General features: G+C 34.1%; 1 protein-coding gene, 1 long non-coding RNA gene and 1 other non-coding gene across 3 annotated transcripts; 2 read left to right on the top strand and 1 right to left on the bottom strand.

The window, feature by feature from the left end:
• Positions 1–13,362: 13,362 nt before the first annotated feature.
• Positions 13,363–14,795, bottom strand: LOC107962645 (uncharacterized). The gene has a single exon (XM_016899103.2). It carries the CDS (start codon positions 14,653–14,655, stop codon positions 13,504–13,506), a length of 1,152 nt encoding a protein of 383 aa, XP_016754592.1. The 5' UTR covers positions 14,656–14,795; the 3' UTR covers positions 13,363–13,503.
• A 33,016-nt stretch (positions 14,796–47,811) lies between these two features.
• On the top strand, positions 47,812–48,877 carry LOC107962644 (uncharacterized). The gene is made up of 2 exons (XR_001701719.2): positions 47,812–48,316; positions 48,618–48,877. It is a non-coding gene; the product is annotated as an uncharacterized lncRNA (long non-coding RNA).
• A 20,070-nt stretch (positions 48,878–68,947) lies between these two features.
• Positions 68,948–69,054, top strand: LOC121231093 (small nucleolar RNA R71). Its single transcript, XR_005929161.1, has one exon. It is a non-coding gene; the product is annotated as a small nucleolar RNA R71 (small nucleolar RNA).
• The last annotated feature ends 3,035 nt before the right edge of the window (positions 69,055–72,089 follow it).

Below are 72,089 nucleotides of genomic sequence, written 5' to 3'. Positions count from 1 at the left end.
CTTATACATGCCATTGATTTCCAAAATAAAGTTTCTTTATATACCGAAGTCCTGAGGTTGATAGTGTGATGTGTCTCCGACCAAATCCGACCTCCGAGCTCTTAACACTACAAAACAGGGAAAAAGGAAACGGGGTAAGCACTTCGTGCTTAGTAAGCTCATGTAACAAGAATTATACTTACCTAATATTTTCAATACAATACAATAAACATTCATATATCCATTCAATGCATTATTACCCTAACATGCACAAACTCAACATTCAAGTTAGTACAATAATTTCCATGTTCCAATAATATATACTATGATTGATGAGCTCATCAATATCATAATTTCCATTTCCTTGTTATTTTTCCATATTTATCCCGTTGAATTTATCGGAATTTCGATGGATTTTAAGAGGTACACTTTTAGTGTAAAATTTCGGGTCCGTCAATTCATATTCATGTGCGCACATTTCCATTTCAGAGAGCACACTCCCGCGAACCTCATCCTTACAGTGGGAATACCAGTCCAGGCTAAATCCCTTGTAATATAAACTCATAGAGTATTGTCGGGATTACCAGTCCAGGATAAATCCTCTGCAACGACAATTACTCTAATGAGCTTGGATCTGAATTACCAGTCTCGGCTAAATTCAGACCCTAATTCGGATTACCCGTCCGGGCTAAATCCATTTTACACATATTCTTCAGGAGGGCTATATCAGGATAGGATCACTCATCCGGGCTAGAACCTTTTTACCGTCAATTCCTTTTCAGAGATCCATCAAAATTTCCTTTCATTCAACCAGGAATTCTTCCCCTTTTTATCAAATATGTCAATGTTTCATAAAATTTCATATAATGAACATTAAAATCATATTCATATCAAAAACATGCATTTCAAGCATTTAAGAATATAATTCAAGTTACATGAACTTACCTTGATACTTGTTTGTAAAAAAAATCTACTAATCCCGAACTTTTTCCTTTCCTCAATCTAGCTTCGTATTTGAATCTTCTGGATCTAAATAAATAAATTTAATTATCAATTTAATACATTTCATGTTCATATGCAACATTATCTATAATTCAACTATTATTTATAGTTCATTCAAAGCTATCTACTTGATTCACAGTCACTAAATTATTTATAACTCGATCTACGGAACTCTAAATTAAGATAAGTTAATTTTATATGAAACTAGACTCATATATCTTCTTACCATAAAATTTTCATAATTTTTTGTTTAGCCAATAAAGTACAATTTATTCTTTAAAATCACCCATGTTCTGCTGTCTGACAGTTCTAACCCTTCTTCACTAAAAATTAATTATCTCTTCGTACATGATTTAAATGATGTTCTTGTTTGTTTCTATTAAAAATAGACTCATTCAAGATTTTATACATATAAATTTAAGCCCCTAATTATTTTTATTCAATTTTTTATGATTTTTCAAAGTTAGAATAGGGGAACTTGAATTCATTCTGACCTTGTCTCACAAAATTCATTATATCTCAAAATTTACAAGTTCATTGCTTACACTATTTCTTCTATGAGAAACTAGACTCAATAAGATTTAATTCCATATTTTTTTTTCATATTCTAATTCAATTTCGACAATTTATGGTGATTTTTTCAAAGTTAGTCTACTGCTGCTGTCCAAACTGTTTTTGTGCAAGCTGTTTATTACCATTTTTCCCCTAAGCTTTTAATAAATGATAATTTCGTCCTTACTCAATTAGCCTCTCAATTGAGCTGATTTTTCTCAATTAACATTTTTTTTCTATCACCTTAAACTAGTTTACAACCTTTAAGAATCATAATTTCAGCAATAGACTTTAATTCCAAGCATTTTCACAATTAGGTCTTAAAAATCAATTTCTATTGAAATTACCTAATAAAATCATCTCATAAACAAATTAAAGCTTTAATTTCATTCTATTTCATCATAAAATTACAGCACTCAACCATGGTGACCTTTAATTTCATCCATGAAATCAAAAACTAATGAATTTAATAGTAGGACCTAGTTGTAAAAGTCTTAGAAACACAAGAATTACAAGATAAATGCAAGGATTAACTCACTTGGTTCAAAAATTATGAAATACCAGTTTAGAGAACCCTCCTATGGCATTTTTAGCTGCTGGAATTGAAGAGAAATGAAGATAAATCTAGATATTTCCTATTTAGTCCTAGTTTTATTTAGTTAATTTTGCAATATTCCAATTTTACCCTTAATTTATCAATTTTCCTTCTGACTTCATGCCCTTGCCGTCCAGCCATAATAAATTTTGGGTCTAATTTCCTTTTAAATCCTTTCTCATTAGACTCTTAAGCTATTTAATCATTCTAGCAACTTTTACACCTATTACAATTTAGTCCTTTTCATTTAATTGACTACCCAAACATTAAAATTTCCTAACGAAATTTTAATACCACATTACTAACATTTCATAAATATTTATAAAATTATTTTCAACTCGGTTTTACGAGATAGAGGTCCTGATACCTTGTTTTTACCCAATTTCTTCAATAATTTCTCTTTTTAACTAACCACTAAATCGGTAAATTTTTTTTCTATCAATATTTTCATATGATTTTCCTATCATATCAGTTTTCATGTAACAATATTGAAATAAATTTCTCTTTAAATCGGATTTGTGGTTACGAAACCACTATTCCGATAACCTTGATTTTAGGCCATTACACTTATCTTACTTATGAATTGGACACTAAAGTATTTGAATCAAAAGATTAAATCAATGCCAGTAGTCTGTGAGTATCCTGATGCGTTTCCAGAAGAGTTGCCCGGATTACCATCGGTCAGAGAGGTTGAATTTTCTATAGATCTTGTACTGGGGACAACACCAATATATATAGCACCATACAAAATGACCCCCATAGAATTAAAATAGTTGAAAACACAGTTGTAAGAACTGACTAATAGATGTTTTTCTCAACCTAGTTCTTCACTTTGGGGTCCGCTTCTGTTTGTTAAGAAGAAATATGGATCTCTGAGATTGTGTATTGATTATAGGCAACTCAATAAAGTTATAAACAATAACAAGTATCCATTACCTCGTATTAATGACTTGTTTGATCATCTGAAAGGTGCCATTGTATTTTCAAAGATTGATCTCCGTTCTGGTTATTATCAGTTACGGGTGAAAGACTCGGATGTGTCAAAAACAACCTTCTGGTATAACAAATGCACTTGCGATATTTATGGATCTGATGAATAGAATTTTCAGACCGTATCTAGATAGATTTGTGGTGGTATTTATTGATGATATTCTGGTATATTCCCGAGATAAAACCGATCATACTGATCCTTTGAGAATTGTTTTATAAACATTGCGTGAGAAACGGTTGTACGTTAAATTCAGTATATATGAATTCTGGCTTCGGGAAATTGGTTTTCTTGGATATATAGTAATTTAAGTCAGAAGTTTTCTGGGATTAGCTGGTTATTATCGAAGATTTGTACAAGGGTTTTCGATGATAGCTTCGCTGATGACACGGTTATTGCAAAAAGATGTGAAATTTGAGTGGTCTGATAAATGTCAGCAAAGCTTTGATCGGTTGAAAACCTTGTTGACTCAAGCACCAGTTCCAGTTCAGCCTAAATCGGGTAAGGAGTTTATAATATATAGTGATGCATCATTGAATGGTTTAGGTTGTGTCTTGATACAAGAAGGTTAAGTAATAGCCTATGCATCTAGACAGCTAAAACCACATGAAAAGAATTACCCGATACATGATTTAGAATTGGCAGCCATTGTTTTTGCACTAAAAATTTGGCGACATTATTTGTTTGATGAAAAATGTCATATATTCACTGATCACAAAAGTTTAAAGTATTTGATGTTGAAAAAGGATTTGAGTATGAGACAGTACATGTGGCTTGAACTGTTAAAAGATTATGACTTGATTATTAACTATCATCCTGGAAAAGCAAATATGGTTGCAGATGCTCTGAGTAGAAAATCTCTGTTTGCCTTACGAGCAATGAATACTCAATTATCATTGTTTGATGATGGATCCATCTTAGCTAAGCTAAAAGCTAAATCGACATTTCTGCAACAAATCTGTGAAGCTCAGAAAAATGATGATGAATTACAAGCTAAACGGTTATAATGTGAGTCATTTTTCGATTCAGAATTTCAAATTGGGTCTGATGATTGTCTATTATTCAAAGGCAGAGTATGTGTACCAAAGAATTCAGAAATTGTACAAAAGATTTTGTATGAAGCTCATAATTGTACTATGTCTGTTCATCCGGGGAGTAATAAAATGTATAATGATTTGAAGAAGATGTACTGGGCATGAAACGCGACATTTCTGAATTCATATCTAGATGTTTGATATGTCAGCTAGTTAAAGCTGAACATCAGGTGCCTTCAAGATTATTACAGCTAGTCACGATACCGGAATGAAAATCAGAAAGAGTTACTAAGGATTTTGTGTTGGGATTGCCCCTATCTCTGAAAAAGAAAGATGCTATTTGGATAATCGTCAACCGTTTGAAAAAGTCTGCACATTTTATTTTGGTACGTACGGATTTTTCCCTAGATAGATTGATTGAGTTATATGTTTCTAAGATTGTCAGATTACATGGAATGCTGGTCTCTATTATTTCTGACAGAGATCCAAGGTTCACATCCCTATTCTGGAATAAATTATAAGAAGATTTTGATACTCAATTGCATTTCAGTACTACATTTCATCCTCAGCCCGATGGCCAGTCCGAACGTATAATATAGATTTTAGAAGATATGCTCCGGTGTTGTGTATTAGATTTTGAAGGTAATTAGGAAAAATATCTACCATTAATCAAAAACGCATATAATAATAGTTATCAGTCTAGTATAAAGATGGCAACGTATGAAGCTCTTTATGGTCGTAAATGTAGAATTCCATTGTACTGGACTGAGCTTAGTGAGAAAAAGATACACGGAGTTGATTTTATTCGCGAAACTGAAGAAAAAGTGAAAGTGATTTGAGATAGTTTAAAAACAGCTTTTGGTCATCAAAAATCCTATGCGGACCTTAAACGAAAAGAAATAGAATTCCAAGTGGGTGATAAGGTATTCTTGAAAATATTACCTTGAAAGAAAGTTCTTTGATTTGATAGTAAAGGAAAATTGAGCCAACGGTTCATCGGACCATATGAGATTACTAAAAGAATCGGACCTATTGCGTACCGATTAACATTACCACCAGAGCTTGACAAAATTCATAATGTTTTCCATATGTCCATGTTACAACGATATCGGTCAGATCTTTCACATGTTATCTCTTCGCAGATGTCAAGATTCAGCCTGATATAACTTACAATGAAGAACCGATCAAAATTTTGGCACGTGAAATGAAAGAGTTAAGAAATCAAAAGGTAGCTTTAGTAAAAGTTCTTTAGCAACGACACGGCTTAGAAGAAGCTACATGGGAATCGGAGGAAACAATAAGAAAACAATATCCAAACCTCTTTGGACACGACTTAACATACAGGCGTGTGGCTTGGCCGTATGACCCAAGTCAGTAATCACCCTAATTTGGACACAGTCTGGGGCACAGTCGTGTATCCCTATTTCGAATGTTCACACGGCCTAAGACACAGATGTGTTTCTTGACCATGTGAGTCACACAACCGAACCACACGGGCGTGTGTACCCTGCACCTAGGAAAAATTTTGAAATTTCGTGAAAAAAATTCTCTAAGTACTCGATTTAGTACTGATTTGTTTCTAATATGTTTTGAGCCTTGAGGGCTCATATAAGGGACTCTATGAATAATATCTGACATGAATATTAAATAATGTGAAATGTTTTTATTTGATCTGTTTATTTCGGTAATACTCCGTAACCCTATTCCGGTGACGGATATGGGTTAGGGGTGTTACAATTCAGATTCTATCATGAAGACTTCCTTGTGCTAATATCACACCATCAAGAATGCCTCACAATTCAGCTTAAAAAAACATAACATATCCCCAATTTGAGATTGAAACCAAGGATCCATTTACCATTTTGGTCTCTCAAAACTCCACCCGCCGAAGTAGAACTTGTGTTGATTTTAAAAGCTCCATTAGACCGTATGCGAATCCACCTTTCTGTTTCCACCATTTCCTCCCTCGATGCATATTTCAAAGTTCTTCGTCCCTTGCGAGTTGAAATTTATTGTTTAGCCCAACTATACACACCTTTGACAATCTCCTCTATGCTCCACGACATTCTTTGAAAAGTGCATATATTCCGGTTTTTCCAAATTTGCCAAGCAACAATGCCAAAGATGTAACACCCCTAACCCATATCCATCGCCGGAACCGGGTTACGAAACATTATCGGAGTTTACAGATCAAATAGACAGAAATTTTAAACATTTTATATCATATAATATTCATGTCAGAAATCAATCAAACTCATATATATTGTCCCTTATTCGAGCCTTTGAGGCCCAAAATACGCGTTAGAAACAAGTAGGGACTAATTCAGAAACTTAGAGAATTTTTCAGAATACATTAAAAATTTTCAAAGTTGTAGGGATCACACAGCCGTGTAGGCATTCGAAATAGGGACACACGGTCGTGTCTCAGCCCGTGTCCATGCCCGTGTAACTCTTTGACTTGGGTTACACGGCCAAGCCATACGCCTGTATGCCAGGCCTTGTACCATTTTGAAATGGCTTCATACGCCTGTGTGTCTGGCCGTGTGGTCCTAAAATGTGCCTTAAACAACAAATTTACCATTTCTTACATGCTTGGGAACTAAACAACTCAAAAACCATTCGTTTAACATGTTCAAAACATGATCAAACACATTCAAAACATGCCAAAAGAATCATCCTAGGTGCCTAACTAATGTACCCTCATTGGTACCACATTTATATAATCAAAACATATCATCAATGCATCATTCAAATTAAAATTATAAACATGCCAAAATCCATCAATTTGGCCTAGCTTATTATTACCTAAAACATTAACTTAAATTTACATGTTTATATTTATACACCAAACCAACATTACACTTATAACCTCATTTACAATCCATCCACAAAATAACTATCATTTAGACATCATAGGTACATGCCGACACAAAAGGTAAACATCACCACATTTGAGTTCGGGATCATTGTTGGATACTGAATCGACAATCAAAAGTGAAGTACCCAATCTGCGCACGGAAAAACAAAACCGTACGCTGAGTAAAACTCAATGGTATTTCTATAATTCGAATATTTAAAGACAAGGGATTACAAATGTATAATTGAAATATAAACACATATTAATATTTAAAAATCACAAGTACCATATGCCAACCCTTTTGAATTCATACATAATAGCATATCATTCTATACTATATTCAAATTACACATGCTATCATATTTCATTTGTTTCACAAATATCCCAATTCTCATACTTGCTATATAAATAGCTTTTCACAATTTGATTCACATTTCATTTAAACAATGTCATTATCCATTCTATATCCTCTTCATGAGTATATAACTCATGTATCTCATTTAATCACAACATATCTCATTTTCGTGTTTCAAATCACTATCCCATTTTTAATTCTCATACAATATCATCAAATATCAATCATAGTACAGTTTTATTTAATTACCCTTATTAACACGACTCGAACTCAGACGGATACACGAATCCAACCAACATACCAGTTTGACACCCAGTGCCTCATCAGATAAATCTAAAGTAATAACTGCGCCTAACACTATATAAATTTCATACACAGTGTCTTATCGGTTAAATCGAAGTAAATTGACGCCCAACGCCTCATCGACTTGAGGTTGAAGAAAACCCTGAACTCTTCCTATTCTATGGCATGCCATCTATATCCGACTCTACCTGATACAGTTAATAGGGTTTAATTTCACATTTTAGATATAACCAATATCATACTAATTTTTCATATAATCACATATATACACATGAATTAAATTCAAACTATAATAATCAATATATTCAACATGTATCTACCAATTCAATCCATTTCAATCAATTATCAAAATGTCAATTACTCACCTCAACGCTTACCATATGCATTAAATTGAATTATAACAATTAACAACTAAGTTCCGATTATAGAAATACAAACCAGGAATTTTGAGCTATTCGATGTCGATTTTATCTTTTCCCTTTTTAGTCGAGGATTCTGGTACGACGTTAGCTACAGAATTTAAACAATTAAAATTCATCAATATAACACAATTCAATTTCATATTGAATATTTCAATATTTTTACTCAATATTTTCCTAAATTCCAGTTTAGTACCTAAACCGAAACTAATTTTTATTCTTCACAATTAATTCTATATTTTTAAACAAATTTCACTTTAAACTAAATTTAACTTCTTATTTTCACTTAAACCCCTAAATTTTAAAATTTTCACAATTTAGTCCCTATTACTTACAATTTACAATTTATTCTACAATTTAATCATTTTTCATTTCTAGCTTAAAAATCTTATCAATTTAATCCATAATACTAAAATTATTCAACATTAACAACACTTAAAAACTTAATAATTGCTAAAATTTTGACATGGGTCGGGTAACCCTAAATACCGATATTCCAAAAACATAAAAATTACAAGAAAATAGATTAAATTGACTAACCAATTAAACTTTAAAAATTTGGAGCCTTAGCCTTGCGTGACTTCTTCTTTTCTTTTTTCTCTTTTTCTTTCTTTTGCTTTCTTAATTTGTATGTTTTTATCTTTCTTATTTTTTTTATATTGACTTTTGTTTTATTATACTTTAATTTATTATATTATTATATAATATATACATTTACTTATTTATTAAGATAACATATTTTATTATAATATATAAATTAAATTACATATAATTCATATATATAATTCACTAACCATCCCACTTAAAGAAACAATGGTAAAATTGCTTCTTTAGTCCTTTTAATTATTCTTTAATCTATAATTCAACTTTTACCCTATACACGATTTAGTCCTTATACCTAATTACTTTTAATTCAAGTAAATTCACTTAACCGGAACCTAATTAACTACACAACTAACTTCGTAAATATTTTTAAATATTTACAAGTCTGATTTACGGGAACGAAGTTTCGGGAATGCACTTTCGACATCCCTAACTATCAGGTCGTTACAAAAGAAGCACGACCAATCAACATTCCTCCAGTCGATATTAAGACAACTTTCCAAATTGGACTCAAGCCACTCTTGCAAATTACCTGAAAAGAAAGTAGATGGTTTATGAGGTGGAATGATTCGATACCATACCTTCTTCGCAGCATCGCAATCCCTTAATAGCATGAAGAACATCATCTATTCGATGGCTACAAATTGAACATCTTGCGTCACTATTCACACCACGCCTTAGCCACTCTTCTTGAGTAAGCAACCTCTGTTTGAGAGTAAACCAGAGGAAAATTCGAACCCTTTGAGGACCCTTAACCTTCTATGGCAATTTCCAAGCATCTTTTCTAGGATTCCATGACCTTCCTTAATTTTACGATAAACACTTTTAATAGAGAAACATCTTGATAAGGTTCCTATCCAAGCAATTCTGTCAGGACTTGCTAAAAGATGCGAAGGTGGGATGCTAGTAATACGTCTAATTAAATCTTCTGGTAATCAAACCCAAAATAAATATAGATTCCAAATTCCCTCTTTTGTAATCATCTCCTTAAGACAACAATCCGTAGCAATGTTAGAATTAGCAGGGATTAAATTAATCAAGGGTCCAACCTCCTGAATCCAACTATCCCTCCAACATCTAATAGTATTACCATCTCCCACTAACTAGAAAATGTTTTATCTAAGCAAAGGCCATATATTAGAAAGAGCTCTCTCGAGAAAAGAGCAATTGCTGAGAAAGATAATTAAGGGTAGGCTATCCTTAATTCCATACTTCACAGGCAAAACCTGCACCCACAAAGCCTCTGGGTTTTTCAAAATACTAAGGCCTAACTTCAATAAAAAAATAGGTGTTTTGATCTTTCATTTATTGAAACCCAAGCCCACCACAAACCTTCGGCTAACAAACTGAGTTCCAACTAAAAATGGCCATTTTTTTACTCCCTCTAGTTGATCCCCATATAAACTTTCTAACAAGTCTCTCAATTTCATCACAAATTCCTTACGGGATCCTCAAGGATTGCATGAAATAGCTAGGGATTGTAAGAAGAATCGATTGAGCTAAAGGAACTCTGTCAGCTAGAGAAAATTTCCTTGCATCCCACCTTTGTAGCCTTAACTTGACTTTTTCCACCACAAATTTCAAGGAATTGATGATAACCTTATCGTGAAAGAGGGGAACCCCCAAATACAAACCCAAATTATAGACCTTACGGAAACCAAGCATATCACAAAGATGCCTCACCAGATTTTCATCCACTCCTTTGGAGAAGAAAGTGTTCATCTTTTGAACGTTCACCCGATGTCCAGAATAACCGCAAAAGGTATCTAGCAAATCCTTAATTAGCCTAGCCCGTCTCACATCAGCTTTCCCAAAGATAACAAGATTGTCAGCAAAAACAAACGAGAGAGAATATGACTTGACCTGGATAAACGAATGGGAGAAAAAAGGCCTGATCTATTAGATGAACTGATGCTTTGACCCAACCAATCCATTCAAAGAACAAAAAGATAAGGAGAAAGGGGACACCCCTGTCGGATACCTCTAACTAGACTGAACTTTAATGTAGGAACCCCATTCTAATTACAAATATTTTAAAATGTTTTAAAATTACCTTTATCGTATACCAAAATATAATGGTTTCAATTGAGTTAAACATTTTTAATCAAGATAAAACTATTTTAAAACAAGTCAGTATTGCTTTAGGCTAAAAAGTATTGATAATTTTTAAAATATTGATACCCATTCTAAAATCGATTCCAAATTGACATTTTATTTTCAATCAATTACAAAAAGTACCGATACCTTTTCAAAAAGTATCGATACCTTTTACTGGGTATCGATAAATTGTCTTTGGTATCATTATAAACTAACTTTAACGATCACTGAATCAGACATTAAATGCTAATAGTATTGATACTCGTAGAAAAAACATCAATCCCTTCTGTTGTAGGTGAATTTAATAATCTGACAGTTTCATCCCCAACGACTCTATTCATGTTTCCAACAACCACAATGGCTGGAAACGAATTAGAGGGTACAAATACCATCTTCCAAAGGTCCTACAACAACTAGAGAGATCATCTAGCCAAAAGATCAATCAATATAATCTTAGTGTTTAATTCTTTCATACTTTTCTTGTACACACTTGTGAGCCTTTATTGTTATTTTTAGCTCAAGTGTATTCTTGTTTATTTGTACTTAATTGGCCAACATTCTGATCTTGTAAGGATTACTTCTTAGTTTGCTATTTGTATTTACTCTTTGAGAGGGTTGAGTCTTAACGTTTGGGTAGAAACCTTAAGGGAGTTACAATCTTAAGATTTTGGTTAGAAATCTTAAGGGAGATTTTAAGGTTAAACATTGTCCTCAAAGGTTATCAAATTAGTAAATTTGGGAAAATCTTTAATGATAGAAAGCTAAGGTAGTGGAATGGGCAATTGGGGCCAAACCACTATAAATTGAAATGTTCATTGCCTTTATCCTTTTCTTAGCAACAACAAACTTTTAAAAGGTCAACTCATCCCTCCCTCTTGATTATTTCGAGTTGAATTATTGAATTAATAATAAATCATCAAATGCATGCAATGGATCTAAAAATAAGTAAACATAAAAAATTTAGAAATATTTTCCTATTAAAAAAAGTAGTCAATTTCAAACAACAAAAGTAAAATATTTTTATTTGAGAGAAAATATTCCGAATATTGAGTCTAGATGAGATTTTCTTCCACTGGGTTCTAGAAACCAAAAAAATTCAAAATATTCTGTTTTGAAGAGATTATTTCTAATTACCATTTTTTTATGTATAAATTTTCGGAAAAAAACTCCCACTTGTATATTTTTGAATTTTAGAAAACCAAAATAAATTGAAGTATTGTGCTTTGATAAAGGATTTCTTAAAATTTTAATACAATGAGAGCATAAAGAAGATTTGAATATTTGGGTCAAACCTAAATATAAAACACGTTCTTCATTTACGGTGTATTTTTAAAGGAATGTAAAGAAGAAGATGGGAGAAGAGAAGACAAATTATGGAGAAAAAAAATTATAATATTTTTTTTTATTTTTTTTGTATTTTCATAAGAGGTCCCTCAAGTTGTATTGAGCTGATAATTCAGTTATAATTCGTTCTAAATTGTTTTAATTCAATCCTAAATTAACTCTAATAGCATGCATTTTAATTCTTATATCATTTAATTTATGGTTGAAGTTAAAGTTATATTTTTCTTTTCTATGAAATTTTGAATTATTATTGCTATATTTAACATGATTGGTTTGGTTTTATGAATTTTAATGTATTATTTTTATTCATCGTTTAAATGTATAAGTTTAGGGATTTATGATAACCATAACAAAATATTTGATTTTTATATGCCGAATAAAATATAATAGGTGGGTTAATGTCATTTCTACATCTCTCAATATTTTTAATTTAATTCAATTTAGTCATTATTTGCATAATTCTGTTTCAGATTAACCTCCTACACATTAATTTTGACATAATTTTACTTTTCTATTTTTACAATATTATTATTTACTCCAAATAGCTAACACTTTTAACTATTTTAATTAAAAGAAAATTACGTGTATCTTTTCTTAATTTATCAATTTAAAACAATGTAAATTATTAAAAAATTAATAAAATAACCTAATATAACATGTTTTGTTAAATAGACATGTATACAAACTAGTTTATCCTATATTTTATTTTTTAAATACAAAAAATTGACAACATTTATGGAAAGAAATTATCCAACAATGATGATTGATAATTATTTGATTTAACTTATTATGTTTGAATTTCATAATCATATTACTACATACCATAAATCCTTTCAATTGCATGGGCAAATTATTAAATTCTGAAACATTAATATCAAATTATGATCACAATCTTAATATTTTTGTAGCTTGGACATACCGACTTGTTAAAATCAATTTATTTTTACAAATAACAATTTAATAATATATATTTAACTCATATATACAAACTAATTTATGATTATAATATAAATTATAAACAATTAAAATAAAAAACAACTCAATACAAAGCAGAGTATTTAGGAGTTAAATGTAGAGAATCAAAATATGAAGACTTCAACATTATCAAGGTGTCATAAACAAAATTGTAGACTTATTAGCTATTTATTCACGCGCCGTTCAGCAATGCATTTGCCAAAAGCACTTTATTTTTTACTGTAAAAGCATTGTGGAATATGAAGAGCAACGCTAAACATTTGAAAGTAGTAATCAAATTATATTAAATTTTTTTGAAGTTAAAAGGGTATAGAACAAAAGTTTCCTCATTTCAGGAACTTGAAAATCTTACAGAACCAAAGAAAACAAAAATCTTACATGTCTAATACATATAATAAGATCATGTCAAAGAAAGGCCTGAGGAGAATGTGATTCCAGCCAAGTTAGCCCCTTTCATCTTGCAATCAGGCAACAACACCCAATTCCATACGCCGCTCTGTTGATGGTAAGTCAGCCAAATAATGTCCCATGAGCCCTCGTAATTCGACATCAACACCACCCGAATTCTCCCATTTCTCGCCTCTAAACACCCTATCATCACCCCGTAAGGTTTCCCTATTTGCTCCATTATCTCACTCGGGACATTTGACACATACTCCCAATTCCCACTTCTTAGGCTTATCCCCCACACTTCTATGCTGCACAACACCTTTGCCCTTCTTTGATCCCGCGATCTCATTATCATCACGTGTCCGTCACCATACACGTGTCTTCGGTCATTTACGTTCACCCAGCTTGCCTGCTGCTCTCTGTTTCCGAATCTTGGTCGTAGGATCTTTGGTGGGATGTATTCAGATCCAATCGCAACCACCAAACTCTCCTGAGGTGCATTATGTGCATTGAGAAACATACAATCATTCCCTGCGAAGTTCCCCTTCCCCTCTCTTGCTTCTCTGCACTGCCATTTTTCGGTCTCTGAATTGTATTCGAACACAACCGGACTGTTCCCCACTAGTTCCACGAACAAAAACCGGAAATGGCCGGAATCCGATGATTCGGGTACTAGCTTCATCCCGGATCTCCTCCAGGAAGAGGTACCACGTGGACCTAATGGACATGGAGGGATCTTTTTAACTGCCTTACTAACCAAATTAACAGCAATAACTGCCTTTTGAGAATTGGAAGCAAACAGAAAAATATTCCCACTTGCTGTCAATAAATATATATCTTCATCCGGATAAAAAACAACTTGCTTAATCAAATCTTCGATACAAATCTTGAACCAACGGTTGGATTGATCCGAAAACCCGTGGAGTATGGCGTCGCGACGCCAGCGTTTCTTGTAGACAAATAACCAAGTGGCTGACCTTGATCGTAGGTTGCACTGCCGGATAAAATCTTGGTCGGATATAAGATAAGAAAGGAACTTGTTGACTAATTTCATGCGAAGGATTTCCGGCAAAGCCAGTGAGAAGAGGATGCTTTGTATGAGTTCGGAAGGAAGAAGACAGAAACCAAGGGCGTTGGTGTCTGAACTGTGATATTCATCCATGGTTTCAGCACAATAATTTGGGCTTTCAAAGTATTACAAATTTATATGTACAAAGAGTACTCTGTTTCAGGCATGATGATGGTGAGTGTATAGAGTAATACATAAAAGACAAACAGTCCTGCAATGATTCCCATGCGGATAGCGTCATGGTGGGACAAATGGACGGTGGGGGAGGGTTGAAAAAACTTGGAATAATTGTTTTGGAAGTCGACGTATTTGATTGTCGTGAGTGTATAAAATAATGAGGAACTAAGCTTCAATGTGGGGCAGTAAGTATACGTCTAAGTGAAGAAGGGTAGCACTTAATAGCGTAGTTATTTGGGAGAGGTGAGTCATGCTGCCGATGTGGTGAAAGGGAGGCGTGCGTGGCTGCCAGCCCCAGCCTGATGCGACTCATTTTTTTATTTTATTTTTTTAATCTAGTTTTGAATGTGAAATAAACTCTAGTGGGTCGGCCAAGTTTATTAAAATTAGGAAAGACAATAACGAAGAGTGAAATAGATGAGGGCTTGATTTCGACCTGTGCAGCAAAACTGTCCCTTACTGATGTTTACAGCAGGTGTGGTTATGTTTCATGTTTGAGTTAAACCTAGGATATATAGGGTGGGTTGTTAACCAAATCAGGTGAGGTGCACATCAGAGTGTTAAAAGTCAAAGAGGGAAGAGTCGTATGACGCTTAGTCGATTGCTTTCTAGCAAAAACATTCAGGGGAAGGTTTTATGGATATGGCAGCCTTGAGTTTAGTGAATATACTTGGTGAAAGAATATAGATGGTGCTTTAAAGAGTGGGTTCGAGGTTAACCTGAGCAGGATGTTTTGAGATCGAAAATGTCCAGGCTGTGGAAGAAGCCGTGATGAAGGAAGTTCAGACTAAACTTACACGCTCAAAATTGCCTTTAGCCATTGCGTGACACATGAAAAAATAATTAATTTTTTAAAACTAAAAATAATTTAAAAATATCTTTCTATAATTTAAAAATTTTTAATTTTTTAAAGTAAAAATTAATTAATTTCTGACGTGATATCTACATGGCAATCCACGTATATGCCACATCAATAAAGTTAACATATGTTAATTTTTTCATCCATTTTGGGATAATTTAACAAATAATGTAAGTTTAAGGGCTAAAAGAGACAAAAATTAAATGGAAGGCTAAAATGATTTTTTTTATAAAGTTGGAGGGCCAAATAAGTTATTATGTCAATTTTTTTGGCTTAAACTATTGATATCTAAACTATATTTTTTTTCCTATTTTGGTACTTAATTTTTTTTAATTGGTATCTAATTAAATTTTTTTAATTGGTATCTAAACTACTTTTTTTCTCAAGTTGATATATTCTTTAGTCCAATCATTAAGTTTATTTAAAAAATAATAACTAATTAAAAAATATCGTGTGGCAAAAAAAAAAGAAGAAGAAGAAAGAAGACAACATATTATTTTATTTTTTATATGTATATATTTTGATTATTTATTATTTATTTCTTCCTCTCATTTTGGGTTTCTTATTCAAGTATGATCATTTTAGGCTTCATGGTTTTAATCAAGATTTTCAAAATTTGACTAGTGGTTAAATCAGTCAGGCCATTGATTCCTGGCTCGACTGATTCGATCAAATAAATTATTAAAAATTCATAAAATCAATACAAATTTGTTAAAAATAGAGAAAATCAATTTAACATCCAATTCAACTGATTTTTTAGCTCAGCTAAATCAATCCATACCAATTCACAGGTTAACTAATTCAACCCCTTTATTTAGACCACTACGAGAACTTATTCGATCATGTCAAGTCAAACAAGCAGGTGGTGAAGTTCGAAAACAAAATTAATCACTGACGTCTCAATCTTAAGAGGGTAGATTTCAAGCATTATTGATAGTGCCAGACATTATAAAGGAAGAAGAAAGAAGAAAAGAAAAGAAAAGGCGAGAGAGAGAGAGAATGTAAAAGAAAAAAAGGCGAAAGAGAGAGAATGTAAAAGAAAAAAAGGAAAATGAATATATTTTAAAATTTATATGATGTGACAATATATCATTAGTTAGGATTTTTTTGACGATACCAACTTGGGAGAGAGAAAAAAATAATTTAAAGAAAAAAAAGAAAATGCATGAATTAAAAAAAATTAAAAAGTTTAAGTACCAACTTGGGAAAAAATAATTTAGGTACCACTTGAGACAAAAAAAATAGATACCAAGATGGGAAAAAGAGTATAGTTTAGGTACCAATTCGTAAGTTAATCTTTCTTTTTTATCTTTCATATTTGTTTTACTATCCATATTCGAGGTTTGTGATTACTCTTCTCAACCGTGTTATCTTCAAAGTTTGAAAATGTACTTTTCTTTGAGAATACAATATACTTACCCGTGCATTAAAAAAAAGAGAGAATTATTATATTAGTTCCAAATTAATTTTAAGCATTTTATATATTTTATATAATTAAAATTTTAATAGGATGATAATTAAATTTAGTATAATTGTAAGTGTTGTGAAATTTTTTTTTATGTATCGAATATCTTTACTACATCTATTTTGTATTATATATTTAATGATTGAAATTTTAATTGACTCAAAATTAAAAAGATTTGATCTATCATAATAGAATGTGAAACATAATAGCAGAATTAAATATGTTAGGCTCAAAACTATTGAGAGAGTGATTTGGGAATTTTTAAAATTCTTTGAAAAATGATGTTAGAATTAAATATGTTACAGATAAAAGTACCAAGTGAATTAAAATATTTAAATATTGGTTCGGCCGTAGCGTTTAAAATTTTTCTTAATATAAACATTTCAAAAAAAAAAAAGGGTAAATCTTTACAACTCTCTATCTCTTACAAAGGCTAAGAGAAAACATTATCTAGTTTTCCAAGCACAATTAAAACCTCTCTATTTTTGTGTGTGGTTAAACTAGTAAACTTTAATATCTAAATGTTTGTAAAATTAAACTTTCAAGGAATGAAAAAGATTTTGCAATAACCACTATGTACAAGAGAATGAAGAAAATAAGAATCTAATAGATTTTCCTATCTTTATGACCATATATTACTTTTTTTGCTTCTTGGAGTCGCCAACCAAGTAGAGTGGGAAGTACTAATGAACTTGAACCCTTCTTGTTTATTACTTAACATATTCTAAATGAGAATCAAACTTTTTGCAAATAATCATTTATAAATACTCATTGTTTGCTAAAAATTAAAAGCATCAAAATACTTAATGAAACTTTGTTGAAACTTAGTCAAAATATATTTGAGTATTTTTATTGTACTCGAATAGTTTCTATTTTTCTCTGAGTTTTGATTCTCGATTTGTGAGAGTTATAATTCAAGTCTAGAAGTTATTTTTTGGTCTGGGATGCACATAAAGCATTTTAATTTCTGGTCCCTTGAGAAAGTCTCAATTTCATTCATTTGTCCACTCCTAAGCATCTAAAAGTTCAAGAATAGTGGAAAAGCTTATTTTGTAGAAAGCTTGAAGACTTTAGGTTTCAGTTGAAATTGATCGAAAAATTCCAACACCTTTCCAGAGCCATCTATGATTTGGAGCATCTCCTTGAGTCTTGATATACAAGTACCTATTTAATCAAATCGATTACTTTAGATATCATGAAAAATATTCATTAAAAAAATTAAAACTTTGTTGTCCCAAATTTGACATGTTTTCTAATTGATTTTCCGAACACATTTACCATGCTTAAACCACTCATATTTGGATTTTAGTCGCCACAATAATTCCTTATATTCTAGCATTTTTCCATTTACAAACCAAAGTCTACATCAAGCTTAACTAACTTCTTAAATTTATGCCTCTCTGAAGTTGATTGAATGTCTTTAAGAAAAGCCATAATATTTATTTTTCGAGTATTTGTGCGATTGATAAAATAAGCAAAAAAAAATTTAACCTTAACTACGCTCACCTATTAGAGGTTAATTTTTTGTTTGTTTATTTTTCTTCTCTTTGTATAAAGAGTGTACTTAAGGTTTTTGGGTACAAAACTTTGAGAGGATTAAAGATTGTTAGTTGAGTCTTATAAAAATTAGAGGGTTCTAAATTAGCCACGAACTTAGGGAGAAGAGGTTCTGACTTATCCTTTCAAAAATTAGGAATTGCAAAGGTTATAACTTATCGTTGAAAGATATCAATTCAATAATGTATATCAAGGTAGTGGAGGTAGGAAGTTGAGGTAGAACCATTATAAATCAATTCTCTAATTTTTTTTCCCTTCCCTTTTCATTTTTGAAAAATTTTTAGAAGTTTTTCAAAATCCTTATTCACCTCCTCTTAATATTTTTAGACCTAACAAAACCCATCAATATCGATAAGAATTGATTTGTAATCTGATTTTAATTGTTAGAGATGAAATACCATTGTCTTGGGAGAAAATATTTCTTATTGAAAATTAAAAAGCGTTTTGTCTAATATTTCAAATGTTCTTCCCCAACTTCAGGTAAATTTCGACCCTTTAAATCTAAGCCCCTTATACAATTCTTCAGCTTAAAATTTTGTATTAATTAGCAACCATCTCGATGAAGCTAAACCCCCCTTTTTATATTATATGAATAAATACAAATTGGAATCCTCTACTACCAACTAATATTGGATTTGGTTCCCTTAGTATTTTTGTGTCGCACTTATAATTTTTTAAAATAAATTAGTTAATAAAATTATTCATAAATTACATTAATACTCTGTATATTGTCTTTAAATGATTTTTGTTGTAACATCCCTAAACCGTATCCGTCGCCGGGTTAAGGTTATGGGGCATTACCTGACTAAAACACAGTTCAGCTTGTTCATATAATTCATTTCATGTTCAAAGACATAAATTTCTTTACAAATATTCGAACTAGATTTTTTTATTTATTTTGTAAGCATCAAGCCAAGCTCACATATTTTTTTTTATATATATCCAATTAAAATCAAATATACCCTATTCATCAGATTACATATACAAACTATGGTCCAAAAATTCAAACATATTAATATCATCTATTTAATCACATATTAATATCATCTATTTAATCACATATTCAAATCAACTAACATGCATCAAGACATGTTGTTTGTACTTAATAAATATAATATTCGGGGTGTTTTACCCAAAAAGGTCCTTTAAATAATATAATTACGGAAATAGGCTGTTTATTGTATTATTTATCGAATTAGGCCGTATTCCACGAAAACGCGTCCACGTAAGCGCGATTTCGGAGTACGTTTCAGCAAACGCTTCCCTAGGGGAGCGCTTTGTCCACATCAGCAGAAAACGCGTCCTTGAGTAGGGGTGTGCAAAATTCGGGTAAAATCGAAAAAATTCGGTTAAACGAATTAATTCAGTTGGGGGTTGGTTAAATTTTTTTTGAGTTTTCGGTTAACGGTTAATTCGGTTCGAAACTGGTCGATTAACCGAAAAAAATTAATAAAAAAATTATAATATATAAATAGCCCACTATTCACTCAAACCCAATCCAACATAAACCCAAATACCCAATCTAATATATATTAACCCAAGTACCCAACCCAACCCAATTACCCAACCCAATCATAAAAATTACAAATAATTTAATAAATAAAAATAAAAATCTAAAACTAAAAATAAAAATAAAAATAAAAAACATATAATATTATACAAATAATTCGGTTAATTTGGTTAATTCAGTTAATTTGGGTAATTCAGGTAATTCTATTAATTCGATTAATTCGGCTAATTTTATACTTATTTTAACCAAAAATTTAAAAACATATAATTTTCGGTTAATTCGGTTAACTGACCGAATTAACTGAAAATTTTTCGGTTCGGTTAATTTTTTTGAAAAAATTTCAGTTCGGTTAACGGTTAAAAATTTTGAAAGGTCGGTTAATTCGGTTAATGTTATTTCAGGTCAGTTAACCGATTGAACACCCCTATCCTTGAGGGCGCGCTTTGCTGACATGGACAAAGCGTTCCTCCAGGGAACCGTTTTGCCCTTTTTTTTAAGGTTAGGGTTTTATTATTTAATTGATTTAGGGTTATGGTTTTTAAGGTTTAGGGTTAGGGTTTTTAAGTTAAGGGTTTTTTTGGGTTTTAGGATTTAAGGGTTTTAGGAAAAAAAATTAATTGAATTGGGGTATAAATTAACTATTAATTTTAAATACTAAATATTAAATTGGAGTTTAGGGTATTAGGGTTAATTGATTAAATTATGGATTAATTTAGGGTTTAGGGTTAATTGATACATAATGGTTTAAACATACTATTTTAATGTTTTATTTCTTATAATATTTTAGTATAAAACCCTTAAACAACTCTTAACGTGTAAACAACAACTTGGTAATTCAATTACTTCAGCGTTTAGGTTTTTTTTTCCCTTATCAATGGCTTAGACCATTTTATTTTTGATCACCGGCTAAGTTTCTTTTACTTTGTAACAAGCTCATTTCTGATTTTTTTAATTATTAATTTCCAATATACATACACGAAAAAAAATTCTCAAAGATAATATGATTGCAGCATATATACATATTGGTGCTATGCTAAGTTTAGGGTTCCGAGAAAAAATAATTGAATTAGGATTTAGGGTTAATTCATTAAATTAACTATTAATTTAAAATACTTAATACTAAATTAGAGTTTCGGGTATTAGGGTTAATTCATTAAATTAGGGATTAGGGTTTAGTTTTTTAAAATAAATTTGTGTTTAGGGCATTAGAAAAAACATATAAGCAATATGAATTTTTTTGTCATAGGGTTTAAGGTTTAGGGTTTCTGCAAGAATAATTTTGAGCAGATGTTTTTGGAAAAATAGTATCGAAAAACGCTTCAAGCAGGATGCACTGTCAGCAAAATTTCTGGAAAAAGCTCCCACGTGGACGCTCTTTTGCTACAGTAGTTTGTAGAAAAATAATTCTGAATAGACGTTTTTGAAAAAATAGTGTCGAAAACGCTTCAAGCAGGATGCACTGTCAGTAAAATTTCTGGAAATAGCTCCCATGTGGATGCTCTTTTGCTACAGTAGTTCGTAGAAAAATAAGGCTATAAATGAGCCAAATTTTATTCTCAGGTTGCGTAACTTACAACAAAAAATTTAGAGAGGCTAAGAAGAAAGGAAATTAAAGATGAGTGAACGTATTAGTGCTGTTATTTACTATGATGCTGAGGTCTGTAACACCAAGAAAGGTGTTGTTTTTTTATTCGAGAACACAGCGAGACTGGTTTTTAACCAGAACATAGATTTGACAGAACTTCGTAAAAGAATTAGGCGCAAAATCTTCGGAATGACGCCAATGAAAGTTTTGTCTAGTAAGTATCGATTTTGTACTTCATTTGATCCTGTGAAATATGACTCATTCGACATCAAAGGCACTTGTAGCTTGGAGGCAATGGTGCAGACTCATCTCGCTAGTGGATCACCCTATATTGAGTTATATGTACAATTTTCATCGCCAAATGATGCATTTGCAGCTTCAATATTTATTGCTGGTCGAGAGGAATACACGACCCCTGCCCGACACTCTGTTAGTGGGTGGCAAAACACAGAAGTGCTCGTGTTTAGTAGCAGTATCGAATACCCAACCCTTGTACGACACTCCATTAGTGGATGGGACATGCACCTCAGTGGGTCGATGTTTGATGCTGGAAATATGTACTGGGGAATGACATCAACTTCTAGTGGTTGGCAATCCACATCTGATTGAAGATGTTGTAAAACGTCTATAAGGAGGGATGATGTACTTTCTACGACGTCCACCGGCGAGGGGACCTTTTACGTTGCATATGATGATGGGTCAGATAATGAGTCCGATGTGGATCCACCTTGAGAGGTCGGCCCCGATGGTGCAGAAGTTGCATTATTTTCTAAACCAGTGTCTGTTCCAACCATACCTGAAGATGTTGAAGGGGGTTCAGATGATGAAGAAGAAGATCCGCGATTCAGGGCGTACTCGTCTCCAGCCCACATGTATAATGTCGATCTATCTCAATATGATGCGTTGGAGTTTCCAAATCTACCATACAGAAGGCGTGACCGTACAAGTTCCTCATTGAATTCAAGTGAATTAGAAGTTGGTAAGGAGTTTTCCAATAAAGATAGTTTTCTTGGTGCATTAAAACAACATAGCATTATGTGGTTAAATCCAAACCCAATAAGTTTGAGGCCAAGTGTGCAGTGTAAGACGGTACATGTTCATGGAAAATCATGGCCTTGTTGAGGAGAAAGACAGGCTTGTGGGAGATAAAAAAGTACAAAGGTCCACATACATGTGCTACTGGTACAGTATCACTAACCGTTTAGAGTTTTTTAATGATACTGTTATTACGCATTGTTGCATTTTTTAACGTACTTCGTTGACAGGTGTTTCGAAAGATCATCCCAATATGAATTCAAATATGTTAGCTACCTTCGTACTACCGACGGTGAAGGCCGATCCCAAAAACTTCAGTGCCGGTCTTAATTGCCAATATTTGTAGCCAGTTTAGGTACACGCCCTCTTACCGCAAGGCTTAGATAGCTAAGCAGAAGACGTTGGAAAAGATTCATGGTGGGTGGGATGCTTCATATAATGAAGTGTGGCAGTGGTGTCAGGTGCTGGAGAGATATATCCCAGGTTGTGTAACAGACTTTGAAACGGAATCTGCATACTACGACGACCGATTGCTCCGTGGATGCCAAGTATTTAAGCATCTGTTCTGGACCTTTAAGCAATGCAAGATGCATTTTTATATTGCAAGCCATTGATACAAATTGACGGTACCTTTATGTACGGTAGATATACCCATCGACTATTTCTAGCTGTGAAATAGGATGGCAATGAGAGAATCCTTCCAATTGCGTTTGCAATAACACCGGAAGAGTCAGTTGATGACTGGAAGTTCTTTCTTTATAGGTTAAGGAGGCTTGTCTGCCCCCAACCTAATGTCTACGTCATATTCGATCGGGGCACCAGAATACTAGTCACAATTGAGCGACAGGGAAGCCTATGGCATCGCACACACTATCGGTATTACCTAAGGCACGTTGCGTCCAACTACTATGGGCAATTTCGATTTACAAGTGAAAAACAACAAGTGACCAACATGGGTATTTAATATCTATTAATGTAATTTCGTTTGTAATATTGAATTTATTTTAAATGGAAAAGTGGTATGTAATTTTCGTTATCAACTTATATTGGAAGAGTATGAGATAAGTAAGGATCATTTTCATGAGATGTTGGCGGTTTTGCATTCAGTTAACGAATAAGGCGCAAACTACCTTTGTAACATTCCTTTCGAACAGCGGACACAAGCATACAACGACGGCCTATGATATGGTCATATGACCTTAAACCTGGCTGAATGTATAAATTATGTTCTAAAAGGAACACGTCATTTACCGATAACATCGGTTGCTCGAGAGACATATTTTCGTTTAGCAGCACTATTTTCGAAGCGAGCAGTGAGTTATAAAGGCCAAATGCAAGGAGGCCGTGTATGGTTTGCAAAGGTATTGCAAGAAATTAACAAAGCGAAGGCGTGGGCGAACACCATGCACATAGTCTGTCACAATCGAGACAACCTATGGTTTCGTGTAACGAAGTTTGACAGACTGTACGAAGGTATTATTGGCGGGCAATATCTTGTACACTTGAGAAATAGGACTTGCGACTGTGGGAGGTTTGATGCTCTTCGTTATCCATGCGCTCATGTAATTGCAGCTTGTCAGAATCTCCGTCTAGATCCCATGAGCTACGTCGATGAAGTGTACAAACTAGAAACCGTGTACAATGTGTGGAGACATGTATTCCCATCTGTCCCAGATGAACGTAACTGGTCGCCTGTATCACTTGCTCCGTTTAAGCTGTTACCGGATAGAGAATTGTGTCGCAAACCAAAGGGTCAACCTTGCTCGACTAGAATACGTACCAATATGGATATCCGAGAAACAACCAATCATCAGAAGTTGTGCGGATGGTGTAGGAACCCAGGCCATACAAGTAGATCATGTCCACATCAAAATAGTTGATAGTTGTCGTAAAAAACTATGTTGTATTATTTATATTTTATTAAATGAAACTATGTTGTATTACAATTGTCTTATTCAAGAGAACTTTTATTTTTATTAAATGAAACAATATAAAAAAGTTTGTACAAATATATTAAAAAAATCAATGTCCGTGGCGGTCGGAATCAGTGCCACATGGAGGTCGCCGATGGGTCCGTGCTGGATTCCTCCTCCGATCAGCTTCTGGTGGGGGTTGTGGTTTCTCCGGCAGGGGATCTGGTTGTGGGTGTTGGGAGGGTAACCCACCTTGATAGAATAATGATTGCGGCGGTGTTTGTATCACCCATGGCGAAGGTGTTTAAATCCCGTAAGGTGATGGGGATTGGTAGAAAGAAGTGCTCTCCGATGGCGCCTCGTGCTATCCCTCATGCGACGGCGGCCTATAGATTGGAGGTTGACTCGGAGTAATCGAGAATGAAGATAAACCAGGCCATGGATTTCAACCTGCCATAGGACTAGGAAAAGGAACATATAAGGGTTAGGATAGCACCTGGCATAATCTGAAAAGGTTGTGATGTGGGTGTCATCGGTTGAACTGTTGGGCTTGATGATTGTGTAGGCGCTGTTGATGGGCCTGCGTCTTCGTCCCTTCTTCTTGGATTTAAAGGGCCCCATCGTTCCCTTTGGGCACAAATTTGTCGTCGCCTCTCCTCTTCTGACAATAAATATGGCTTGCCATGGATCCTAAACCATGACATGTATTCCACTAGCACGCTAACTCTGGAACTATGATTGGTTCCCGAGTAGGTATATAATCATACCGATTTTCCCACATTTCAATATATGGTGACCAGAATCTCGGCCAATCTGTATGCAGTTTCCGTAAGTCGACTTTGTGCTCATCATCAAACACCTTGGGTGGCACGAGAATCGGTTGTCGAAATCTAAATTGCCGCAATACTCTATCTGACTGGTGCATCTCCACGGTAGCATAGTTCACCAATGGGACCTTCACATGCCAAACGTTTGGATTTTGAAGGAATTCATCTGAAATTACTGCCCGAATTGCCAGATCCTCGTATGTGTCCATTGAAACTATATGAACATGATAAAAATATTACTTATATACATAATACATAATACTAAATACGAAACAACTATTTTATTATGTATATATATTTTATTTAATACTTACTTCTGCTTTCGATCGTTGGTCTAATAGAAGCCGTATATCTTCGAGAGAGGTAGGTATTCGGACATAACTCGCCGAATGGTTCCACCTAATTAAATAAATTTTTAGCATACAATTATATTCTAAATCTACGTAATAATTGTAAAATCTAATATAAAACTTACCTCGTTATGAGTGGAAATATATATGGGTGATCTATTCGAGGACGTAAAAATGGAAAGCGAAACCGTGCCCATGATTGCAGTAGTGATAGACAACGTCATATTTTGGCTTTGTTCGGTCACGTCGCCATGCACATTTCCTTGTACAATGTTTCCAACACAGCAGACCCCCAACTCAATTTGCCGGCTGCTCTAAAATCTATGAGTTTCAGCAGCCATCTCAGATGTATGAGGCTTCGTGACAAGTCCGACATCAAATAACCTCCAATCATCTCAAGAATATGTGCCCGAGCATATTGTATTCTTTCGAGTTCAGTCGAATCATTATCCGGCTCCGGGAATGTGTCTCGTAACCACCCCATCTCGATCCGACCTCCATTAATATTATTCGGTATAGCACCTAAAAGCTTGTAGCATATGGCTCCCCAATCAGTAGATAATGCGGACCCGGTGACTACGTACCCATCACCGGCAATCCCAATTGTAAATGCACGTCTTCCAAAGTGATAGTACACTCTTTGCATGGAAGATGAAAAGTGTGCGTCTCGGGTCTCCACCTCTCCATCAATGCACTTATTAGTTTCGGGCCCAACTTGCACCCCTGGCCTATCGTGGCCACGTGCCAAAATCTCGCTTCCCACAAGGAATTCTCGGTCAACGGCGATGGAGGACCAAACGTATTACGGATGTAGCATTGCAACACCCGATCTACAGACTATTATAAAAATTTATAAAACAAAAATTAATTAAAATTGTATAAATTAATTAATGCAAACATTATAAATGAAAAAAAATCAAGCAGTATTGAAATTGTAATTATAATTGCATAAATGAATAAAATATCAAATAGTATTGCAAATTTAATTAAATTGCATAATTTAAAAAAATATCGAATAGTATTGAAAATTTAAAATTATCACTTACCATTGTCATTTGATCAACGGAGATGTGCTTATTATCGAAACGGATTAATTCACCGGCCATTGCTAACACGATCAGATTTTTTTAATTTAAAAAAAATCAAATTCAAAAAAATTTTAAACAAAGAATTTTGATAGAAATTTGATAGAATTTTGAGAAAATTTCAATGAAATTTGATAGATTTTTGAAGGGAATATTGAAAAAATGTGGAGAATTATGAGAGAATTGTGTGAAAAATAATTAAAGGGAAAGGAATTTTGAGAGAATTATAGAAATTGTGAGAGATTTGTGTGAAAAAATGATTTGGGGGGGTTTATAGTTTTTTTTTTGGACCGTTGGAAGCCAACGGTCAAAAATTTGACTATTACACGAGCAAAACGCTCCCCTGGAGGAGCGTTTTGTCCACGTCAGCAAAGCACGCCCTCAAGGACACGTTTTTTTGCTGACATGGGCACTAAATCGCGCTTACGTGAATGCGTTTTCGTGGAAAACGGCCTAATCCGGTAAATAATGCAATAAACGGCCCATTTCCGTAATTATATTATTTAAATGGCCTTTTTGGGTAAAATGCCTTAATATTCGAACCATATGACTTTAACATTAATGACACTTGCAAACTTAATATATTCAAGCATATATCATTACATTTCATATATTGAATATATGTCAATACATCTATTTCATTAAACGTATATCAAATATATCATTACAAAACTTTTGCACATACGCCTATTAAAACAAATAAAACATAAGTTCCATAACAACATTACCACATGATCGAACATACCATAGTTGCTTATACTACATGTATATATTTATAGTTGCTTTACTACATGTATATATTTACTAATATTAGTAAACTATATCTAAACATAGTCACCAAATGGCCAAGAGTATCTTTTCTATTATACAATTTATGCGCATAAGACCAAAACAAAATAAACCATTTTGAGCACAAATATCAACCAAAAGTACACCTATTTCGCATGTTTATTACTATGCCTATAATTACATATTCACTATTAAACAATTATCCAACATTCAATCATTCGAAATAACTTCAATATGACTTTTAAAATTTTATTCAGTCGTTGATATTCATGACCGAACCTAAATAACTAATTCATAGGTAAACATGTCCTAAGCATACACTTTTATTTTGACTAGGTTTAGCCGTATATAATCATGCATTATAACCTATTTTAACTCATAAAATAACCAAGAAATTATACACACACTTCCTCGCACATGACATTAACATTTAACTAAATAATCATATTCATAACTATACCAAGTTTCATCAGTACTCAAACCTAAACACATATTAAAACATCACAAGTATACCATGAAACATAATCCCCACAATAGGTCTAAAGCATAACCGAATGCACATAAGTAATACCACATATAATCAACCATCAACAAACTCATTAATCAAACCAATTCATATAACCTAATACTACACATATATACACCATGAAATATACTTCCAAATTTAATTTAAGTCATAGCCACATACACACAAACTTTAACATTATAATCAAGCCATTTTCGCATGGCTCTCAATATATACATACGTCAAAATCAACATAATAACTAGCCTATACATGCCATAGGTCCAAGTTTAAACTTATAAAATACCACAAAAGTGATTGATAGTTTGACGGATTTCTCTGACGATCCCGAGCTCGTAACTAGCTTCCAAAATCTATAAAAACAAAGAACATACACACAAGGAATAAGCTTGAATAGCTTAGTAAGTCACAAGCAAATAAATCATTTCAATGACATTTATAATTCAATATAATTAAACCAAATCATACCAATCATAACTATATATATAATTATCAAGCTGGAAACCTCATATATCAATACATATACTCTATCACTATTTAACCACTTGGCCGAATACATATATATTCATAAGCATATTTAACTTTCACTTTCATATTGCAAATTTCATATATTCATATAAAAAATATACTTACCTTACTACTCAATCATTTAACTCAATACATACCTGATCATTTTAGCTCAATTTCATATTCGATATTAACTCGATATTGCCCATTGAACCATTCAGAATTAATAAAGATACTCGGATCATTGAAAAGCTCGTACATCACCAACATCCCAGACGTGGTCTTACATGTAATCACATATCATGCCACTGTCCCAGACAGGGTCTTACACTAACTTATATACGATGCCAATATCCCAGACATAGTCTTACACGTAAATCACAAATCAATGCCAATGTCCCAAACGTGGTCTTACACGAATCTCATATCGGAGTCCTATGTCATGACATATGTATCCTAACTATTCCTAAGGTTCGTACGGGGCTTTTAGACATCGTAATTTGATCGATTCGTGCTCAAAATAAATCATTCCATGTTAAATTCAATTCGGCAATATAGTTATACATACATACAATTCAATTCGACTATATTCATAATAAATACATTTAATTTAACATCATTTATTCACTTATGAACTTACCTCGTACGAAGATGAACAGACCGGGTCGACTATCCAACAAATTTAGATTTTCCCCGATCCAAATCCAATTTTCTCTTTTCTTGATCTAAAATTAACATAAATTAAACTTATTTAATCAAATATTCAATCAAATTCATCCAAAAACAAATGGGAAATTTACACTTTTACCCCTAACATTTTACATTTTTCACAATTTAGTCCCTAATTCACAAAACACAAAATATTCAAAATTTGAATACACCCATGTTAGGCCGAATTTACCCCTAGTCCATACAAGCCCATATGTTTCATTTATTTCAAATTTTGACCCCTCAATTTATAAAATTCACAATTTAGTCCTAAATAAACATTTTTATCAAAAATCTCTTAATTAAACTTGACAATCTAACAACATATATTTATTTTTCATCATCAAACACAAAAATCATCAAGCTATCAACAATGGCAATTCATGAATACATCATCAAATTCAAAAATTCAAGCATGGGCTAGCTAGTACTCGAAGCAACAATCTCAAAAACGTGAAAATTATCAAAAATCGAACAAAAACTAACCTTGAATCAAGCTCCCAAAGTGCCGAAACTAAAACCACATTCAAAGCTTTCTTTTCTTCTCACTTTTGATAATTAGAAAGATGAACATGCACATATTTTTACTTATGTTTTATTGTATTAACTTATTTTACTAATTTACAATACTAACCTTTATAAGTTAATAAATAAACAATATATTATAAACCCAAAACCGTCCAAGCTACCCTTTCATGGCCTAATTTCCTTTTAAGGATCCCACATTATAAAAACAATAACAATTCGACACTTACACAATTAACTAGCCACTTTTACATTTTACGCAATTAAGTCTTTTTAATTAAATCGAGTACACAAATAATAAAATTTTCACTCGAAATTTTCACACATATCAATTCACATATTATAAACATTAAAAATAATATTAAAATATTTTTTTGACTCAGATTTTTGGTCCCGAAACCATTATTTCGATTAGGGTCTAAATCGGGCCATTAGAACTCTCCCCCCTTAGGGATTGTCGTCCCCGAAAATGTTATCAGCGAATAGGTTTGGGTAACGTTCCCTCATAGCATCCTTGGGCTCCCACGTAGCTTCTTCAACTCCGTGCCGATGCCGTAAGACTTTTACTAAAGAAATTTTCTTATTTCTCAACTATTTAAACTCGCGATCTAAAACTCGGATCGGTTCTTCTTCATATGTCACATCGGATCGAATCTCAATCTCAGACAAGGAAATTACATGCGATAGACCGGATCGATATCGTTGAAGCATCAAAACATGAAATACATTATGGATCTTTTCTAACTCAGGTGGCAGCAACAGTCTGTAAGCAACTAGCCCGATACGCTCAATAATCTCATACGGCCCAATAAATCTCGGACTTAATTTGCCTTTACGACCAAATTGGAGTATTTTCTACCATGGTGAGACTTTCAAAAACACTTTGTCCCCAATCTGAAACTCAATATCTTTTCGTTTCAATTCTGCATACGATTTCTGACGATCTGACGCTGCTTTTAAACTATCACGAATCACTTTTACTTTTTGTTCAGTCTCTTCGATCAAATCGACCCCGTGTATCTTATTCTCACTAAGTTCAGTCCAATATAAAGGTTTTTGACATTTGCGACCGTACAAAGCCTCATAAGGAGCCATTTTGATACTCGATTGAAAGCTGTTATTATACAAAAATTCAATCAGTGGTAAGTATCGTTCCCACGTACCTTCAAACTCAAGAATTCAACATCTCAACATATCCTCAAGTATCTGAATAATCCGCTCAGATTGACCATCTGTCTGTAGGTGAAAAGCAGTGCTAAAATGTAGTTTCATACCTAATACATCTTGCAGTTTCTTCCAAAACTATAATGTGAACCTCGGATCTCTATCCAAAATAATAGAATTAAGTACTCTGTGCAATCTCACAGTCTGAGAAATATACAACTCAGCAAGCTTATCAAGTGAGTAATCTGTGCGAATCGGAATGAAATGAGTTGATTTAGTCAATCTATCCATAACAACCCAGATGCGAATTAAACATTTCGAAACAAAGTCAGAGATGTCTCGTTTCATACCATACCACCAGTAAATCTATTTCATATCGTTATTCATTTTTGTTCTACCCGGATGAACAGATAACCGACTGCTATGAGCTTCATTTAAAATCATCTGAATCAACTCTGAATTTCACATATTTGGCATCTGAATCTCAAATAACCCTCAACATCAACTCGAAATTCTGAATCAATATTCAAATCACATTGAGTCCGTTTTGCTAACAATTCATTATCGACTTTTTGAGCTTCAGAAATTTACTTCATAAATAACGGTCTCACTTTCAAATCAGCTACAATCGAGCCATTATCAGATAGAGCTATATGAGCATTCATTGCACGCAGAGCAAATAGAAATTTTCGACTTAGAGCATCAGCAACTACATTGGCCTTTCCCTGATGACAGTCAATTACAAGCTCGTAATCTTTTAATGTCGTAGATTCAAATCTTTCTGATTCATCTAGTATTTTAAGCTTTTGTGATTAGAATAAACGTGACATTTCTCACCGAACAGATAGTGGCACCAAATCTTCAACGCAAACACAATAGCTGCCAATTCCAAATCGTGCGTCGGATAGTTCTTTTCATGTGGCTTTAACTGTCTCGAGGCATAAGCTATAACTTTACCTTCCTGCATCAAAACACACCCCAAACCATTCAAAGATGCATCACTAAAGATTACGAATTCTTTACCCGATTCTGGCTGAACAAGCACTGGAGCTTCGGTCAACAAAGCTTTCAACTGATCAAAACTTTTCTAGCACTTTTCTGACCATTCGAACTTAACATCTTTCTGAAGTAATCTCGTCATCAGGGCTGTAATCATTGAGAAACCTTTTACAAATCGTCTGTAATACCCAGCAAGTCCCAGAAAACTTCAGACTTCAGAAACATTTCTCGGAGGCTTTCAATCTAGTATTGTTGAAATTTTACTCGGATAAACTCAAATACCCGATGCTAGTACAAAATGTCCCAAGAAACCAACTTCACGCAACCAGAACTCACATTTATTGAAATTTTCATACAACTGTTTATCACGCAAAGTCTGTAGCACAATTCTCAAATGTTCGGCATGCTTGGATTTATTATGGGAATAGATCAAAATTTCATCTATAAATACAACCACAAATCGATCCAAATACTATTTGAAAATTCGATTCATTAAATCCATAAAAGCAGCAAGTGCATTAGTAAGTCCAAAAGGCATAACCAGAAACTCATAGTGTCCGTACCTCATTCGAAAAGCACATCAAAATCTTTAACTTGCAGCTGACAGTAATCTGATCTCAAGTCTATCTTTGAAAACACTGTAGTCCTTTTCAACTGATCGAACAAGTTGTCAATTCGTGGAAAAGGATATTTATTCTTTATAGTCACCTTATTGAGCTATCGATAATCAATGCACATTCTCATAGTTCCATCGTTCTTTTTCACAAACAAAACCGGTGCACCCCAAGGAGAAAAACTCAGTCGCACAAAGCCTCTATCAGTCAATTCTTGCAACTGGGCTTTCAACTCTTTTAATTCGATCAGTGCCATTCTGTAAGGAGCTATCGAAATCGGAGTTGTCCCTGGCACTAATTTGATACATAACTCCACATCTCGAATCGGTGGCAAACCTGGTAATTCTTCAAGAGACACATTCGGATACTTATATACAACTGGTACTGATTCAATCTTCTTTTTGGTCACTTTAGAGTCAAGCACATAGGCCAAGTAAGCTTTACAACCCTTTCTCACATACTTTCGAGCTAACATGGAAGATATCATTGCCTGTAAACCATTCAAATCATTAGACTCAATCCGAATAATCTCATCATTCTGGAATCACAAATAAATAGTCTTCCGTTTGTAGTTCACAATAGCATCATGCAACGTTAGCCAATCCATACCCAGAATTATATCACACTCGTCGAATGGAAACAACATCAAATCAGCAGGAAAACATGAATCTGAAATCATCAACGGGCAATTCTTGCACACTTTATCAACCAAAACACACCGGCCTAAGGGGTTCGACACTCTAATCACAAACTCAGTAGAATCAACAGGCAGAGTCTTACAAGATACTAAAATTTCACATACATAAGAATTAGTCGATCCAGGGTAAATAAATGCAACAACACTAGTATCATAGAGAGTGCAAGTACTGGTAATCACATCTAGAGACGAAGCTTCTTCACGAGCGCGGATAGCATAGGCTCTGGCAGGTGCACGAACCTCAGATCTAACAGATGTGTCTTTAGTTCCCCTCTGACTGCCACTCACATTACCCGTATTTCTAGGTGGTCTACCTCGAGCTGCCATGTTATTAGGCCTCGTATTCTGCTTCATGTCTTGTTCAACCAATTCAGGACATTCACGAATGAAGTGATCCATCGATCAACATTTAAAACAAGCCCGATCATTCAATCTACAACTGCTGGGATGTCGTTTACCACAATGTTTGCACTCAAGTTGGTTTGGTCAGATGTTAACAACACTAGCTACTAAGGTAGCTCTCGAACTCACAGGTGGTTTGTCTCGATCACGTCTAGAATAGCCCACAGTAGCCTTTGAACAGCTAAAATCATCTTAGAATTTCTTTGATGCCGACTAAAATGTTTTACCTGACGATCTTTTTTGTGAATCTCTAGCTTCAAAGTCAGCTTTTCTTTTCTCTTTCCCAAGCTCTTCGGCTTTGCATGCTCGCTCAACTAGTACAACGAACTCTTTTATTTCAAGTATCTCGACTAACCGCTTAATGTCTTCATTCAACCCGTCTTCAAATCTTTTACACATTATAGCTTCAGTCGAAACACATTCTCGGGCATATCTGCTGAGTCTTACAAATTTTCGTTCATATTTTGTTACGATCATACGACCCTGTTTCAACTCGAAAAATTCTGTGTTTTTTATCAATGAATCTCTGATTGATGTATTTCTTATGGAATTCAGTCTAAAAGAACTCTCAGGTCACCTGTTCTTTCGGAACTACTGATATTAATGTATTCTACCAGTGATATGCAGAATCTCGAAGTAAGGATACAACACATTTTATACACTCGTCAGGGGCACAGGATAGCTCATCAAACACAAGAATGGTATTATCGAGCTAGAATTCAGCTCAGTCCGCATTGTCATCAACAGTGGCTCTGAATTATTTAGCCCTGTGTTTTCTGATTTTATTAACCGGGGGCTTATTTAATCTCATCAGATCAATTACTTAAGGTACCACGAGTATCTTAGAAGGATTAGGCGGAGGTGGGTATTGTTGAGCAGCTGGATTTGTCCAGATATACAGTGTAAACCATTCGTTCATTATCTGGAAGAAAGCTTGTTTAGCCTCTCCTTCGTGGCTACTCGAAATTGACCTAGAATCAGCCGGCGTTGCCCCTTGAGTAGGCCCGGGCACATTTCTTTCCATGTCATCATTTACGGCTCGATCGGGATCCATTTACTATACGAAAACACATTTTAATTGTCAAGAATCATCACACTATCACAGTTTATAAATATGTCATGTATAGCTAGACTCATACGCGCTACGTTAGTCCCAGAATCGACTAAATCGTAGTTGTGATGCCAATCAAATGTAACACCCCTAAACCGTATCTGTCGCTGAGTTAGGGTTACAGGGCATTACCTGACTAAAACATAGCTCAGCTTGTTCATATAATTCATTTCATGTTCAAAGACATATAAATTTCTTTACAAATATTCGAACCAGATTTTTTTTTTTTTGCAAGCATCAAGCCAAGCTCACACATTTTTTTATATATATATATCCAATTAAAATCAAACATACTATATTCATCAGATTACATATACAAACTATGCTCCAAAATTCAAACATATTAATATCATCTATTTAATCACATATTCAAATCACCTAACATGCATCAAGACATGTTATTTGTACTTAATAAATATAATATTCGAACCATATGACTTTAACATTAATGGCACTTGCAAACTTAATATATTCAAGCATATATCAGTACATTTCATATATTGAATATATGTCAATACATCTATTTCATTAAACGTATATCAAATATATCATTATAAAACTTCTGCACATATGCCTATTAAAAGAAATAAAATATAAGTTCCGTAGCAACATTACCACATGATCGAACATACCATAGTTGCTTATAGTACATGTATATATTTACTAATATTAATAAACTATATCTAAACATAGTCACTAAATGGCCAAGAGTATCTTTTCTATTGTACAATTTATGCGCATAAGATCAAAACAAAATGAACCATTTTGAGCACAAATATCAACCAAAAGTACACCCATTTCGCATGTTTATTACTATGCCTATAATTGCATATTCACTATCAAACAATTAGCCAACATTCGATCATTCAAAATAACTTCAATATGACTTTTAAAATTTTATTCACTCGTTGATATTCATGACCAAACCTAAATAACTAATTCATAGGTAAACATGTCCTAGGCATACACTTTTATTTTAACTAGGTTTAGCCGTATATAATCATGCATTATAACCTATTTTAACTCATAAAATAACCAAGCAATTATACACACACTTCCTCACACATGACATTAACATTTAACTAAACAATCATATTCATACTATACCAAGTTTCATCATTACTCAAACAGAAACACATATTAAAACATCACAAGTATACCATGAAACATAATTCCTACAATAGGTCTAAATCATAACCGAATGCACATAAGTAATACCACATATAATCAACCATCAACTAACTCATTAATCAAACCAATTCATATAACCTAGTACCACACATATATACACCATGAAATATATTTCCAAATTTAATTTAAGTCATAGCCACATACACACAAACTTTAACATTATAATCAAGCCATTTTTGCATGGCTCTCAATATATAAATACTTCAAAATCAACATAATAACTAGCCTATACATGCCATAGGTTCAAGTTTTAAACTTATAAAATACCACAAAAGTGATTGATAGTTTGACGGATTTCTCTGACGATCCCCGAGCTCGTAACTAGCTTCCAAAATCTATAAAAACAAAGAACATATACACACAGAGTAAGCTTCAATAGCTTAGTAAGTCATAAGCACATAAATCATTTCAATGACATTTATAATTCAATATAATTAAAACAAATCATACCAATCATAACTATATATATAATTATCAAGCTGGCAACCTCATATATCAATACATATACTCTATCATTATTTAACCACTTGGTCGAATACATATATATTCATAAGCATATTTAACTTTCACTTTCATATTGCACATTTCATATATTCATATAAAGAATATACTTACCTTACTACTCAATCATTTAACTCAATACATACCTAATAATTTTAGCTCGATTTCACATTCGATCTTAACTCAATATTGCCCGTTGAACCATTCAAAATTAATAAGGATACTCAGATAGTTGAAAAGCTCGTACATCACCAACATCCCAGACGTGGTCTTACATGTAATCACATATCGATACCACTGTCCAAGACAGGGTCTTACACAAACTCATATACGATGTCGATGTCCCAGACATGGTCTTACACATAAATCACAAATCAATGCCAACGTCTCAGACGTGGTCTGACACGAATCTCATATCGGAATCCTATGTCATGACATATGTATCCTAACTATTCCTAAGGTTCATGTCGAAACCATTTTTTATTTGAAAAAAAAGGGGATTGACTTTTAAAACGAAGTGTGGAGTCGCCACCGATCTTTTGTTTAGGTGTGATTGGATCACCTAATAAAGCATTTTATTCCATTTAAATCACTTTCGGTCTACGTAAATTTAAAAAATGGGTTCGGGAACCGGTTACGTATGAGGAAGGGTTAGCACCCTCACTACGCCCAAAAATTGGTACTAGATTGATTAAGTGCTGTCCTTATGTCAAAAATTTTAGAAAAAAATTTGAAATATGGTTCCTACTAAAACTTTTGAGTGGTTCAAGTTGGTCGTCAAAATTCTCTCGTTTCAAAGGTATGCAGCATCACATCCAGCACGATAGGACACTATCCTTTATACCTTTGAAAACATGATTGATTTTTTACTTCCAAAAGCTCATAGTAAGGCACGATTTTCCAAATTTCTAAATATTGAACATGGCCTTATTTTAGAATCTTTGAATAAAAAAAATTTGGAAATTAGCTCAGAACACATTTATTTGTTTTAAAATACGATGGAATAATTAATTTTAATAAGTTGGACATTACAAAGCCACATTTGCATAAAAAGGGATTAATAAACATGAGATAATATGCACACATAAAGTATAATACTTGGTGAATGAAGATGACACAACTTTACCTAACCAACTAACAAAACAAACAATTAAATATAACTAATCCAAAATATAACCAAATTCACAAGCATGGGTGAACAACAATTGATTTAATAATACATAAAAAACGAACAAATGTGGTGTAACTAATATACATGAAAAAAATATAAAAACAATTAACACATGAGGTACTAAATAACATAAAACTAATATGATACAAAACAATTTCCAAAAAATGATGCATTGATGAGAAAATAACACATGCTAGAACTTGAAATAATTTATATATAAAAAAAACTAAGGATATATATATAATTTTTTTAAAATGGATGTTGCAAAAAGAAGATATTTAAATTAAATAATATGCCAAATGTTAAAAAATATATTTATATAAAATTGACAATATACATAATAAAGAATAATCTTAGGAAATAAACTATGTACATAATGGGTTTTAAAAAACACATATATATATACATAAATAGATTTAGAAGCAACTATATGTAAAAATAACATGGGATCGAATATGTACATAGGATCAAATTAATTTTACTATGAATTATATATGTAATAAATTAAAAAAAACATAAATATGTATATAAATAAATTTAGAAGAAATTATATGTATAAAATAACATAGATTTAATAATGTATATAGAATAAAATTAATTTTAATATAAATATTATGTATATATATTAATATATGAGTAATTTAAATCAAATATTATACAAAATTTTAAAACAATATGATATATAAAAGGTGATTTTAAAATAATAATTCTATAATAAAAACAAAGCAAATTATCAAAGTAATTTAAAATGTAAAAAAAAATTAAGAGATGAATGCTAAATGAATATAAAAAAATAATGAATTATACACATTGAAATGAAAAAAACTTAATTGAAATAAATTAAACAAATAAGGATAATTTATAAATAAAATAAACTGTTGAAATTGAAATAGGGACTAAGGTGCAGTGCGTGCGAATGTGAGAAGATTAAAAATGAAATTATCTCAAGTTCTAAAACGCAGGGCTTAAACAGGGACTAAATTAATATTGAAATAAATTATGAGGTACAAATTAAAATAAAAGAAAACTGGATTTAGAAGAACAGCTAATGTGGAGGGAATTAACGCGAAAATACCCCATCAACAAGGAAACGCGCGGATCCAGGGTACATGGGTCGGGTCACGCGCAGGTCCACTCCCCCTTGAACTGCCTCGTTTTAATTTATTATCAAAATTAAAGGAAAGAAAATGAATGGCAATCTGTCATTTTCGCAAGCAGCAAATGAAATCCTTCTTTGCTAGGGTTTTGGTGCAATTCAAAAGCCCCATTCAACTATCATTTCACCCTGATAATCGGTGATCCCTATCTCCATCAAAGTCAAGGCTCGAGGCTTATTCTCACTCGAAGGTACCCATCTCAAACTCCGATTTGAATGGAGGAGACCAAGACCCCGATGGTGCATCCCCGAAGGTAAACCTCTCTCCAATCTCTTTTTATTCTCATCCGAAAAGATTTGGTGCAAAAGCAACAATAAAAATGAATCAAAATAGGAGAAAATGAAATCTACAATCACCTTTTATTTTTTTGGTTGCTTTTGTATTCTGTATTCAGTATGCGTATCGTATTTTTTTGTAAAAAAGAAAGATCCCATTTACATCATTTTTCTGTCTTTTTATAGCCGATTTACAGCATCAATAAAATAAAAATTGTATTTTCTTGCTGTCATTTACTGGCCTATTTTTCTGTTAATATTTCTGTTGCTCTACTCGCAGGTTCCATTGGAGATGGCCGTTCGAAAGGAGCGTTCGTGAGCGTGGGCATGGGAAACCACTCGTGGGAGTGGCTGGCTTATGGTGCTAGCAGGTTTCCAGAAACCTCTAGGGTTTTTGGTATTTCCGAACTATTGGGCCCCTTTGGGCCATTTGTAAATTGGGTTTTGGACTAGTTTTTTATTTCTGTTTTGGGCTATATTTTTGTTATTAGGCTTGAAGGGATTTATTTGGGTTAATGGACTATTTTATGATTTTTATGATTTTTTTTTTGGTTTTTTTCATTTAGTTTATAAGTCTAAAGGCCGAGGCAAAATAGGCCTTCTACAGCTGCCCCTCTTTGCTCATTGTCGTGGAACAAGAATGGAGCAAAAACTTTAAAAGGGCCAATTTTGCCCGGTTTTGCTGAACCTTGACTGTAACTTTAGGGAAATAGGACTGGTGGCTTAAATCTACTCCATTGCCGATACATGGAGATAAGACTCGCCATTCTCTATCTGCTCCACAATTGCTTAGGGAAATAGATCTTCAATCTCCATTTTGCTTCCTTACTACCTCAAGAAGATAAGACTACAATCTCCAACCTGCTCTCTTGCTACCTCAAAGAGATAAGGCTAGTGGCTAAGATCTGCTCCATTGCCGATACATGGAGATAAGATTCACCATCTTCGATCTGCTCCACTACTGCTTAGCGAGATAACATCTTCAATCTTCAGTCTGCTTCCTTGTTACCTCAGGAAGATAAGACTTGTATATTGAGTCTGCTCCACTGCAACTTCAGAAAGATAAGGGTTGTGGCTTAAATCTGCTCCATTGTCGATACATGGAGATAAGATTTGCCGTCTTTGGTCTGCTCCACTGCAACTTCAGGGAAATAAGACCTGTCACTTCAACCTGCTCCACTGCAACTTCAGGGAGATAAGGCTTGCTATGATCTACTCTACTGCAACTTCAGAGAGATAAGATCTGTTTATTTATAGCTTCAACCTATTCCACTGCAACTTCAGGGAAATAAGATTCGCTATCTTTAGTCTGCTCCACTGCAACTTCAGGGAGATAAGACCTGTCATTTCAATGTTGCTCTACTGCAACTTCAGGGAGATAAGTTGTGAATTCACCGATGTTGCTACACCGTCCTCTGGGGCATATCCTGTAGGCTCGAGTTCATGTATCTATGTTTATGCCAAATAACTAGGATGCTATGATCAAAATGAATCAGATGCTCCTAACTAGATGTGATGCTTATGTCAAATAATTAGGATGCTATGATCGAAATGAATCAAATGCTCCTAACTAGATGTGTTATGAATGATATATGAATGCAAATGAGAATGATTTTTTTTAAAAGCTTAAGGTATCATCACTTGTTGTTTACCAGGGCACTATCACTAATTTATTATGTTGTCATCTTGTTTGGTTGGTATTTTTGACAAAAAACCCAAAGAAATAATCAAATTCTGCTCAGCAAGCTTGCCCCGCTGTAATTTCAGAGTCCCTTACACCGTAACTTCTGGGACATAAAGTTTGAACCTCCCACTGCAACTTTAGGGGAATAATCATTTGATTCCTTCTATCCATCTTGCTGCAACTTAGCGGTATAGGATTTGCATCATTTTCGATCAATTTGATCTGTTACACCATTCCCTGGGTGTAATGAACAGACATATATATGCCTGCTATCTACAGGAATACAGAATACCATTTTTTTTCTCAAGAATAATCCCATTGCTCTTTTTCATTGGGATTATAACACTGATGTAATTTCTTTTTGTTCAAGCAATATTTTTGACAGAAATTCCAAAGAGATAATCTCAATTTGGGCTTGAATATTTTCAACCCTTAAGCTTTGTGAGTTTTAAACAATAATCCTGTTTCAGGCTCCTGCATTATTTAGAAACTTCCCACAGTAATATGCGAAACTCCCTTTATGAAAGTATTATTAGCCCAAAAATCATTATTTCAATGCAAAATGCTTAAAAAAGATCATAACCATGGACAAGAAAGGAATTAATTGTGAACATAGGTCGAAAAAAATAAGCAAATGCAACCAAGAAAGAAATTTATTGGGACGTGGCCTGAAAAGAATAAGGTAATCAAAGATTAACAAAAAAAAACGGGTAAAAATGGAAAGCTAGGTGCCCCAGATATCGCAGCTTTAGCTTCTCTGTACCAACTTCTTGAGGACCATTCTGAGCTCAATCTGTGTTTAGGGGATTCGAAGTACTTTGTCGATGCCCCAAGATGTAACATACTTCTTTCATTGTTAATTCAGGCATTGCAAGACTACTGTATGCCCCATTTTGATCCAAATTTAAGCCGCCCTTTTCGGATTTTCAACTCAAATCCCCTTTGGTCTCAAAGCGCCCTTTGCAGGTTTTCGCCTTGGCCTATCCTTTTCTTTCTTTTTTTTTATTTTTTTATTTTTTTAAATTTTTATTTTTTTTTATTTTTTTGTTTTGATTTTGATTTTTTATTTCAATCTTCTTCTTTTTTTAAGGTCTCAATGCGCCCTCTGCGGGTTTTCGCCTTGGCCTCTCCCATTTTAGGTAGAATACCCTTTGACTGTATTTTGAATTCCCCGAATTGGGCAAATCCTTTCGGTCAATATCAATGCTCCTTTAGAACATGCCTTCTTTATTACATAAGGTCCCTCTTAGTTTGGCATATTTCTTCCTTTGAAGTCCTTTTGTATAGGAAGAATCTTCTTCAATATCAAGTTCCCCTCATGGAATTTTCTCATATCATTCATTTCTGGTGCATTGGACCACGACAAAATCTCCTCTCTTCGAATTCAACTGATCATACCGAGCTTAGATCCATTCTACCTTATCTAACTTCAACTCTAACAAAACTCGGAGACAAAGAATCTCGTCTTCAAAACCGTCTCTATCCCATGAACCAATGAGCAATGTGTTACCCCAGCGAAGTTGGTCGATGTTCAATAAGTATAGAGGGTAAATGATAACTTCTTTATGCCAATCCTTACAAGATTCGGTCGTCTTTCACTATAACCTTTGTTTTATTGTTTTATTGCTTTTCCTTTTCTTTTTTCTTTTTTTTATACTTTTTTTTCCTTTTTGGATGCCTTTGCTACACTGTGATGGTGTCTGATCTTTGAACAGACTACAAAATTTTGACATTGTGCAGTTGTATTAGAAATGATCATTTTTTACGTTACTTGTCAGCAACCCTTTTTTTATTTTTTTAGAGATTTGATGACTCTCGATCTTGTAATATTGACATGTGAAGTGACCTTCACCCTCTTCGTGAAGTAATCAATGACTGCCAAGATGAATCGATGTATATCAGACGAGAATGACCTGATAACATCCATGCCCCACATAGAGAAAATCTGTGAAGAAATGAATGAGGCACATGAATCTTGTCTCCCTAAATACAGCTAACTAATGCAATCCCCTTCCATGGTGGATCAACAGTACCCAAACCTCATGATTAGGGTGGCTGCCATGAAACCATTAACATGTGTCCTTCTGACACCCGTATAAACATTTTTTAGCATCCACAAATCTTAGTATCCCAAGTATATCCTGACATGATTATGCGATAATATCTTTGAATTCTTAGAATAAATCAATGACGATTCACTTTATCTTTGTGGTGACTCAGGCTTCGATCTTTGCCTCTTGCTCACAATGTCCATTGACCCTTCGTAAAGTAGGATCTATTTTTCATCTTATTCTACCGTCCTTAACAAATCAAGAACTAAGTCACAATCTCTGTCATCTTCAAAGTTCTGAGATCCACTTAAACACATATCTCACCTCAAAAAGGAGTCAGTTACAGCGTTGCTCATGTCGTTGGTATATCGGGACTATTGTAGGTACAAAGGCAAATTCTAAAGAATAAATAACTCTAAGGAGGATTATTTGTATGGTATGATCATGAATGAAAAATGAAAGCATATTTAAAAAAAATAGTCCAAAGAACAAAAGAATGTATAAAGAATGAAAGAATATTTACTAAAAAAGAATGCATTTTATTGAAATAAAATTTTTTGGACACAAGCCTATTTCACAAAAGGATTCTTATTGCCCCTAGGCTTAAAGCAACAAGCGCGTTTTGAACATTACTCTAAATCAGCTCTAAAAATACAGGAATCTCTTCCACAGTCCCATTGCTTAAAACACCCCCAAGTACATAAGGGTTTGGAAACTTTTATTCCCTAGTTCCCTCTTTGGATATGTCATTCAAATTCTCTTTGATAACTTGTGGTTACAGCCCTCGGCTGGCCTATGTTGACAAATTTAGAAGGCATGCTCACGATGTTCACTTCATTTTCCTTGTTCATCGGGGTTGACCTTTTAGCGCTCTCCCGCATCTATCTGTCCATTTCTTACCGCACTTTCAATCATCCCACCAGACATTATTATATCTAAAAAGCTCAGAGTAGCGCTTCCCAACATATAGTCAATGAATGGGGCTTTCAAAGTATTGATGAAAAGCATCGTAGTCTCCTTTTCCAGAAGAGGTGGTTGGACTTGTGTTGCTACCTCTCTCCATCTTTGGGCATATTGTCTAAAGCTCTCATTTTGCTTCTTTTTCATATTTTGCAAGGTAATTTTTTCGGGTGCCATATCTGTTACATGGCTATACTACTTCATAAAAGCTTGTGCTAAGTTTTTCCATAAATTGATTTTAGCACGACTCAAATGAGTGTACCATTTAACTGCTGACCCGATCAGACAGTCTTAGAAGCAATGGATTAATAGTTGATTGTTATTAACGTATCCCGTCATCCTTCGATAAAATATTGTGGTGTGAGCTTCAGGACAACTAGTCCCATTGTACTTTGCAAACTCTGGAGTCTTAAACTTTAGCGGGAATACTAGAATATGGACCAAACTCAGATCCTTGACGTCAATCCCACAGTAGAAGTCAACATTCTCCATTGCTTTCAATTTTTCCTCCAACCACCTATATCGTTCCTCTAATTGTTTATGTGACTCTGTCATTGCCCTTTCCTCTTTTGCAACTTCATCCAAATCAGGCACAATTGGATTATTTGAGTTATTACCCGGATTAAAGCCTGAACCAGCTTGGAAATTCATTGGTATTGAAACTCTGGCCTGAAACTGTTGAGGCCTGATCATAACAGATGGTTTCTGTAGATTTATCTCAGGTTGTCTCTGTACATATGTTGGAGTGAAACTAGGAAGATATTGAGGGTCTTCATTATTTTCCCCAACATTATCCATAGGACCTTTCCCCTGATCCATCCTTTCTACCAGCAACTGGGATAATTGAGTCATTATGTTTCTTTGGGACTCCATCATCTGATCCTTCATCTCTTGCTGCATTTTAGCTGGCTGCTCTTGCATTTGCATTTGTAATTGGTCTTGCATCTCTCTTTGAAGTTGTTCAAGTCTTTCCAATCTTTGGTCTATATCTTTTGTCTTAGTACGGGTACCGTAACGATGCCTGGTTGGTAAGTTTTTATCGGTTTTCAGGTTAACTGAAATGATTTCAACTAATTAAGGACCCTTTTATGAAAATCTAATGCAAATGATGCAATGATGCAATGCAATGCAAATGCATGGGATGAATGCAATGGAAAGAAAGGCATTGATTTTGAATTCAATTCCATTAGAACAACTTCTCTAGAAAACAAATTCCTTTAAATAAAATGGATTATGTATAAGGCCTTGCTTTCATATTCCTGGCGAAGACACGGATCCCTCTTCTTCGTGAAAGTCAAATCTCGCAAGCTTCCAATAAATGCCTCCGCTAGCTCCTTTTTGCTTGATCTAGGCTACGACTTATTATCCTCGTGATATTGATTAGCTCCTTTAAGAAAGCTGGGACGCGATGACTCTTGAATAATCTTTATCAGCTTGAATCATTAGGTAAAGTCTTGTTTTCCTCCGCGAACCATCACCCTTTTTCCGTTGTGTTTACTTGGACCATATTCAGACAACCGTATTATAATCCACTTTTTCAAGAAATTCGTTTTCTTATGACAAACTGTTCCATTTGGTAATCAAATATGAATCAACACCTCATTTCTATGATGATGTAATGCAATGCAGTTATAAATAAAACAAAAACAAAACACGTTAGTACAGAAGAAATAAATAACAAATAAAGTACCTATTCGGGTGACCACTAAATTTGGGCAAGGTTCTACCTAAGGTGGATTCTCAAGGTTCACTATATGTGGCTCGGTTCTAGAGAAAGGGTACCTGAACCAGCAGATTCCTCAATCCTCACCCATTATAGGCTCATATGGATCGAGTTCAGTTCAGGGGAATACATTTCCTTATGACCATGCGGAGATGAAAATCTCACGAAATCATAAGTACGAATGATCCCGGAAGTAATCCACTAGCCCATGCGGAGGTGAAAACCTCACGAAGGCATAGTTTCTCACTCCTACTTAGAAGGTGTGACCACACCGGTCGTGCAATGAAATGCAATATTATTCTACATGACTTGGACCATAACAATCATGCAAACAAATGGAACAGAGAATCATGATTTTTCAAATTAAATTTTCAATTTTAGATAAAATGACAGAAAATAGTCAATCTTATAGCTTGACTCTCTTGTTCAATTCCCAGCGGAGTCATCAAGCTGTTGAAACCATTTTTTTATTTGAGAAAAAAAGGGGATCGACTTTTAAAACGAAGTGTGGAGTCGCCACCAATCTTTTGTTTAGGTGTAATTGGATCACCTAATAAAGCATTTTATTCCATTTAAATCACTTTTGGTCTACGTAAATTTAAAAATGGGTTCGGGAGCCGGTTACGTATGAGGAAGGGTTAGCACCCTCACTACGCCCAAAAATTGGTTCCAGATTGATTAAGTGCTGCTCTTATGTCAAAAATTTTAGAAATAAATTTTGAAATATGGTTCCTATTAAAACGTTTAAGTGGTTCAAGTTGGTCGTCAAAATTCTCTTGTTTCAAAGGTATGCAGCATCACATCCAGCACGATAGGACACGATCCTTTATACCTTTGAAAACATGATTGATTTTTTACTTCCAAAAGCTCATACGCCAAAAATTACAAAAGGATGTCCAAATATTTAGTTCAACGAAAAATCAAAGCCCAACACGGTAGGGCACGATTTCTCGAATTTCCAAATATTGAACATTGCCTTATTTTAGAATCTTTGAATAAAAAAAAATTTGGAAATTAGCTCAGAACACATTTATTTGTTTTAAAATACGATGGAATAATTAATTTTAATAAGTTGGACATTACAAAGCCACATTTGCATAAAAAAGGATTAATAAACATGAGATAATATGCACACATAAAGTACAATACTTGGTGAATGAAGATGACACAACTTTATCTAACCAACTAACAAAACAAACAATTAAATATAACTAATCCAAAATATAACCAAATTCACAAGCATGGGTGAACAACAATTGATTTAATAATACATAAAAAAACGAACAAATGTGGTGTAACTAATATACATGAAATAATATAAAAACAATTACCACATGAGGTACTAAATAACATAAAACTAATATGATACAAAACAATTTCCAAAAAATGATGCATTGATGAGAAAATAACACATGCTAGAACTTAAAATAATTTATATATTAAAAAAAACTAAGGATATATATATATAATTTTTTTAAAATGGATGTTGCAAAAAGAAGATATTTAAATTAAATAATATGCCAAATGTTAAAAAATATATTTATATAAAATTGACAATATACATAATAAAGAATAATCTTAGGAAATAAATTATGTACATAATGGGTTTTAAAAAACATATATATACATACATATATATATACATAAATAGATTTAGAAGCAACTATATGTAAAAATAACATGGGACTGAATATGTACATAGGATCAAATTAATTTTACCATGAATTATATATGTAATAAATTTAAAAAAATATAAATATGTATATAAATAAATTTAGAAGAAATTATATGTATAAAATAACATAGATTTAATAATGTATATAGAATAAAATCAATTTTAATATAAATATTATATATATTGATATATGAGTAATTTAAATTAAATATTATACAAAATTTTAAAAAAATATGATATATAAAATGTGATTTTAAAATAATAATTCTATAATAAAAACAAAGCAAATTATTAATTTAATATGTAAAAAAAAATTAAGAGATGAATGCTAAATGAATATAAAAAAATAATGAATTATACAAATTGAAATGAAAAAAACTTAATTGAAAAAAAATTAAACTAACAGGGATAATTTATAAATAAAATAAACTGTTAAAATTGAAATAAGGACTAAGGTGCAGTGCGCGCGAATGTGAGAGGATTACAAACGAAATTATCTCAAGTTCCAAAAGGCAGGGCTTAAACACGGAGTAAATAAATATTGAAATAAATTATGAGGTACAAATTAAAATAAAAGAAAACTGGATTTAGAAGAACAACTAATGTGGTGGGACTTAACGCGAAAATACCCCATCAACAAGGAAACGCGTGGAACCAGGGTGCATGGGTCGGGTCACGCGCGGATCCACTCCCCCTTGAACGGCGCCGTTTCAGTTTGTTATCACAATTAAAGGAAAAAAAATGAATGGCAATCTGCCATTTTTGCAAGCAGCAAATGAAATCCCTATTTGCTAGGGTTTTGGTGCAATTCAAAAGCCCCATTCAACTATCATTTCACCCTCATAATCGGTGATCCCTATCTCCATAAAGTCAAGGCTCGAGGCTTATTCTCACTTAAAGGTCCCCATCTTAAACTCCGATTTCAACGGAGGAGACAAAGACCCCGATGGTGCATCCCCGAAGGTAAACCTCTCTCCTATCTCTTTTTATTCTCATACGAAAAGATTTGGTGCAAAAGCGACAATAAAAATAAATCAAAACATGAGAAAATGAAAGCTGCAATCACCTTCTATTTTTATGGTTGCTTTTGTATTCTGTATTCAGTATGCGTATCGTATTTTTTTGTAAAAAAGAAAGATCCTATTTACATCGTTTTTCTGGCTTTTTATAGCCGGTTTACAGCTTAAATAAAATAAAAATTGTATTTTTTGTTGTCATTTACTGGCCTATTTTTTTGTTATTATTTCAGTTGCTCTTCTCGCAGGTTCCATTGGAGATGGCCGTTCAAAAGGAGCGCTCGTAAGCGTGGGCGTGGGAAACCACTTGTGGGAGTGGCTGGTTTATGGTGCTAGCAGGTTTCCAAAAACCTCTAGGGTTTCTGGTATTTCCGAACTATTGGGCCCCTTTAGGCCATTTGTAAATTGGGTTTTGGACTAGTTTTTTATTTCTGTTTTGGGCTATATTTTTGTTATTTGGCTTGAAGGGATTTATTTGGGTTAATGGACTGTTTTATGATTTTTATGATTTTATTATTTTTTTTGGTTTTTTGCATTTAGTTTATAAGTCTAAAGGCCCAGGAAAAATGGGCCTTCTATATCTCGTACGGGGCTTTCGGACGTCGTAATTTAATCGATTCATGTTCGAAATAAATCATTCCATGCTAAACTCAATTCGAAAATATAGTTATACATACATACAATTCAATTCAGTTATGTTCATAATAAATACATTTAATTTAACATCATTTATTCACTTATGAACTTACCTCGTACGAAGACGAACAGACTGGATCGACTATTCAACAACTTTAGATTTTCCCCGATCCAAATCCGATTTTCTCTTTTCTTGATCTAAATTAACATAAATTAACCTTATTTAATCATATATTCAATCAAATTCATCCAAAAACACATAAATGGGTAATTTACACTTTTTCCCTTAACATTTCACATTTTTCACAATTTAGTCCCTAATTCACAAAACACAAAATATTCAAAATTTGAATACACCCATGTTTGGCCGAATTTACCCCTAGTCCATACAAGCCCATATGTTTCATTTATTTCACAAAACACAAAATATTCAAAATTTGAATACACCCATGTTAGGCCGAATTTACCCCTAGTCCATATAAGCCCATATGTTTCATGTATTTCACATTTTTACCCTTCAATTTACAAAATTCACAATTTAGTCCTGAATAGACATTTTTATCAAAAATCACTTAATTAAACTTGACAATCTAACAACATATATTTATTTTTCATCATCAAACACAAAAATCATCAAGTTATCAACAATAGCATTTCATGAATACATCATCAAATTCAAAAATTCAAGCATGGGCTAGCTAGTACTTGAAGCAACGATCTCAAAAATGTAAAAATTATCAAAAATCGAACAAAAACTAGCCTTGAATCAAGCTCCCAAAGTGCCGAAACTAAAACCACATTCAAATCTTTCTTTTCTTCTCACTTTCGGCAATTAGAAAGATGAACATGCACATGTTTTTACTTATGTTTTATTATATTAACTTATTTTTCTAAGTTATAATACTAACCTTTATAAGTTAATAAATAAACCATATATTATAAACCTAAAACCATCCAAGCTACCCTTTAATGGCCTAATTTCCTTTTAAGGACCCCACATTATAAAAACAATAATAATTCGGCACTTACACAATTAACTAGCCACTTTTACATTTTATAGGATTAAGTCTTTTTAATTAAATCGAGCACACAAATAATAAAATTTTCACACGACATTTTCAGACATATCAATTCACATATTATAAACATAAAAAATAATATTAAAATATTTTTCTGACTCAGATTTGTGGTCCCGAAACCATTGTTTCGATTAGGGTCCAAATCGGGCTATTACATTTCCACACAAAGAAAAATGGAAGCAAATGTTGCTTATTGGTTGTCTGATGTTTAACTAATACTAAGAAGTATTAAATGGTCAGATCGTAATACAGAAAGACAACTTGTATTAGTAGACGAACTTAAACATATCCTTAGTCTAGTCGGAAATGAGCAAACCGATCGAAAGACTAATATGTCTTCTATCAAGTCCAATTGGGGAGATGTCTTATCTTAGGCATCGGATCGGATGACTCCCAGAAGATAGAAACATAGATGTGACTTGTAACACCCCAATTTTCGGGAATTATGTTAGTGGGCCTCTAGAAGGCCCAAGCTTAAGATAGAACCCGGGAATTTTAGTTAATTTTTGTTCCATAAGAAAAAAATGGGTGAAATTATGAAATAGAACCTATGTGAAAATGTTTGAAAATGCTATAGGCTAAATTGAAGTGGCCAAATAAATAGGAGTGCAAAATAGGAGGATTTGCATGCCAAACCTCCCATTTTACATGAAGTGGCCAGCCATCATGTTGTTGTAGACAATATGAGCACTTGATATCCGTAATTCATGGTACAAATTGATAATGGGTTAGGTAAATGTTCCATGACAATGGATTAGGTAAATATTCCATGATAATGGTTTAGGTAAATGTTCCATGATAATGGTTTAGGTAAATGTTCCATGATGGGCATTTCATGTCTTTTGTATTAAAGAATTAAATGGATGAAATATGAAATTTTATTAAAAGAAAAAGGGGTGAAAAGAACAAAGTTTTGTCCATCTTTGTTCATCATAACCTAATGTTAGAGAAGAGAAAGGAGAGGAGAAAGCTCTTGAATGTTCGGTCACTTGGGGAAGAAAATTGAAGGTAAGTTCATGGTAGTTTGCTTCTATCTTGATGTTCATGAGTTCTTCTTGATTCTACCTTAACTCTTGAAGCATATTTTGGTTTTTAGTTGTGTTGTGAGCATTTATTCATGAATTAAAATGAAGGAAATGGTTGTTGTTTCATGTTCTTTTGATGAAAAATGGAAGATAGGTGAAGTTGAGCCAAACAAATGAACATGCATGTGCCTTAGATGCTAAGGGGAAAAATCGGCTAACATGTTGTTCTTTAAAACGATGAAATGGAGATTATACTTAAGTAAAATCATAGATATGTGATGATTGATTGGTGATATACATGTTTAAATAACAAGCATGCAAGTTAGGTGTGAAAGAGTGATTTGGTAATAAATCTGCTTGGGATAGCAGCAGTAACGTGAATTTGGAAAATCACCATAAATTGTGGGAGATAAGTTATAAGCTGCATAAATTATGTAATTAAAGCTTAATGAGTCTAGTTTCAAATGGAATAAACGGGAACATATTTTGAATTCTGTACAATAAGAAATTTGATTTGTAATGAAGAGTGGTCAGATTAGTCAAACAGTGAAACATGAGAAATTTTAAGAAAAATCTGGTATTGATTGGCTATACCAAAAAATTCTGAAAATTTTATGGATAGAAGATATATGAGTCTATTTTCAGGGAAAATTAACGGCACTTGATTTGGAGTTTCGTAGCTCCAGTTATAAATAATTTAGTGACTGTTGCTTAGGAAGATAGCTTGCAGTGAAATTATGATTATGTGGTAAACATTGACAAAAATTTGTTAATGAGTTGCTTATTGTTTTCTTATAAGCTTACTATGATCTGGAGTTGTGGTTGGCCGAATATTGTAAGGGGTTAATACGTAGTTCGTATTTGAATAGTTAGATTAATTTGTTAGTAATCCAATTGTAGGTAGTTCATGTGTGGATCTCGTCAGCATATCGTTGCAAACAGGTGTGTAACTAACACCCTCTTTCTTAGTCTGGATCGGCAAAAGTCGAAAAGCCGAAATGCCAAAAACTGGTATTTTGTAGATTTGCGAGTGTGCGAATGCTCGTAAGGTAAATCGATTAATGTTTTTGGTAAGCTGCAAAATTTGGACTGCAAAGTGCATGATTTCTGTGCCCTCGATATTTTTGGGCTTAATGGGCCAAAATTGGAATGATGGGCCAACGGGCCCAATTCGGTAAGAACCCTCGGTACGTGATTCTGTTAGTACGTGAAAAGTAGGAATATGTATGAAAAACCCTAAAATAGATAAATTACTGAAATACCTTTAAAAGTGGAAAATTTACAGTTTTACGCCTAGTAGATAAATTACCGAAATACCCCTAGGGTTAAATTAACCTAAATGCATGTTTGACTGTTGTTATTTACTACATATCATGTTGTTATTATCTGATGCATGGGATTGGGATATTGACGGAGGAAGTACTGAAAGTGGCTTGTCCACGTACTGGAGGCTTTGCCTCAATTTACTGTTAACTGAACAGCAAGGCTGCAACTGTGGAGTGTTGGGCTGGATGGGTTGAGCTATTCCCCACTTAGAGTGTAGGGCTGGTACGGGTGGAGTGTAGTGGTTGGTGGGTTGAGTAGTCTCCCCAAATGGGCTTGCATATGTTATTGATGTTGCATGTATTTTGAAATAGGCCTATGGGCCATACTGTTATCTGAATAACGGGATAAGGCCTAGTTTATTGTAATCTGAAAAGGGCTCTGGTCCAGTACCACTGTTACCTGAATGGGCTTAGGCCCAATAGGCTTGAGCTGACTTGGGCTTTGAATGAGTTTTCCTTACACACTGAGTTTCCCCAAACTCACCCCTTTTATTTTCATCCGCGCAGGAAATCCCCAACCATAGTGGGCTTGGAGCTGTGAGGGAATTCGGAGTGGCCACCCATTCTGAAAGGTTTGGGTTTTTAAATGTAATAAGGCCGCTTAATTATTTTTGATGGTTTTAATATGTATTACTAAGATAGGTATTACTTATTTTAACTGTTGAAATTGGATAGCTTTAGGGCGCGTTTTCAAAAACAACAATTGATTTCAAAATAACACGACAACAAGCAAAGCTTCCGCAATGAAAGTATTTTCCAAAATTAATCACTTTTCCTAAAAATGATTTAATCAAATCGGTTTCCTAGAAATATCCATGATGTTAAGGTGTGGCAATGGCGGTATGCATGTCTAGGATTAGATCCGAAGGGAGCTTGGTACTTAAGCAATCCGATGGACTCACCACCTCTTTTCCGGTTTCCTACCTAGTGCATAGCTTCCATTCACTTTAACCTATAATGAAATTATCTTTTAAAACACTAAGTAAGTTTTTTTTTCTAGATCAACAATATAAAATGTTTTGAACGCTTCGATGTGGCATGTCGGATCCGGTCATAACGTTTAGGCCGGGTTTGGGGTGTTACATGACTCACTAGACAGACAGTACATCAGACTAGACTCAAGTAGAATAGATCCTGGATCTATTCACTAGGCTAAAAGTACATCAGACTAGACCTAAGTAGAATGGATCTATTCACTTGTGAAGTTCATAGTGTGACATACCTAAATCTTGGGTGGATGATAGACTTTTCATGAAGGAAGATGTAATGGTTACCATGAGATAAAATAGGATCATATTGGGAGGATGAATATTTTCCCAAAAAGATTAAGGATATACTATGAGGGTAACACACTTATGAAAAGCTTATTGGACGAGCATTGAATAGTTTCTTTTGTAATGGTATGTCGTTAGGAAGAGCTCAATCACGATACTATAGTGAAATGACTTTGCAACTAAATGAGTTTATAATTAATAGCTGAAAAATAAGAACTTAATTACAAATCATTTAAGCCCTAATTACATATGTTCAATCAATTCCTCCGTTAGCTCGTTGAAACTAGAAATGAATTGCATTGAACATAATGAATGGAAATAGAGAAATGAGAAACATTCAAAAAAATGATTATGGTTTTCCCCGAAATGAAGAAATGGAATCATTTGGGAAATGAATTTCTATTTCTCAAAAAATGAAAATGGAAATGGAAATGGAAATGAGAAATGACCCATTTGCAAATATATATGGATTACTCAGAAATGGTCCGAAGAATGAGTTTATATTTTTTTAGCAGTTTTAAAGTCCGAAAATGAAAATAAATCATTTGGTCATAGTGAACAAGTTGAGTTGTGAATAGAGGTCTGCAGGGGCCAGGTTCAGGTCAGGCTCAAGTAAAATTTTAGGCCCACTTGCTAGGCCCGGGCCCGGCCCAACCCCAAAAATAGGCCTAAAATTTTGCCCAAGCCCGACCCAAATAAAAATGTTAAAACCTAGGTCCGTCCTGGCTCGTCCATATTAATTTTTATATTTTTTTATATAATTTTAAAATATATTTAATACATCAAAAATACTAAAAACATGAAAATAAATATTTCCCAACAAATTGAAAATAAATTTTAAAAAATATGTATACTTAAATAACACTAAGATAGATGCAACTTAACAAGCAAAGGCCTCTAAAATAATAACACAATTAACAAATGTCTTTAAAATAATAACAAAATTAACAATAAAATAAGTTTTATACAATATACAAACAGTAGCAACATAATAGTAAAATGGTAGCAAAATAGGGAGAAAACAATAAGAAAATAATATTAAAAAAATAAAAAATAGATTTTTTGTCATTTAGTGAATTCGAGTCGGGCAGGGCCTGGGCCAAAAATGTCTTACCCAAGGCCCGGCCCATTTTTAAACGGGCCTTATTTTTTGTCCAAGCCTATTTTTCGGGCCTATATTTTTGCCTAAACCCTCCCACATTTCAGGAGGGCCTTTTGGCCGGGCCGAGTGGCCCGACTCATGAACATGTCTAGTTGTAAAATGTTGAATATATTTTCTTGGAAAATTTACTAGGGGTAAAATCACTATAATTTTACTGAGGGTAAAATTGGGATGAAAAATTTATTTAATTGGAAAATTAATGTATATGATAGTGGATGATGATAACATCCACTTAGATGCATTAAGAAAGATTATATAATTAATTAAACATGTTTTAAATGTTAAATCTTAAATCTAATTAAGCTTAATTACTAGTTAAGCATCCTATATAAGGCCAAGTGAGTGGAAAGATGAAAATCATTCATATTCTCTCCTCCATTGTGTTGTCTAAGTAAGGAAAAGAAAAGAAAGAAAGTTTTGCTCTTTTTACAATGTGGTAAAAAATCTTTAAGGTAAACATGCTTTTTCTTTTGAAATGTTATGTTTTCATGATCATCTAAGCTTGATTAAGCTTACCCATGCCTTAGATTTTTCAATTGTCAAATGTCTATCAAGTTCTCATTCATGGGTATTTGATGAAATTAATTTGATTTTGATGAGAAATTGAAGTATGAGTTTTAAACATGTTAGGACTAAGTTGAAAGGTGGAGAAAAGTGTTGGAATTGATTAGAAATTCAATTAAGCTATGTATTTTATTTATGAAATTAGGGACTAAATTGAAAAAAATTGAAATTTATTAAGAAATTATGCTATAGATTAGAAACTCAAGGTCCCTAATGAAAGAAAACGAAAATTGAATTTTGTTCGATGTTAAATACTAAAAAATATGAGTATTTCGGATATAGGGACTAAAATGAATAAGATGCAAACTATGTTTGATTATGTTTTTTTTTCATGTGATTGGTTGAAAACAAATATTGTGTCTATATTTGAATTATCGTACATAGCTAAAGAAGACGTTGGGCTATCCCAAGATAAAGGAAGGCAAGATTTGTAGATGAATAGCTAATCTCGCTTTGTGCTTTCATGATTTGAATTTAATATATATATGCCTTGTTACAAACTAGCTCAGTTAAGATAACAACCTTACTTTTCTCATGATTTGGTATGTATATGATGATATGAAATGGTATATATCAAATTGAGCTTGGTATAATAAATTATATATGAAACGGTGATGTGAAGATCATTTATATATGTATCTATGCTTGAAAACATTGGTTGCCCTATTAAAGGTCTTAGGTAGAGTAGGGTATAGTTGGCATGTCACAAGATTAGTGTACGGGATTATATTTATGTTTATAGCGATGAGATGTGGAGTGCATATTATACTTCGGACATTCCAATAAGTGTTGGGCACCCTTAGTTTCAGTTTATACCGATGATTCGTAGAGTGCATATTATGCTTCAGATGTACCAATAAGGCACTAGGTGCCAAATATTTTGGTGAGATGGTTGGATAATCTATGTATCCATCTTAAGTTCGTGTCCAATTAATAGGGATCATGAAACATATACCATATTATGTGAAATTTGATATGAAATGCTAATATTGAATTGTATATCTTATATATTTAATGTTAAAGCAACAAAAGATAGCATGTGAAATATTTTGTGAATTGGTTAAAATAAGCCCTAAGGGCTGATATGGATATAAAACAAATCAGTGGATTCGATATAGAATTGAAAAAATGAATGGACTTTGTGATATGCCATGACATATATGTGATTGAGGTTTAATGATAAAAGAGATTGTGTATGAGATGTCAATTGAAATTTGGTATAAGGTTATGTACTTGAGACATGAAATACAAATTTGATATAGTTAGAACACTGATTGATCATATTTATTATCTTGTTTCTACTTGATTTATTGATTTCAATAATATAAGCACCATTGATTCATATTGCTCAACATACGGTTTGTTTATTCCATGCACATGTACTATTAGATCTTGAGGTTTTGAGGAGTGCATCAACATCTAGGACTCAGCTCTTGAGCTCAGAAAGTTTGCATAGGTTTTGACAAGTTTATAGCAAGTGACATGTACATAGGGTCTTGGTTTGGTTTTTCTATGCCCATTTTGGATGTTTTGGTTCAAATGGTAGGAATTTTACATTTTGAAAGTTACAATATATATTTGATGGCATGTTCATGACCTAATCTAGTAGAACAAGGGTATACATGTTCATTTTTTATGTGAATTCTTGGAAATTGATGTATGGCTTGTATGTTAAGAAATAAAGAATTATGCAAATAAATAGAATGGATATGTTTAAGCATGTAATAATATGTTTAAATATATTTATATAGGTTAATATGTAGTTTGGCATTTGAATTAATGCTTAAAATGTACAATATTGAGTTTTTAGGTCACTTAAACTATTTAAGTTTTGTACTTGGCAGGTTTGAGATGAATGAGTAAAAAATTTAAGAAACTACCTTCATAGTCGCAACATTACCTTGTAAATGTCACAACATCTAGCTTTTACTTCCATAGCCGTAACTCTTCCCCTCGTTGAGATCGCGATATTGACCCCTCTACCTTCAAGGTCACGACTTTCCCATGTTGAAGTCGCGACATCGATATCTTATTTTCAAGGTCGTGACATTCATTCCTTGGTGTTGCGACAACACCTCTGTTTTGGTTATTTTTACGTTTTAATCCCTTATTCATCATCATATTAGTAAGGGAGTTTTTAGAAGCTCACTCATGATGTGAATTTGATTAAATAATGATTTTAGAAGAATTAATATTTAAATGTTTGTATAAAAAGTCTCGTTGAATATTGAATTGACATCGTAGTTGCTTCAAAAACGAGTGTGACATCTCACATCTCAAATCCGATGATCGAATCAAGAGTGGGATTTTACAACCTATATACCACCAAAGAAACCTTTAGCCTCAATTTTATGAGAGAATCAAAAATCGAATTTGGTAATCACATTGTCTGCCTCTAAACCTGTAACACCCCTAAACTGTATCCATTACCGGAATAGGGTTACGAGGCATTATCGATTAATACACATCACTCTCATACATTTAAGCAATCATAATCAAAGTCCATATAAATCATTCACAATGTCCCTTATATAGGTCTACAAGACCTCAAAACATGCTTAAAAGAGGTTCAGGACAAAACTGATAACATTTGCAAACTTTGGAAAACATAGAAAATTTTCATACTTTTAATGGTCACATGCCCGTGTAAACAGGCCATGTGCCTCTCACGGTTACAAGACACGCCCGTGTCATAAGTCGTGTGAAAACAGGGCATACATACTAACTTCACCACACAGCCGAGGACACGCCCGTGTGCCATGGCCTTGGGAAAACTAGAGGTGTTACTAACTTGGCCACACGGCTAGCCACAGGCCCATGTGCCATAAACACGCCCGTGTGTCTAGGCCGTGTCAAACCTGTAGGGTATACTGTCTAAATTCGAAAGGGTACCCCAGGGGACACACGACCGTGTAACAAGACCTTGTGTCGCACACGGCTAAGACACATGCCTGTATGGACGAAAATAGGCCATTTGCAAAGCCAATTTGCCACCCTTTACTCATGCACACATAACAACCAATTTGGAACCATTTCCATACACTTATAATCAGCCAAAATATACCAATTCACATACATATCATACCATCTATCATCAACCATTTTAACTACTCAATTCTATATTCAAAACCTACCAAATCATTATGCCAAAATCATCACAACTTGCATAAGTTCTATATACATTAATTCATCATATTATCATCTATTTCATATCACAAAACACATCATTAAATTATATCAACAACTAAGACCAACATTCTCAAATCAAGCCAATATATATATAAGGCATTATGCACATCATTTAGGCCAACTTAAATGACCAAAACCACACCAACATTTACACCAAAAGCAAGCCAAATCTCATGGCTATATCATATCGCAAAACAAAACATATCATCTACTCATTAGCCTATACATGTCATATATCATATTTACAATCGTTAAAGTACCAACAAGTAGTCGATAGTGTGATGATGGTTCTCGATGATCCCCGATGTATGAGCTAGCTTTGATAATCTATAAAACATGGAAAGAGCACATGAAGTAAGCTTTAAAGGCTTAGTAAGCCATATACAAATAAAGCTATCATATGAACATATACATATCAATTCGAATATGCTAAACATAGCTAAACACATTCAAGTTCTCAAACCTTTCTCATTGAATACTCATTCAATTTCACATGTAATTTCATCAATTTCTTCTATTTTCAATACTCGTATGAATCTCATACGTACCTAAGTCACTTAGCTCATTCACATAATCTTTATCAACTTGACTTTTCCCGTTGAACCATTCGGAATCGATAAGGACACTCAGAAATCTCATAAACCCGTACAATGCCATATCCCATATATGGTCTTACATGTAAATACATATCGATGCCACTGTCCCAAACAGGGTCTTACACGAAATTATAATATGATGCCAATGTCCCAGACATAGTCTTACATATAATCTCAATACAATTCCAATGTCCTATACATGGTCTTACATGTAATCACATCTCGGTAACCTAATGTCATGACACTCGTATCCAATGTTATTCCTAAGCTTCATACGAGACTTTCGGATGTTGTAACTTAGGAGATTCTTACTCGTAATTACTCGTTCAACATTCATAATAACTCAATGACAAGTAAACATATATAATTCCATTTAAGTGCATTTATTTTCATATGAACTTACCTCGTAGTCAGAATAGAAGGATTAGATCGACTATTCGACAACTTTCGATTTCTCCCGGTCTAGATCTGATTTCTTTATTTCAAGATCTATATGTATTCAAAATTAATCTATTTAACCACCAATTCAAACAATTTCACACAAAAACATATAAATGGGCATTTTGCACATTAGCCCCTAATATTTCACATTTTCTCAATTTAGTCTCTATTTCAAAACAACTCAAAATACACCAAATTTCAATATGCTCATGTTAGGCCGAATTTTCCCTACGTCCCTAGAAGCCCATTAATTCAATTTATTACACATTTAGACCCCTAAATTTTCCAATTTCATAATTTAATCCACAATAAGCATTTTTATCAAAAATCACTTAATTAAACATAATAATCTATCATCAAATACTCATTTTCCATCATCAAACATTCAAGAACTCAAGCATTCATCAATGGCACTTTACAAAATCATTAAAAATTTCAACAATTAAAGCACGGGCTAGCTAGTACTCGAAGGAACGATCACGAAAACATAAAATCATCAAAAAATCGACCAAAGAACATACCTTAATCAAAGAATATGCTAGTCGAATGTCAAAGCCCTAAAATGGCTTCTTTTCTTTCTCAATTTCTGTTGATAGCAAGAAAATATGAACATAAATTAACTTTTATTTTATTTTATTATACTTAATACACATTTTACCATTTTACCCTTAATGAATAAACATTAAAATTCCACTAACTATAGGCATATTTGTCCATCCATTATTCAAATGGTATATTTACAACATAAGGACTTCACATTTAATAAGCCATAGCAAATAGACACCTTTATCAAATAGAATGCAACTTTTGCATTTAATGCGATTTAGTCATTTTTCTCAAATTGAGCTATTAAACGATAAAATTAGCTCACTAAATTTTCACACATATATATTCACATGCTATAAACACAAAAAATAATATTAAAATAATTTTATGACCTCAAATTTATGGTTCCAAAACCACTATTCCAATTTAGGTAAAACCGGGTTGTTACAACTCTCCTCCCTTAGGGATTTTTGTCCCCGAAAATCTTACCAGCCAATAGGTTCGGGTATTGTTCTTTCATAGCATCCTTAGTTTCCAAAGTAGCTTCTTCAACCCCGTGTAGATGCCATAAGACTTTCACTAATGCGATTTTCTCATTTCTCAATTCTTTAACCTCGCGAGCTAATATTCTAATCGGTTCTTCTTCATATGTCATATCAGACTGAATTTCAATCTCAGACAGAGAAATCACATGCAAGGGATCGGATCGGTATCTTCGAAGCATCAATACATGAAATACGTCATGAATCTTTTCTAACTCAGGTGGCAACAATAATCTATAAGCAACTAGCCCAATACGCTCGATAATCTCATACGACCCAATGAATCTCAGACTTAGCTTACTTTTACGACCGAACCGAAGTATTTTCTTCCATGGAGAAACTTTTAAAAACACTTTATCCCCAATCTGAAACTCAATATCCTTCCGTTTTAAGTCTGCATATGATTTTTGTCGATCCGATGCTACTTTCAAACTATCACGAATCACTTTCACTTTATGTTCAGTATCTTTAATTAAATAGACCCCGTGAATATTATTCTCTCTAAACTCAGTCCAATATAATGGTGTTCGACATTTACGACTGTTCAATGCTTCATAAGGTTCCATTTTTATACTCGTTTGAAAACTATTATTATACGCAAATTCAATCAATGGAGGTATCGTTCCCACGTACCTTCAAACTCAAGAATGCAACATCTAAACATATACTCGAGGATTTGAATAATCCACTTGGATTGACCATCTGTTTGCGGATGAAAAGAAGTACTAAATTGTAGCTTTGTACCAGTGCATCTTGCAATTTCTTCCAGAAACGCAATGTAAATATCGAATCTCTATCCGAAACAATAGAAATTGGTACTTGATGGTCGTGAAACTAACTATAAATTCGACTAAGGCAAGTTCACCTATCGAATAGTAGTACAGTTCTGGTGAGATAGGAAATATCGTATCCACGAGGACTAAAAGTACTAGTAATTACTATCTTTTTATTATTTAGCCTAAGAATTGAAGTGTGTTTTTAAACTAAAACTATTTATCTAATTAACTAAGATTTTGACAAAGATGAAGTTTGGAAAATACTTTAGGAAAAACCGATGGAGAAGACAATACCCAAGGCAGAATCCACCTAGACTTCACTTATTACTTCTGAATTAGACAATTTATTCACTTAACTTAATCCGTAGAAATCCCTAATTTATGTTAATATCTCTCTCGAGACTAAGAACAACTGACTTTAGGTTGATTAATTGAAATCTCTTCATAATTAAAACCTCTATTGTCACATTAACTCGATCTATGGATTCCCTTATTAGATTTTACTCTAATCCAACAGATTTATGTCGTCTTATCTCTAGGATTTCATTCAACTCCGCTTAATTATGAATGATCTACTCTTAAACATGGACTTTTGCGCCACTGAATAAGCACATCAAAACATGAATTAATACCCTGGAACATTAAAACAAGAATTTAGAACTTACAATTAAGAATAAGAAAAAGTCTTTATCATATAATTCAAATAATAATAAGATTCGTCATAGGTTTCATCCCCTTTAGGTATTTAGGGAGTTTAGTTCATAATAATAATGGAAAACATCTCAAATTTTGGAAAACAACAAAACATAAAGAACCCAAAGAACTTCTAGGAAATTGGGTCCTGGCTCCGAGGTGATTCCGATGGCTTTTCTTGAGTACTTTCCGCCTCCAACTCTCCGTCCCCCTCTAATCCTCTTCTAGGGTGTTTATATAGGCTTTAGAATGCTTCAAAACACTCCAAAGTGCCCTTTTTCGAATAGACCTAGGCTTGGGCTCGGCAAAGACACGGACGTGTGTCATGCCCGTGTGAAGGTGCTCAGGCCGTGTGCAATACTGAGCTGGTTCTTAGTCGACACGGCCATGACACACGGGCATGAGGTCTACCGGTGTGTCAAACACGAGCGTGTGGATCACCCATGTGGAAGTGCTTAGGCCATGTGAAATACTGATTTAAGCCCAATTTGTCTGTTTTTGGCCCGTTTCTCGCTCCTTTTCCTATCCTAAGCTCTCCTGAGTATAAAACATGAAATTAAAGGATTAGGAGCATCGAATTCACTAAAACCAAGGAGAAATCATTCATAAATATGCTAAGCATAGGGTAAAAATATGTATAAATTACGGTTTCTCAAATATCCCCACACTTAAGCATTTGCTTGTCCTCAAGCAAAATCCTTAACTCACAATCAAAATAAATTCTTCTCAACTTATAATTCTCATCAATAATGTTTCAAAATAACCCACAAGCAGTCATATATTGAAAATTTAACTAAAAGAACATTAAAGTTTCAAATAGTCAAAGTTGAGCATTTTAATCATAAAATTATAGGCATCCCCCTTTATCTAAGTAATTAAATTGACAATGGTTTACATCCTCACTAAAGGTTCACTCAAGTCACTCAATGTGTTTAAGGTTCAATGATTAAGCACTCATTAGTCAAACATGAAAAGTTATTACCATAGGCTTGCATGAAAATAAAATCTCCACCACTATAAATGAGATAATACACAAATCAAAAGGTCATTGAAGGGTTGTAACGGGGCTTTGGGTTAAGGTGTGGATAAAGCCTGAAAAAGAAACAGTTAGAATCGAGATTAACTTGATAAATTACCTAACTGGGAAAAAAAATAACATCGCTTGAATAAACATGAGCTTCATCTCAGAATATGGAATTAAATACTTAAGCTCAAAAAACAAATAATTACCACCAATATGTATGTATGTATGTATATATATATTTTTTGTTAAGAATAAGAATAAGTACAATAATGGAAAATAGATAATAAAAAATAATTCAGCATCTGGAATGAACAAGAATAATTAGGTATCTAATCAAATTAAATCTCGATAAAAAAAGGGGTTAATAAAAAGGGAGAAATTCTTAACGAATCAAAAAAGGTTAAGTTATGGGTTAATAATAAGGGAAAAATTCAAGAAATAATAATTAAGGCTCAAAGGGGTTCACTAGGGGTCAATTATGTGGGTAGGCTTTTTATGGGGTAGATGGGTTAAAACCTAAGTGCCTTTATCATTTTCGTATATCAAATCGAAGGTGTGGTCTTGACATGTATAATCAATGCAAGTTCTAGAATAACAAATCAATGTTGACATACTCGTAACCAATAAAATTAGTGACCAAGAAAGATATATGCTCTAAAAGGCTCAAAATCTCACAAAAATTATGGGTATTTGATGTCAATCCTGTAAATTCAAAACTTCAAGATAATACCTCAATTCAGGGAAACAACCTAGCAATTTTAATTCTCAAAAATTTCAACTTATCGTACTTGATTCTCTAATGTCTTAAAGTTTAAACAATCAATGCATAGTTACTTATGATTTAATTCAAAAAATATCAATAAAAATCATAGATCAATCAAAATTTACTCTAATAATGATATGAGAAAATTATTTGAGAACAAGATTAAAAATTCAGTGATTTTCTAATAATCACATAGATAACCTCCCCACACTTAAGATGGACATTGACTTCAATGTACAAAGATAGTTAATAACAATATAAGCATAATATTAGAAGATGAGGAGAGAAGCGAAACTACCCTGAATATTTGGATGAGGTCTTTGGAGTAGCGAGAGCAAGAATTGTAGAGAAAGCCGAACAAAAGGCATGATTCTAAGGTACTAATAAAAATAAACACCATTGTGAAAGGGAATTAAGGGATAATTCGATAATAAACATAAAGATAAGCAGAGTTTAAAATATAAAACATAAGTTTTCGAAAATAAATAAGACACAATAGAATTTAAATAAAAATAAAAATAATATTAAAATAAAGGGACTCAAAAGACCTCATCATCAGAGTCCTGAGCAGGTGGAACTAGAGAAGAGATATGGAGGTGGTGGCAAATCTATCGGAGAGTGGCATCGATGCTGTCAAATCGCTCTAAACACTACTGCTCAAAGCAAGTGAATCGCTCGGATAAGTCTGTCAAAGTAGCAGCAGGAGGGCGGTGATGTGGTAGTGGTGGTGGGGGTGGGTCCTCGTGAAGGGGAGGGACATCGCCAGTAATGTCCTCTAGCTCATCCTGATCAGTAGACTGGACGAGTCAATACTGAGGTGGGTCGACTCCATGGCGTCGCTCTATCATCCGCATGTGGATCATACTAGAAATTTCTTACGGAGACATCTGGCCAACTAATGTGAGTGTCGTTGACATCTCTGGAGTGTCGAAGAGGCCGAAGTGTCGAGTGAGGTGAGTCACTTAAGGGCCAAGGCAGATGGGGCCCCTTCTATGGCAATCCGTTTGGTGGCAAAAGGTGAAGGCGATAAAATATGCTAAGCCAAACACATGGCCAGTATCCATGCTTCACAGGAAGTACGAGTCAGTGGTGGTAACGACTCCGGTGCTCTCTCTCCTCCTAGTCAAAGTATGAGCCAAGATGGCATGAATGGAGCGAAGTGCTGGAGGGAGAGAAGTGGCCTTCGAACGACTGGCGTCATAGGGGACCGTACTCGCTGTAAGGTCGGTCCAACAGCAAGATGGCGAATAGTGGATGTGACGATAAAGTTGTAGAAAATTTGCTGAAGCCATAAACTCCTCTGTGTAGAGGCCAAAAGCAGCGCTAAACTCAGGTACACTCATATACCTGACAAGTCCACCAAGTCTGAAAACGATAGTACCGGCCTCGTCATGTGTATTCATCATGTGCTGTAGGTGGAAAGTAGTACAGAACTCCAATGTCAGCTCTGAATATGTGGGCTCGATGATTGCAAAGCGGCCCAGTCAATACAGTGGCCCACTCCCAATGGTCATACATGTAGTAGCTGAAATAGGTCGTCCTTTGGGCTGGAGAAGAATCGAAGCAGTGGGTGATGAGCTTCAGTTGAAGCGCTCGATGAGGTTGCGCCAGGACCCTTCCGCTTTTTCGAAACAGGTACAGCAATCTTTTTGCCTCTTGTGTTTTTCATGATGGGTCTGCAATAAAGCAAGCAAAGAATTCAATTTGTACGAATCAAAATACTCAGCATTGGCTAAAAAGAGCCGTTCAAGTTTAACTCCATCATAACAATGGCCATAATTACAATGCGAATTGCCTAACAAGAACTTAAATACATTATATTTCCTAAGTGCAACCTAAATACATAATATTTCTAAAATAAAAATTAAAGGGAATTGTTCAAGAAGAAAGACAAGAGTGAGCAATAGTTAATGAAAATGAACAGTAACTAAAGTCAGTAGGCCAATGAGAAAAAGAGAATTAAAAATAATAATTGTAATAATAATAAAAATTAAAAAAAACTTAAATAAAAATATAATAAAAAAATGAAGGTTAGAAAGTGAAAAAGGGAGAACCGATGGTGGTTGGTGGTTGGTGGTAGGTTGAAGCAAAAACGGCGGTGGAGGGCACTGGTCGGTTGGACGGTGGAAAGTTGGGCCGGGGCACAGGTGTAGGGAGTGAGCCATGCGATGCGCTGGTGGAAGCAGAAAAAGAAAGGGAAAGAAAGAGAAGAAAGGAGAGGGAAGAAAGAAAGGGAAAGAGAGAGGGATGGGAAGAGGGGGTCGGTGGCGAAGGCTGCTACTGGTGCGTTAGCGTAGAGAAGGTGCTCAGGGGTGGGGGAAAGTTTGGAGGCTATAGCGGCTAGGGGGGAAGGTTGGGGAAGAAGACAAGGGTAAAAAATTAGGGTTTGGGGTAGGGTTTAAAAAAGGGCACATTCGTGTGAGGCCTGTGTTGGCCACACGGCCGTGCCACACGCTCGTGTGGCTCATGCCTAGCCCGTGTTTATTGTGAAAATTGAATGCATAGTCGTCACACGGCCTGTCGACATGCCCGTTTGGTAAGGTCGTGTGGTGTACATGGTCGCGTCGCACGTCCGTGTACTAGGTTCTTCAGTTCTCCCATGTTTGTGTGTACTTCCCACACCCGTGTGTCTGAACACACGACCGTGTGCCTTACCCGTTTGGCTCCTGACTTAATTAAAATTTGTAATTTTTGCTCCAATTTTCATACAGTATAGGGCATGCCCGTGTGTCCAGGCCGTGCGGCTCGATATTTGGGAAAGTTTTAGCTTTGTTTTCACACGGCCAAGGACATGCCCGTGTGTCTAAGCCGTGTGAGCCACTGTACCTGCATAAAAACACTAAAAATAGCTAAAATAAACTAGTTAGTGGTGTTAGTGCTCGGGTTGCCTCCCGAGAAGCGCTTATTAAGAGTCTAAGCTTGACTTACCTCTCGTTCGCATGATTACGGTGGATTGAGGAGTTGAAACTCCTCACTTCTACTATCAATTTTATCAAAATAAGGTCTGAGTCGAGTATTATTTACCTTAAAAGTTCTGAATTTAGTATGTGTTACCTTGACTGTACCATGTGGGAATATGTTCATTACCGTGAAGGGAGTCGCTCCGTCTGCATTGTGCTCTAAATTATCAAATCGGGGGTCCTTTTTATCTAATAATATTTTATCCCCAACTTTAATTCACTTTGTTTCACCCCTACGCTTTTGTGGTGTCGCTTTGATTTTTCGTGTGCTTTTGGTTTCTCCTTGACATTTGTTCGCCATTCGTCTTGTTCATCAATTTGAAGTTTTCGTTCTTCGTGAGTCGATCTGTATTTGTGGCATGGATTTGAATAAGGCTCCTTCACGCTCTTCCTAGGGGACTCCTGCAAAGAAGTTTGAGTTGTAATATTATTTAAATTAACCGAACGTAAACTATCATCTCGATTACTAGATATTTTAGCAGAATCACGAGCTTAGAGAGTAATGGTGTCATCGCCTATACGAAGTATCAATTCACCTGTGCCAACATCAATGATAGTTCTAGTAGTTGCTAAAAAGGGCCTTCCTAATATTAAAGGCACGTCACTATCCTCTTCTATATCTAGAACAACAAAATCAATTGGGAATATAAATTTATCGATTTTAACAAGTACGTCTTCAATAATACCCCTAGGAAATCTGATTGTTTTATCTGCCAATTGAATGCTCATCCTAGTTTGTTTGGGTTTCCCAAGACCTAGTTATTTAAACATTTTATAGGGCTTGACATTAATACTTGCCCCTAAATCAGCCAAAGCATTGTTAACATTTAAACTACCAATTAAACAAGGAATCGTAAAACTCCCTGGATCTTTTAACTTGTTGGGTAGCTTACTCTATAGAATGGCTGAGCAAACTGCATTCAACTCCACATGCGACACCTCATCCAACTTCCGCTTATTTGCTAAAAGCTTCTTTAAAAATTTAACTGCATTCGAAATTTGCGAAAGAGCTTCAATAAATGGTAAATTAATATTTAATTTCTTTAATAATTTAAGGAATTTACCAAATTGTTCATCCATGTGGTCTTTCCTTGTCGCATTGGGGTATGGCACACGAGGTTTATATTCTTTACTTACCAGTTTTTGCTTACTGTGGTCCACTTCATCCTTACATTTACTTACCACAATTCCTTACCTCGGTTTTGGTTAAGGTTCAACAAACCCTTCTTCATCTCGATCAGTAATTGCATTAAGCTGTTCCCTTGGGTTAGTTTCAGTATTACTCTGCAAGCTACCTTGTGGTCGTTCGGAAATCAACTTAGCAAGATGTCCCATTTGAGTTTCGAGTCCTTGAATCGACGCTTGTTGATTTTTAAGAGCTGTCTCGGTATTCTGAAAACGAGTTTCTGACACCGAGATGAATTTTATTAGCATCTCCTCAAGGTTCAGCTTATTTTCCTGTTGGTAAGATGGTTGTTGAAAACCTAGGGGATGTTGTGGCCTTTGATTTCCTTGACCACCCCACAAGAAATTGGGATGGTTCCTCCAACCTGCATTATAAGTGTTACTGTATGGGTTATTTTGAGGTCTAGAATTGTTATTACCCATGTATTGAACTTGTTCCTCATCGGTGATAGGGTTGAATGTTGGATAATCTGTGTGTACTTTTCCTCCACTTGAATCACACCTCATTACTGGATGTACCTGAGTAGAACCATACAAACCGTCAATCTTTTTTTATTTAAAAGCTCTACCTAGTTAGATAGCATAGTAACCGCGTCGAGGTTGAAAGCACCAGCAGCTTTCATCGTCTTTGTTCTCATGACTTGCCACTGATAGTTATTCAGTGATATCTCTTTAATAAATTCATAAGCCTCTTCAGGTGTTTATTTGTTTAAAGTTCCACCAGCGGTTGCGTCGATAAGTTGCCTTTTTGAGGGGTTCACACCGTTGTAAAACGTCTGAACCTGCAGCCATAGAGGTAACCCATGGTGAGGGCACCTTCTAAATAAGTCCTTGTATCTCTCCCATGTATCATAAAGAGTTTCTCAATCCATCTACATAAAAGAAAAGATATCATTCCTTAGTTTACCTGTTTTAGTCGGCGGAAAATATTTTAGTAAAAATTTTTCAGTCATTTGTTCCCAAGTAGTGATTGACCCTCATGGTAACGAGTTTAACCACTGTTTAGCTTTATTTCTCAATGAGAATGGAAACAGCCGAAGGCAAATGGCATCATCAAAAACGCCATTGATCTTAAAAGTGTCGCAGAGTTCCAGAAAATTTGCCAAATGAGTGTTTGGATCCTCGTCATTCAAACCATCAAACTGAACAAATTGTTGTATAATTTGAATCGTGTTAGGTTTCAGTTCAAAATTATTTGCAGCAATAGCAGGTCAACTATACTCGATTCAGCTCCTGTTAAAGTAGGTTTAGCATAATCATACATAGTACGAGGAGCAGGATTCTGGTTTACTGGTCTGCAATAGCCACAGGAGGTAACTGATTATTTTGATTATCAGTCATCTCCTCGGTTGTGCTTTGAATATTGTCCTCTTGTCCTTCCTCTATGTATCGTAGGCTTCGCCTTATTTCTTTTTGGTTTCTGCGAGCTGTGCTTTTGATCTCGCTATCAAAAAGTAGAGGTCCTGACGGGTTTTTTCTAGTCATAAACTATAAAAACCTGCCAGAAATAAATAAAAGAAAATTTAGTAATATAAATAAAATTAAAATTAAATTAAATTGCAATAAAATAAATGGCTAAAGTAATAAAAATTAAGCATTCATAATATTTTAGTCCCCGGCAACGGCACTAAAAACTTGATGGTCGTGAAACTAACTATAAATTCGACTAAGGCAAGTTCACCTATCGAATAGTAGTACAGTTCTGGTGAGATCGGAAATATCGTATCCACGAGGACTAAAAGTACTAATAATTACTATCTTTTTTTATTATCTAGCCTAAGAATTAAAGTGTGTTTTTAAACTAAAACTATTTATCTAATTAATTAAGATTACGATAAATATGAAGTTTGGAAAATACTTTAGGAAAAACCGTTGGAGAAGACAATACCCAAGGAAGAATCCACGTAGACTTCACTTATTACTTCTATTTATTCACTTAACTTAATCCGTAGAAATCCCTAATTTATGTTAATATCTCTCTCGAGACTAAGAATAACTGACTATAGGTTGATTAATTGAAATCTCTTTCTAATTAAGACCCCTATTGTCGCATTAACTCGATCTATGGATTCCCTTATTAGATTTTACTCTAATCCAGCAGATTTATGTCGTCCTATCTCTAGGATTTCATTCAACTCCGCTTAATTATGAATGATCTACTCTTAAACATGGACTTTTGCTCCACTGAATAAGCACATCAAAACCTGAATTAATACCCTGGAACATTAAAACAAGAATTTAGAACTCACAATTAAGAATAAGAAAAAGTCTTTATCATATAATTCAAATAATAATAAGATTCGTCATAGGTTTCATCTCCCTTAGGTATTTAGGGAGTTTAGTTCATAATAATAATGGAAAACATCTCAAAGTTTGTAAAACAACAAAACATAAAGAACCCAAAGAACTTCTAGGAAATTGGATCCAGCCTCCGAGGTGATTCTGATGGGTTTTCTTAAGTACTTTCTACCTCCAACTCTTTGTCCCCCTCTAATCCTCTTCTAGGGTGTTTATATAGGCTTTAGAATGCTTCAAAACCCTCGAAAGTGCCCTTTTCGAAATAGAACTAGGCTTGGGCTCGACAGAGACACAGTCGTGTACCATGCTCGTGTGAAGGTGCTCAGGCCATGTGCAATACTGAGTTAGTTCTTAATCGACACGGCCATGACACACGGGCGTGAGGTCTACCCATGTGTCACACACGGGCATGTGAATCACCCGTGTGGAAGTGCCTAGGCCGTGTGAAACACTGATTTAAGCCCAATTCGTCTGTTTTTGGCCTGTTTCTCGCTCCTTTTGCTATCCTAAGCTCTCCTGAGTATAAAACATGAAATTAAAGGATTATGAGCATTGAATTCACTAAAACCAAGGAGAAATCATTCATAAATATGTCAAGCATGGGGTAAAAATATGTATAAATTACGGTTTATCAGTACTCTGTGCAGTCTCACAATCTGAGAGATGTACAACTTAGCAAATTTATCAAGTGAATAAACCGTGCGTACCAAAATGAAATGGGCCGATTTATTTAGCCTATCAACAAGCACCCATATTGTACCTTTCTTACTTGGAGACAGGGGCAAACCTGATACAAAATCTATCGTGATTTTATCTCATTTCCACTCGGGAATCATAATCGGCTGTAGTAATCCAGACAGTACCTGATCTTCAGCTTTGACTTGCTGACAGAATAGACATTTCAAAACAAATTTAGAGATATCAAGCTTCATACCATGCCACCAATAAAGTTCTTTCAAACCGTTATACATTTTCATACTTCCCGGATGAACAGATAAACAACTACTATATGCTTCATTCAAAATCATCCGAATCAACTCTAAATCTCTCAGAACACATATTCGGCTTCTGAATCTTAACCAATCATCAGTGTTAACTTGAAATTCTGAATCAGGGTCTGAATCAGGGTTCGAATCACATTGAGCTCGTTTTGCTACCATTTTATTATCAAGTTTCTGAGCTTCATAAATCTGTTGTATAAACAACGGTCTTGCTTTCAACTCAGCTACAATCGAGCCGTCATCTGACAAAGCCAACTGAATATTCATTGCATGCAGAGCAAACAAAGATTTTCGGCTTAATGCATCAGCCACAGCATTTGCTTTTCCAGGATGGTAGTCAATTACTAATTCATAATCTTTTAGCAATTCTAACCTCACTGTTGCAAGTTCAAATCTTTCTGAGTCTTCAGATATTTCAAACTTTTGTGATTTGAATAAACATGGCATTTCTCACCGAACAAATAATGGTGTCAAATCTTCAATGCAAATACAATGACTGCTAACTCTAAATCATGCATCAGGTAATTTTTTTATTCGGCTTTAACTATCTCGAGGCATAAGTTATAATTTTACCTTCTTGCATCAAAACACAACACAAGCTGTTCAACGATGCATCACTATAAATTACAAATTCTTTAGCC

Source organism: Gossypium hirsutum, chromosome A06, assembly GCF_007990345.1.
Source record: "Gossypium hirsutum isolate 1008001.06 chromosome A06, Gossypium_hirsutum_v2.1, whole genome shotgun sequence".
Taxonomy (NCBI): Eukaryota; Viridiplantae; Streptophyta; class Magnoliopsida; order Malvales; family Malvaceae; genus Gossypium; species Gossypium hirsutum.
Note: the sequence above shows the minus strand (reverse complement) of the source record. Positions and strands in the feature narration are given on the sequence as shown.

Bases quoted from the DNA above. Each gene is read 5' to 3' on its own strand.
- LOC107962645 (XM_016899103.2), bottom strand. From the start codon at position 14,655: ATGGATGAATATCACAGTTCAGACACCAACGCCCTTGGTTTCTGTCTT.